This window comes from Vicia villosa, linkage group LG2 (genome assembly GCF_029867415.1).
Source record: "Vicia villosa cultivar HV-30 ecotype Madison, WI linkage group LG2, Vvil1.0, whole genome shotgun sequence".
Taxonomy (NCBI): Eukaryota; Viridiplantae; Streptophyta; class Magnoliopsida; order Fabales; family Fabaceae; genus Vicia; species Vicia villosa.
The window spans coordinates 37364507-37436595 of record NC_081181.1 but is presented as its reverse complement, the minus strand read 5'-3'; the positions used below and the strand labels follow the sequence as shown (position 1 = coordinate 37436595).

Sequence of the window (72089 nt, the reverse complement as noted above, 5' to 3'; positions counted from 1 at the left end):
AGTCTAAATTTATTATAATTAAAAAAGAAAATATATATATATATATATATATATATATATATATATATATATATATGTGACTAAAATTATATTGTTAAAATAAATATTTAATAAAATACTCTAATATATAAAATTATTTTGCTTTACAATCTTCTAAAAAATATAAGTTACATTTATCAAAATAAGAAAACATTTTAACTGTGTTCCGGAATAGTTACACTTTTAAAAACGACACAAATCTCTAAACTCAATCCATTAAGTCCACTTCAAGCATTGACATACACGTGAACTCTTTATTACAACATCACACAAAAACATGACACTCATTTCGTAATCAGCAATCACGTACACTTTAGGTCAAAAGAATTATGGACAATTATAAATACATTGTGACAGCTGTTTCAACATTACATTCATTATCTATTCTTATACAAAATATATACTATTGTTTAATAAACAATCTATTTATTCTAAATTTAGTTAAATTAAAAAATTATTTTTATTATATATATATATACACTTTTAAATGCATTGTGATAGTTGTTTCAACATTAGAGTCTCAACCATCTGTCATATGCTATAAGCTATCAATCATCACCCAACAGCTATAAGCTATAAGCTATCAGCTAGCTTATTATTCATCCACTATTTTTACTAAACAGACTCTATATATATATATATATTCATTACATCTATATTATATTTTGTTAATCTTAAGTTAACATTTCTCATTCGAATTTTTAAACTTCTTTTTTTGTGTTTATAATACATTATTCATCTTAAGATTTGATTTACCCGTGTGGAGGCACGAGTCTTCTACTAGTTTAATTTAGGGGTGGGCAAATGGAGACTGTAACAGCCCGATTTTTTATTAGTATTTATTTTACTATTATTTATTTAATTAATTGGTGTGTTAATTATTTATTTAATTATTTGGTGTGTTAATTTTTTATTTAATTAACTGGTGTGTTAATTATTTATTTAATTATTTGGTGTGTTAATTTTTTTTATTTAATTGTTATGTGATATAATGATTAATTTAATTAAGGGTTAATACCTATTTTGCCACCTGCCATATGGGGTGTAGTTGAAAAACCCCCTGCCAAAAAAAATGTTTCAAGAAGTGCCTCGTAAAATTTCAGAAGTTTGATTTTGAACCTTTTTCACGCCACCTCATTAAAAAATCTGATGTGGCAATTATTTTTTAATTTTTTTTATTATTTTTAATGACATGGTTGGCTTAGGTGGCACTTTTATTATTTTTTATTTATTTAAATTCCATGTGGCATTTTTATTATTATTTTATTGCTTAGTTCTTAAAATGTTAAATATGAAACTTCAAAAAATTGGCCATAACAAGTCTTGAACCCAGTACCTAAAGGATATATGAAAAGCACTATTACCACTAGGTCATGTGTTGCTCTTTGTTATGGAAATGTCTTAGCTTAATAATAATAGCTACTGTTATAGTTAGTACATTAATAATGTTTTCACTTTTGATTAATATATATTAATTTAATTTAGTTTATATTAGTTTATAAATAATTAACTATATTAGTTTATATTTAAGTTAGTTTTTATTAATTTAATTTAGTTTATGTTAATTTAATGTTTTCACTACTGTTAACGTTATAAATAATTCAGTTTATATTTAGTTTATATTAGTAAAATAATTAATCTTTTCAAAATTAATAAATAATTAACGTTATATAGTTAATATTAGTTTATATTAATTTAATTTAGTTTAATTTAGCTTAATTTAATTTAATTAATGCTATTTTACAGTTAATGTTATATTTAATTTAATTAATTTAATTTAAATTTTTTAAATTAATGTTTATATTTAATTTAGTTTAATTTATTCTACTGTAAACATTATTAAGTAATATTACTTTATATTAATTTATTTTAGTTTAATTTAGTTTATATTTTATAAGTTAATTAATTTTAACAGTAAAATAAATATTAATTATTATTTTATAATTTAAATAATATTAATTAATAATATTAACTAATATAAATGTTAACTATTATTTTATAATTTAGTTACTGTTAACGTTATTAGCATTAACTATTAATGTTATTAATTAATATTAGTTAAATTATAAAATAATAATTAATTTGTTTTACTATTAAAGTTAACTAAATTATAAAATATAAACTAATAATATTTATATTAATTTAGTTTATATTTTATAATTTAATTAACATTGACAGTAAAATAAATATTAATTATTATTTTTAATTTAAGTAATATTAATTAATAACATTTACTAATAAATATTAACTAATAACTAATCCTGTAATTATTAACCAATAATATTTATATTAATTAATTATGAAAACATTTACTATTAATCTATTAAAGTTAATAATTATAATGCGAATAAGGCAGCTACATGACGAATAGAAGCGTGTGGCCCAGTGGTCAAGGTGTTGGCCATTTATGCTTTATGTCTTGGGTTCAATACCCATTGGGACTAACTTTTGGATGTTTCATATTTAACATTTTAGGAGCCAAGCAATAAAATATTAATAAAAATGCCACATGGAATTTAAATAAATAAAAAATAATAAAAATGCCACCTAAGCCAACCATGTCATTAAAAAAAATAAAAAATTAAAACATAATTGCCACATCAGATTTTTTAATGAGGTGGCATGAAAAAGGTTCAAAATTAAATTTCTGAAATTTTACGAGGCACTTCTTGAAACTTTTTTTTTGGCAGGGGGGTTTTTCAGTCACACCCCATATGACAGGGGGCAAAATAGGTATTAACCCTTTAATTAATTGATTATGTGTGTATTGGTGTTAGTTATGTTTAATTGGTTAATTGAGATAATAATTGATTATATTAATTAACTTGGTGTGTATATTTGTGTCTATTTAATTATTAGTGTTATTTAATTTAGTAACTAAAATAGAAATAATAAATAGTATATATTATATTGGACTTATTTATTGATGTTAGGAGTAAATAGGGGGTGTTATATTTAGGCTCATTAGGTATACTTGGTAAGAGTTATAAGTGGGGAAGTGTCATAATTCTTTTCACTTTTCACGGATTGCAACAAAGGGAGAGGCAGAGAAGAAGAAAGAAAAGAGAAAGGGGAAGAAACAAAGAGGAGCACTTAAGGTTTGGAGGAGAAATTGAAGAGGTAAGGGGGAGAATCCTTATTATTATGGGTTAATATAATTGGGTCAATAGGTAGAAACATGTTTAGGTTGAAATCCCTAATTTTTATGGTTTTGAAATTGTTAGGTTTTGATGAATAATCTTTGATTTGTGGTGATTAATTGTGTTGAAATTGATACATTAGAGAAAAAGAAAATAAGCATTATATCATTTCCGTTCTTACTGTTTTTTTTTTGTGTAAGCATTTCCGTTCTTACTGTAGCATATTAGAGAGAAGAGGAAACTATATATTATGTTCCATTACACTGTAGCACAAACTAAAGCAATAAGTACTACATGTTTTCATTTTTCTATTACTGTAGGGTATTTAAAGAAAAGAGAATAGGTTACTCGTTCCATTTTTATGTGTTGTCTTTCACAAACAGTCCCATTTGACCGAATAGCGGAATTAAACAGTATAATTAGTTGTCCGAAAGTTGATGAAAATTTACGTGGTAGCTAAGTTTAATTAGTAGATTAACGGAGTGGTGTTATTTTGTTGAAATTGTGATTTTTATGAATCGACCGAAATTGTGTTTTATTTAAATATTCTTTATAAATAAGTTTTAACAATTTAATATAATTGTCAATAGAGTTGTTAGAGTTATCAATAGAGTTGTTAGAGTTGACAATAAGTTGTCAGAGTTGTTTAGAGTTATTAAGAGTCATATTTTTATTTGTTTTGCGTAATTTTGACATGTTTAGAGTTCTTAGTGTATGATGTCGGTGTTTGTTTTTTTCGTTGAAACTTTAACAATTCATATCTTTTGAACCGTAATTCCGTTTGAGTCTCCGTTCGAAGCGTTAGAAAGCTAGCGCGATATTCTTTTCAATAAAAAATGGTCTTGAGCAATAGAATGCTAGAAATTGGAAATGGAGTAGAAATAGAAGTGAATTAAATTAATATAGTGTGATTATTAATTGGTTAATTAAATTAATAGTTGAATTAATTTTAATAAGACTATTTATTTGGAATATACTTGGACTTGGATAAATTATTCGGTTATCGGTAAATTACGGTATTTTGGGAATTTGTCTGTAATTGTGTTTTGGCTTGAATATGTTTATGTTGAGAATAAATATAAGTATATGCCATGATGTTGTGCTAATATTGATTCTCTATGAGTAGTTGGATAGCATTAATTCTAATAATTAATTGTTTGATGTGGAAAGTGTGTGTTCATGTATAATTGAAAAAAATGAGAATTAACATGAGATAGTATGGTTACTAGTGTTAATTGGATTGTGTGAATCGTAATTGATTAATTGGCCTCTCATATGTGAATGATGTGTGTGTGTTGTGAATGTTGTGTACAATTGGTGGATAATTCATAGAGTTGAATTATTGTGATATGCGGAAAGTTAAGATGGTAGAGATGATCTTAATTGCATATATTTGTGATATTGTACATACATTCATATCATAGTGTGCCTTGAAACACAGGTGGATTTTCTTTGAAACACAAGCGGGCTTGGATTCTAGAGTGAATCGGAAGTCGTAAACTATATGTTTACAATTGGTGGACTTTGGTCTTGTCCGGATAGGAAGTGTGGCTTAGATTCTAGAGATATGAATCGGAGGCCGGTGAAACTTAGAATTTCACATTGGTACCACATGCATAGTGTCACATGTTTCATTGAGTCACTTAGAGTTACGTGATAGTTGACTATGTGCATTATGTTGTCATGATATGTGCATGATTGTGATAATTGATTATGTGCATTATGTTGTTGTAATAAGTGTACGAGTGAACAATTGATTATGTGCATTGATGTCATAATGCTATGTGTATGAGTTTGGTAATTGATTATGTACACTTGGTGTTGTAGCGATATTTGTATTAGTTGATAATTGAGAATGGGTGATGTTTGAATACGTAATTTGTTAAATGCGGAAATATGTGATAATTATGGCTATGTGTATAATTGAGAATATAGTATTGAGATATTATACTCTTATACTTGGTGTATGCTTAATATATGTGAATTATGATTAGCATTAATTTTATGATTAGGCAAGTGTAATGCATTCCTATAATTGTTGATTTAACCATTGTATCTCATTATACTTTCTTCATAATGGTTTGTATTCTCACCCTTCTGTTTTAATGTTGCCCTCGTTTGGCGACATGCAGGTTTGACGATTAGTAGCTGGCGTGTGATCTAGTCGGAGTTTCGTCCGAGTTGCTTGGTAATTAGGTAGCGAGTCAATGCTCTGGTCATGTACCACTGGGTAGCTTAGATGTCGAACTCATGTTCTATTTGCTTATGTATTTTGTTATAACTTGTGAACCTGTTTAATTGGTTACTTGTTGTTGAGAGGCTTTAGGCCAAATATTATGATCATGGTATGGGACATGTATCATTCATATGAAACACATGAGTATTAATTCCGCTGTTAATGCATATTCTGGATGAATTATGATTATATGTCAGGTGTTATTTGAAATGACCAGGTGTATTGTATTTTATGGATAAATGTTGTCGGTTTTAAAAGCTCTTTTTTAGTTTTTGAAAACGTCGATGTGACGCCCTTTTGAGTTATATGCATGCTTATTCTCTGATTATATGCTTATTATTTTATGGGGTAAAAAGGGGTGTTATATTAGTGGTATCAGAGCCTGGTTGACCAGTTGGTCAATAGTCGTTAATATTTTCTAGTCCTATTGTATTTGATTCGTGTATCTAACACGATCAATACTATTTGTCTGGTTGTTTGGCTGTTTAGGACGATGGTTGCAAGAAGGAATGGTGACTTGAATGTCGGAGCAGTAACAAGGTGGATTGGTGCGATTGGATAAACGCCGCAGGAAAGTGGTGGTAATGGAGGAGAAGATGAGTTCCGTGCTTTTGGAGACTTTCGAACGTGCAATCTGCCGATATTTGAAGGAGATTATGGACCGGACATGGCACAATCATGGATGAGAGATATTGAGAAGATCTTTCAAGTCATGAATTATGTTGATGTACAGAAGGTGCGGTTTGGTACTCACATGCTGACGGAAGGAGCTGAGGATTGGTGAAATAATACTGTGCGGAGATTTGATGAGGAAGGTATTAAAGTTACTTGGACTCTTTTCTGTGGTGCATTTTTGGAAAACTATTTTCCATAAGATGTGCGTGGAAAGAAAGAAGTGAGAGTTCTGAAGTGGGAAAAGAGAAAGAGAACAATTCCGTGGGAAACTGTATGATGACATGAGGAAACAATCTGGTTTTGAAAAGAAGCCAAGTGGGGGAGGAGCTTCTACTTTGATTAAGTGCTACAGGTGTGGCAAGACGGGTCACAAAACTATAAATTGTGGAGTTGGTTCAGATAGGACTTGTTACAATTGTGGTGAGCAAGGTCACATTAGTACCAAGTGTAATAAGCCAAAGAAGGAGAAAGTGGAAGGAAAAGTGATTGTGTTGTCTAGTGCTGAGACCACTACTAAAGAGAGGTTAATCTGAGGTACGTACTTTATTATTGATGATGGTGCACATATTCTTTCATTTTTTTGGATTATGCTATGCGGTTGGATCTTGTTTTATCTGTTATGCATAGAAGTATGGTTATTGATACAACTGCTGTGGTTTTGTTTCTACTTCTTTTGCATGTTTGAATTATCTGTTGAGCATCTTTGGTAGAGATTTTGGAATTGATGTAATTTGTTTTCCGTTAGACCAAGTTGATGAATTTTGGAATGAACTGTTTGGAGTTGAATCAGGTAATTGTAACTTTAAGAGAGATTTTGGATCTTGGTGTTTTAAGTGATTCCGAGTGCGAGTTCTGAAGGAACACTATTATAGTTTAGTAACGGTGGTTTATGTTTCATTATGATTGTCGACTATCTATTGACAAATTGAGGACTTGATCACCCTTAATCTATTGTTGACAGGAGACGGAATCGTATTGGATGAGATAGACTTGTCTTACTAACTTGGTAGTGTGTAAAGTGACTAGAGAGAAGTTGAAGAGTAGATTTGAGGAGTTTTTTTAGAAGAGGTTCAATTGTTTGAGTGTATAGTCATAGAGCCGCGCCTGTTGTTGAGTAAGAAGAAAATAAGGTTCTATGAGGTAATGTTTTGAGGATGTTTTGATTCTAAGAGTGACGATGAACATGCTGAACATTAAGGATTGTGTTATCGATGTTGAAAGAGAAGAGGTTATATGTAAATTTTTCTGAATGTGAGCTTTGGTTAAAGGAAGAGAGTTTCTTTAGGTTTGTGATTTCGAGATGAGGTGTGTAGTGACTACAAGAATTGAATAAGAGGAAAACAAGACGAGTGGAATTTCGAAGGATTATGATTTTGGGTTGAATTACCATTCTGGAAAAGCGAATGTTGTAACCGATGCATTGAGTAGGAAATCATTGCATATGTCTATGTCAATGATTCGAGAATTAAAGATGTTGGAACAATTTAGAGACTTGAGTTTGGTTTGTGAGACGAAGCCTTCGTGTGTTAAGTTTGGTATATTGAAGCTTACTTGTGGTATTCTTGACGAGGTTAGAGAGGGTCAAAAATTGGATTTAGAATTAGTTGACAAGATGACATTGATGAAGCAAGGGAAAAGGTAGTAACTTTCGTATTGATGAGAATAGTGTCATGATCGAGTTTGTATTCCTGATGTTTCAGATTTGAGAAAGAGAATTTTGGATAAAAGGGCATCGTAATGGTTTGAGTATTCATCATGGTGCTACTAAAATGTATCGAGATTTGAGGAAGATGTTTAGTGGCAAATTATGAAGAGATATATAGCGGAATTGTGTAATTGAATTGCATTTGTTAGGAACCGTTTAGTTGGTGCAACAGTTACCCTATTCGAGTGGAAGTGAGATAGTATCTCTATGAATTTTATTTCGGGTTGCTGAGAACATCGAGTATTTGTGAAGTGATTTGGGTCATTGTGGATAAGTTGACGAGATGCACTTATTTTATTCCAGTGATGATGAATTATTGGATGGAGAGAATTGCTAAGTTCTACATCGAGAGAACTGTGCATTACATGGTATTCCATTCGGATATTGGAATGACATCTTTTGCAGCTTTGTATGGTCGAAGGTGTGGAACGTTTTGTATTGGTATGAATCGGGAGAGAGTAAGTGTGATTTCGGTGTCGATATGGTGGTTGTGATGGGCGAATTTTCGAGGACGAAAATCTTTTAAGTGGGGGAGAGTTGTAACAGCCCGATTTTTTATTAGTATTTATTTTACTATTATTTATTTAATTAATTGGTGTGTTAATTATTTATTTAATTATTTGGTGTGTTAATTTTTTATTTAATTAACTGGTGTGTTAATTATTTATTTAATTATTTGGTGTGTTAATTTTTTTTATTTAATTGTTATGTGATATAATGATTAATTTAATTAATTGATTATGTGTGTATTGGTGTTAGTTGTGTTTAATTGGTTAATTGAGATAATAATTGATTATATTAATTAACTTGGTGTGTATATTTGTGTCTATTTAATTATTAGTGTTATTTAATTTAGTAACTAAAATAGAAATAATAAATAGTATATATTATATTGGGCTTATTTATTGATGTTAGGAGTAAATAGGGGGTGTTATATTTAGGCCCATTAGGTATACTTGGTAAGAGTTATAAGTGGGGAAGTGTCATAATTCTTTTCACTTTTCACGGATTGCAACAAAGGGAGAGGCAGAGAAGAAGAAAGAAAAGAGAAAGGGGAAGAAACAAAGAGGAGCACTTAAGGTTTGGAGGAGAAATTGAAGAGGTAAGGGGGAGAATCCTTATTATTATGGGTTAATATAATTGGGTCAATAGGTAGAAACATGTTTAGGTTGAAATCCCTAATTTTTATGGTTTTAAAATTGTTAGGTTTTGATGAATAATCTTTGATTTATGGTGATTAATTGTGTTGAAATTGATACATTAGAGAAAAAGAAAATAAGCATTATACCATTTCCGTTCTTACTGTAGCATATTAGAGAGAAGAGGAAACTATATATTATGTTCCATTACACTGTAGCACAAACTAAAGCAATAAGTACTACATGTTTTCATTTTTCCATTACTGTAGCTTATTTAAAGAAAAGAGAATAGGTTACTCGTTCCATTTTTATGTGTTGTCTTTCACAAACAGTCCTGTTATACCCCAAAATTTGCCCACATCTTTTTTCAAGAAAACTCCAATCTAAAAATTAAGAGTCTCATATAATCATGGATTTTTATTTCAATAAATATCCTGACATGTGAAATACTTATTTTTTAGAATTTTTCTTATACAGTATTTTGGCTTGTAGTTGAATTTATTCTTACGCAAACGCCAAATACTGTTTATTACTTCAAACATGCTATTTATTTATTTACAGATAAATAGTACTGACACAATTGGTACAGAGTTAAATCTTTTGCAGGCGCAGAATCAGGAAACTCAGACTGTACTGGTAACAAGTAGATTATTATTATCTATTGTTTCCCATTAATTTTTGTACTATATTCCCTTATTTTCAAAAATCTTTTCAAATCTCTTTTTCAAAAAATCAAATCCTAACTTTATCCTATACATCTCTCTTTTTCCCAACACTATCATACACTTTCTTTCAAATCTTACTTCCACTCAAAATATTCCTTTTGTACGGAATCACTTCATTCCCCAACGTCTCTATCCTTCTTTCCATTCTATAAATACCTCTCATTTTTCCATAAAATCTCACATCAAATTCTAATTCATCTCCCAAATTCTTACTTCATATCCATCCTTTCTTCTTCCCCGACAAAATGGCGAAGTGGTGGGAAACGTGTTTTCTTATGGTCATCACCATTGCTACGGTGATCATGTCCTTTTTCTGTCTACATAGCCCGGAACACTGTGGACCTGGGATGCTTGCACTCCCAATCATCTACATGTTATTATTTGTAGCATGGGTTATTAATCGTCATTCTTAAAATTTGTCGTGTTTCTTATTTCTTAAATGTACCGGTTATTCGTCGTACTGTTCAATATAGTATGTAATATTTGTACTGTCAGTATTAAATGTTGTACTATTTGTCATAATGTTGCTTAAATATTCAGATAATATTTTGTGTGTTTTCTGCCAGTCAAATATTCATTTTTCTGTGCATTAAATGATTTTCAGGATTATTATCGGTAATGTTGCTCGCGTACAGTAAATATTAGTTATTTATTATGTCTGTGTTTTTTTTAACAAGTCATGTAAATAAACTTTCATTTTTCACATAAAACAAAAACAACAAAAAGAAAATTAACTTTGACTGTTGATTTTTCACTCTAACTACTACATCAACACCTGAACAGTCAGTTGACAGTCAAACTGCTGGCAGTACAATTCTCAGTGTTTTGTACCATCAATCAAATCAATCTTTCACAATTCAAAATTCCAAGATTTTTGTCCTAGAAGTCTTCTGAATATCACATGATTAGCAGAGACTCAACACTGCACAAAAATCAGGTACGCTTAACTGTCTCCTACACAAACAGTCCCTGACTAGGGTTTTCTTGTTTTTACAGGAGAAACAAGTTTTTGAGACCTCAAATGGATTTCATGGACATCCATATATCTCAAAGTACCATCACACAAATTTTCAGACTTCAATTCACTCAGACGCACCGTCAGCAGCTCAAACAGTCAACAGACGACCCGTTTGACCAAAAAAAGTCAACAGACAGTCAAAAATGAAATTTTTTGTCAAAGTCCATATTTTGTCAAAGGATTCATCATTTTATCATTGGATGATCATAATTCATCAAGGAAAGATCAAAAATCAACAAAACCCTAAGATTCAAAATTAGGGTTTTTGCTTGAAAAGTCAACTCAACTTTGACTGGTCATAACTCTCTCATCCTTCATCCAAAAAATTCAAACCAAAGCTCATTTTGAAGGAAATTCAATTATCTTTCAAATGCAATTGATCCCATGGTCATCACATTCACCATTTGAAAAATATGAACAAAGACATTACAGGTCATTTTCAAAGTCGACAAAAAGACACTTTTTTCAAAAGGACACACAAGGAGCATCAAAAATAATTTTGACATGAGACCAAAGGCATTGGTTAGAGGACTCTTTGAGGTTTCCAAAAAGTGCAAGATCTCCTTCATATGACAAAAATTGAGGGATTTACACCTTGTTGAAGTTGGGTAAATTTTGGGAAAGTGCATAAAACCAACATTGCTCAAAAATGCATTTTTTTCCAAATGGGGTCAAGTTTTCATGGTTCAAACATGTTTGCCATAATATTATGGGCCTCCCACGACCAAGACTAAGCCCATACCATTTTTATCCATTTTTGGCTTAATTTTATCTTATTTTAAGATTAAATAAAAAGGAAAAATGGATGGATAATGGATAGCTTACAATCTAAGCATGAGTCATCCAAGAATCTTCAATTTTCTGCAGAGGATTGAGGTACAAGGCAAGAGCATTGAAGGGAAGCAGGACTTGGTCAACAATTCAAAGGTTTTAATATAAAAAAATCAAGAATTCAACAAAGGCAACTAAAGGCTTCTTGGCTTCAATTCTAAGCACAACATAGTCTATATAAAGGCTATAACACTTCACAATAAAAAAGACACGAAATCATAGCCAGAATTCTGCTTGTAACACACTTGTAATCACTTAAATTTTTCAAAGAAATCTCAAATTCGAATTTTGAATTCCAGTCACTTTCCATACAAACTAAACATTCTAATACCTTCCTCAAGCATCACTGAACATATTTCAATCATTTCTAAGTCTTGAAACCTCACAAATCGAGCTACACAAGCCACGGTTTGTTCAAACTAAAACCAACTTATATCTCATAACACACGCATATCTAGCAAGATGTAGACATATGTTTGTGTTTAGATTGAGGTCCTAGTCATTTCTGGAAACTTAATTGAAGTTTGGACACTCATACGAAGAACCACCATTTTAGGGTTCATAATTTCAAAATTAGGGCTTTCTGAAATAGGCAAAATCAAAGGTTCTAAGTGGTACCATTGAATTCGTATGGACTAGACGAATCAAATGGACATGTCGCGCCAAATTTATTTTCACGTTTGACCCTATTCGCTATTTTGCAGGTTTAGGAAGTATCTATTATAGCGCTTTTATTACAAAAACGCTGTTAAAGATGCTGGCTGGAGGTTGAAGACGATGAGGTGTCTTCACCTCATTGGATATAGCGCGCGCGTTTTTTAAAAAAATCTCTGATTCAGTACGTGAAGTCCTATCATTATGCCATGTGCCTCAAAATCTGAGCCATCAGATCTCATTAAATTTTCAATCCAACGCATCACAACACGTAACCACACCATGTTCCCTCATAAACCATCACACCTGATTATTATCCTTTTATTTTCTATTTTATTTTAATTTCTTTGTTAAATTAATTAAAAATAGTTTTAAAAATCCAAAAAATACAAAAAAAAATATTTTTAGGTTGCTAAAATAATATATTATTTTCTGATATACAAATATTTTATTTTTCTTCATAATTTAAATATTTTGCATAATTAATTGGTATATATTTATATATTTGCTTTTTAATTATTTCGACCAATCAAAAAATCATAAAAAAAATTTGTTCTTTATATTAAATATTGTTTATATATTATAAACTAATTTTTGTACATATTTTGAATAATTTTCTCTTCAAGTTTTAATTATTTGTATAATTATTTGTATAATTATATATTAATTAACTTAATAAATTTCTAATCAATTTCAAAAACTCAAAAAAAATTAGTTTTGTTTTTTAAATTAATTAACAAACATTTTGAACACATTTTGAACTTAAATTTTAGGTTTAAATTTTATTTTCATCCTTTTTCCTCATTTTATTTTAATTAATCATGCATTAGTCATAATTAAAATAAATCATAAAAAATCCAAAAACATGTCTTTATTTTCTTGCTATTTAAAATTCCTAGATAAATGTATAGGTTGCTAAATTCATGTAAATAGGCATAGTTTACATTTCCTGCAAATCGATGTAATAGCGTAGATTTACTTTTCCGCATTTTACATTTCCGCATTTTAAATTCCAGCACATATAACCTGCGTGTATGTCAGAGATAAAATTGAACCGTTAGATCACTAACTTCAAAAGATAAAATATCTGAATTCAAACACAATCACACTTGCACCTCTTAAGGAAACCCCTTTCTCATTCTTTTCAAAATCAAAGTCAAATTCTACTGTTTCGAGTACAAAATCGAACCTTTTGTTTATATCCGGTGAAAGGATAGATTTTTAAAGGAAATAGGATAAAGACCTTACAACTCAGGGTAGACCTCCTAATTTGCTTGCTCAAATCAAAACAAACAAAATTCTCATACACTATCGTTTTTCAAAATAAACTTTCCAAAAAAGACAATACTTTGTATACATCCAAACAAGGATCATTACGAAGTTAACGTTCTTTTTCCAAAAACATCTTTTGAAAGATAAAAACACTTTGTATACATCCGCACAAGGATCATTACAAATTCAATTTACAAAGGTATTTCAAATCACATGCAAGTATTTCAGAGCAATTGAAAACAAGTGAGCTAAGCAAATTAAGAGCCCATGGATAACCATGGATACAAAGGGTGCTAACACCTTCCCTTTGTATAACCTACCCCCTTACCCAGAATTTCTTAAAGGTCTTTTTTCTGTGTCTTTTATAAACCTTTCCTTAATTGGATAAAATAAAAGGTCGGTGGCGACTCTCTGAATTTTCAAAAAATACAAAAGCAGAAACAATAAAAAGAGTCAGTTCACGTATCTCTCCGCGAGAGGTATGGCCGGAAACGGAGGCCCACAAGTCCCATTTGACCGAATAGCGGAATTAAACAGTATAATTAGTTGTCCGGAAGTTGATGAAAATTTACGTGGTAGCTAAGTTTAATTAGTAGATTAACGGAGTGGTGTTATTTTGTTGAAATTGTGATTTTTACGAATCGACCGAAATTGTGTTTTATTTAAATATTCTTTATAAATAAGTTTTAACAATTTAATATAATTGTCAATAGAGTTGTTAGAGTTATCAATAGAGTTGTTAGAGTTGACAATAAGTTGTCAGAGTTGTTTAGAGTTATTAAGAGTCATATTTTTATTTGTTTTGCGTAATTTTGACATGTTTAGAGTTGTTAGTGTATGATGTCGGTGTTTGTTTTTTTCGTTGAAACTTTAACAATTCATATCTTTTGAACCGTAATTCCGTTTGAGTCTCCGTTCGAAGCGTTAGAAAGCTAGCGCGGTATTCTTTTCAATAAAAAATGGTCTTGAGCAATAGAATGCTAGAAATTGGAAATGGAGTAGAAATAGAAGTGAATTAAATTAATATAGTGTGATTATTAATTGGTTAATTAAATTAATAGTTGAATTAATTTTAATAAGACTATTTATTTGGAATATACTTGGACTTGGATAAATTATTCGGTTATCGGTAAATTACGGTATTTTGGGAATTTGTCCGTAATTGTGTTTTGGCTTGAATATATTTATGTTGAGAATAAATATAAGTATATGCCATGATGTTGTGCTAATATTGATTCTCTATGAGTAGTTGGATAGCATTAATTCTAATAATTAATTGTTTGATGTGGAAAGTGTGTGTTCATGTATAATTGACAAAAATGAGAATTAACATGAGATAGTATGGTTACTAGTGTTAATTGGATTGTGTGAATCGTAATTGATTAATTGGCCTCTCATATGTGAATGATGTGTGTGTGTGTGTTGTGAATGTTGTGTACAATTGGAGGATAATTCATAGAGTTGAATTATTGTGATATGCGGAAAGTTAAGATGGTAGAGATGATCTTAATTGCATATATTTGTGATATTGTACATACATTCATATCATAGTGTGCCTTGAAACACAGGTGGATTTGCTTTGAAACACAAGCGGGCTTGGATTCTAAAGTGAATCGGAAGCCGTAAACTATATGTTTACAATTGGTGGACTTTGGTCTTGTCCGGATCGGAAGTGTGGCTTAGATTCTAGAGATATGAATCGGAGGCCGGTGAAACTTAGAATTCCACATTGGTACCACATGCATAGTGTCACATGTTTCATTGAGTCACTTAGAGTTACGTGATAGTTGACTATGTGCATTATGTTGTCATGATATGTGCATGATTGTGATAATTGATTATGTGCATTATGTTGTTGTAATAAGTGTACGAGTGAACAATTGATTATGTGCATTGATGTCGTAATGCTATGTGTATGAGTTTGGTAATTGATTATGTACACTTGGTGTTGTAGCGATATTTGTAATAGTTGATAATTGAGAATGGGTGATGTTTGAATACGTAATTGGTTAAATGCGGGAATATGTGATAATTATAGCTATGTGTATAATTGAGAATATAGTATTGAGATATTATACTCTTATACTTGGTGTATGCTTAATATATGTGAATTATGATTAGCATTAATTTTATGATTAGGAAAGTGTAATGCATTCCTATAATTGTTGATTTAACCATTGTATCTCATTATACTTTCTTCATAATGGTTTGTATTCTCACCTTTCTGTTTTAATGTTGCCCTCGTTTGGCGACATGCAGGTTTGACGATTAGTAGCTGGCGTGTGATCTAGTCGGAGTTTCGTCCGAGTTGCTTGGTAATTAGGTAGCGAGTCAATGCTCTGGTCATGTAACACTGGGTAGCTTAGATGTCGAACTCATGTTCTATTTGCTTATGTATTTTGTTATAACTTGTGAACCTGTTTAATTGGTTACTTGTTGTTGATAGGCTTTAGGCCAAATATTATGATCATGGTATGGGACATGTATCATTTATATGAAACACATGAGTATTAATTCCGCTGTTAATGCATATTCTGGATGAATTATGATTATATGTCAGGTGTTATTTGAAATGACCAGGTGTATTGTATTTTATGGATAAATGTTGTCGGTTTTAAAAGCTTTTTTTTTAGTTTTTGAAAACGTCGATGTGACGCCCTTTTGAGTTATATGCATGCTTATTCTCTGATTATATGCTTATTATTTTATGGTGTAAAAAGGGGTGTTACAGAGACCACCCGAATTTACTCGACCGAACCGAAAGTGGTTTTAAGCCACAGGTCGATTTAATTCGAATTCCGGTTTTTCTCGGTCCGTTGATATGGGTTTTAATGGGTAAGAACAGTCGGTTTCGGTTTTAATTATTACATCCGTCGGAATCCGAACCCGACCGGATATATTATTAATTGTCTATTATTATTAGTAATTAGTTCAGTTTATATTAGGCCCATCCAGACATTTGACCCAAGTTATAGCCCAATTTCAAAATCTTTCCTATACAAAATACAACTTCATTCTCTCACATCTTCATTCATGTGTTTCCTCTGAGCTTCTAGGGTTTTCGCCGCCGCTCTTGAACATCAAGCCTCCGCTGAACTTCAAGCCATTGTTTGTTTTTCGTTCTCTTCTTATAGCTTTATGTAAGCTCTCTCCCCCCCCTCTCTCTCTCCATCTCTATAATTTCGTCTTTCTTTGTTATCAGACTCGATGAGTTACACATTCTATTTCTGATAATAATGTTGTTTTTATACGATGTTTCCTTCTTAACAAAACACAAACGTTTTTAATGGTGGACATACCCTCAAGAATGTTTACAATGGTGTTGTAACCAACAGGTACTAAACTTGGAAGTTTTCATTAATGTTACATTTTTATACATTTGATTCATAAAATAAATGAAGGAATAGGCATTTTATGCATTTACTTTCATAATTTTTCCACTGATAATTTGGTACTGAAAATTCAAAAGACCATGTTTTTCCTTTGTTAGGTTTAACAAAAGAATGGATATTGATACTTTAATGAATTAGAATATTAGACCGTACTGTTTTAACTTAGTTTTAAATATCTCTAGCTAATGTTTTGAATATTATTTGTCTTCTCAGATTTTTATTTTGGTTCAAGGATTCTTCCACTCGATATGAGATTTTTGAAGATGCTTTAGAAGGTATTCTTTCTATCTTTCTTAAGTGTAATTCTTTAATTTGTTTTGTAATATTTTGCTAATCATATTTTAATATGTATTATAGGATTTACTGAAATTTCAGCTAGAAGCGGAGCCCCATCATACTCAATCACAGCCTTCTGCTGTGCTTGAAGGTTAATAACTTGTTGGTTCCTAATCATAACAACTTGCTGAATACTGACTTGCTGAACTGAAAGTAATTAAGGTTAACAACTTGTATTTATTTGCTAAATACTATCTTGTTGTATTTATTTGCAGCAACTACTTGCTGAATTTTGGGAGTCCAATGTCTAGTTATTTTGAAGCAATGAATAACGCAACCAACCACTTTGAAATCAAGAAACTTTTGATCCAAGACACTTGCTTTTGAGAGAGTTGTCAAAGAACTAAATATCAAGAGTAAGTTTAATTTTTTCAAAAATTTTCTTTTATTTCTTCTGTTAAATTTTGCTTTTTTGCTGAGTTTTTATTTAAAACTGTTGAGTTAAAACTGAAATTTTCTTTGTTAAATCCACTTGAGTTAAAACTTTTAAATATCCAAACTGAAATTTTCCTTGCTATATCCAAGTTTCCCCATTAGGTATATCATGGCTACTTGAATTAGAAGTCAAAAAGTTTCGTTCTTTGGCAGTCAGTTGAAATGTATTTTGCACTCTTTTGTTTGATAACCACTCTTCCTTATACCAGTATTTTTTTTTCCATTTTGTGCAGTAATATGTTGTTTGGTTGATGGTCAAGTTCTTGCATTGAATCCCAATAGATCCATAATTTGGAAGGTATGAAGTATGAACCTTCTTATATTTACAATTTGTTCCCTTGTTGAAATGATTATAATTTGCAATATGTCAATAAAATTTGCAATATAATTAAAATTTTTTCCCTTGTGGCATTTGCTTTTACAATATTTTGTTTTAATTAAGATCTTATTAGAGGTGTTAACCCTATTATTTTTGTTTTAACAGCTACGCCTGAGTTTTAACAGCTACGCTTTGGTAACATTATTAATTTTCTTTTAACTTCACTAAAGGTTGATTTCAATGTCTTGTCAAAATGTGTAGCTGCAATGAAAAAATGGAGTAAGTTTTGGAGAAAGTCCATGTGTTTTTAATTTTCTGATAAGTTTTGTTATGTTTGTTTTTGTGTGCAGGTAGGGAGTTATTGTTGCAGTAACCTTATTTTTGTTGTCTAATAAACTACTAGTGTTAAGAATAATTGTAAATTTGTATTGGTTTTGGTTTTATATATTTTATTAAATTTGTAATTTATGTAGGTAAAGATTTAGTTTTCAATTTCATTGAAAATATTCTATGTTTATTTATCCATAGAAGGATGAACTTAAATGGCTAAAAATAGTCCCATTAAGTAAATAATTAACACTTTTTATACATATAATTAATAGTTTTTTTAAAAAAAAAAACAACTAATTTGCCATTTTTAAAATAAAAAAAAAATTATATTGGGTTGTAAGTGGGCTTGAAATTTGAGTGGTCCGTTTGTTAATAAGAATTTAAAAAGTAGAAAAAAAACTGATGAATTTATTATTTAGGCTGAATTTCGTACTGGCCTAATTAATCCGAAATAAACCGGTCTAGTTATTCTAACCCGTTTTAATCCACACCCAAAAAAATCGATAGCTAATTTGGTCGGAATTGAGCCTGAAAATATCATCCAAGAGTTGGACTGGATTCAGATTTTAGACCCAAAATCAATTTGGCCCGAACCGATGTCCACCCCTAATATTTTAATTGATTAAGAGAGCATACATAAATCAGAAATGATATTTGTAAACCTTCAAGTCTTAATATATATAAATCCAAGGTTGTCATGATGGCAACCCTAGCCACATGTCACCTTGGTAGCATCTCTAAACAGAATTAGCCACATGTCACCTTGGTGTAACTCTAAACAAAAATTCTAATTTTGATTTTTATTAATTTAATCCTATATTAAAGATAAATAAATATAATAAATATAATAATAATATAACACTCAGCCACAAATATTAATAATAATTATACAAATAATATATAATATATAGTAATTAATTAATAATAATAAAAGAAAATAATAATAATAATAATGTAATCTACTATCTACCCAATACTAAGAAATTGCCCAAACTGTCCATTTTACCCTTCCCTCATAATTTCTTTACCCATACAAAAGGTTATTCATGTAATTAACAAAATGAAAAACACAACATGCCAAATGTTGTGTTCTTATTGGTAAGTTTTCCTACTCCCCACGTTGGTTTCTCTTTCTTCTTTCTTTGCTAACAAAACCTTTCTCTTTTCTCTCTTCTATTTTCTCCCTTCTATCTCCTTATCCCTCATTCTCTCTTGCAGAAACCCTAGATCGCTGTCTTCCCTCTTCTTCCTCATCACTTTCATTTTCTCTTTCTTCCATCTCTTTCACTCTCTTTCTCATTCCTTTCACCACACTTCTCTCTCCAAGTTTTTTTTCTTCTGATTTTCTCTCTTTTTTTATCAAACTCTAGCACCGCCACCATACCACTCTCTTCTTAACAACAACAACTTTACCATAAAACCATCACCACTCTCCTCTCATCTCAAACCTAAACTTCAATCTGCAACTCTTCCACGCGCCTCTCTCACTTCACGGTTAGAATCCCTTTTCTCTCTAACCTAATCTTCATTTTTTAATAACCTAAATTAAATTACCAATAATTTTCTTCAATTTGGTTGATTAAGTTACCGGTGGAGTTGGGTAGCTTGGAATCAATTGAAGGATAGAAAAACACTTAGAAAGGGGGGTTTGAATAAGTGTAGCTTTAAAACTCTTAAGATAAAAAACTATTTGCACAATGATTTTTATCTTGGTTCGTTGTTAACTAAACTACTCCAGTCCACCCCCTTCGAGTGATTTACCTCACCTGAGGATTTAATCCACTAATCACACTTGATTACAATGGTTTTCCACTTAGAAACACTCTAAGTCTTCTAGAGTATCCTGATCACAACCTGATCACTCTAGGAACAAATTGCTTAGACAACTTCTAAGACTTGCTAGAGTATACTGATCAACAACCTGATCACTCTAGAACTTACAACTTAATGTAAACAAATTCTTTTAAGAGTTACAATGCTTCTTATAAAGCTATTATCACAACTGTGATTTTCTCTTAAGTTTAAGTTTAAATCTCACTAAGATATTACAACAGCAATGTAGTGAGCTTGATGATGAAGTTTAAGAGCTTTTGATTTGAACAACGTTTCTGCAAGTTGGTTCAGAGTTTGTAATACGTTAACCTTTGCTTCTCATCAGAACTTCATATTTATAGGCACTTGAGAAGATGACCGTTAGGAGAATTTAATGCTTTGCGTAATCCGTACAGCATTACATTTAATGTTTCACTCTTTTGTCAACTACCTCGAGCCTTGTTTCCGCTGTGTCTACTGACGTTGCCTTTAATAGCTTCTAACGTTCCTTTTGTCAGTCAGCGTAGCCTACCAGTCTAGTACTTGCTTCTGATCTGACGTTTGTGTAAACAACGTTTGAATATCATCAGAGTCAAACAGCTAGGTGCAGAGCATCTTCTTGTCTTCTGACCTTGAAGTGCTTCTGAGCGTGATACCATGAGAACTTCAGTGCTTCTGCTTCTGATCTCAAGTTCTTCTGATGCTTCCATAGACCCATGTTCTGATTCTGCTTGACCATCTTCTGATGTCTTGCCAGACCACGTTCTGATGTTGCATGCTGAACCTTCTGAGTCAGTGCTTCTTGCGCTGATTTTGTGCATACTCTTTGTATAATTCCTGAAACGGAAATTGCATAGTATTAGAGTACCACATTATCTCATACAAAATTCATATCCTTGTTATCATCAAAACTAAGGATATTGATCAGAACAAATCTTGTTCTAACAATCTCCCCCTTTTTGATGATGACAAAAACATTCATAAATGATATGAATTTGCGATCAGAAAATACAGACGGCTAAGGACAATTACACAGCTATAGCATAAGCATATAGACAATGTGTGAATATGTCTCCCCCTGAGATTAACAATCTCCCCCTGAAATAAATACTAGAAGAATTTTATAAATAAAAGACTTCCCTGAGTATTTCAGTTGAGACGTTCACATATGCTTAGATCTTCAGAACATTCGCAGCTTCTGATTCTTGCTTCCATAGGACAGCTTCAGAACTTGAATTTCCTAGATCTTCAGAATATTCATAGCTTCTGATTCTTGCTTCCATTGGACAGCTTCAGAGCTTGAATTTCTTCTTGAGTCATTGCATGCTAGATTGTATCAGAACATTGTTGAATGTACCAGAGCATCATCAGAGCATCTCTACATCCTGAAATGTTACAGAACAACTAAACGACAACAGTCAGCATGAATGAATCAGATCTTAGAATGTGTTTCAGAATTTTATACTATGTATCAGAACACACACATAAAATGTTTCAGAGCATATTTTGTAACTAAAAACATGCATCAGAACATATAAGGAATAAGAATGAAAAAAACTATTATATCATCAGAATATCAGAACATTCTTCCTTCTTGCTTCAGGTCTTGAAGCTTTATAGCATTCAGCTTGCTTCAATTTCCAAGAGCTTGATTCTTTATAGAATTTCTTTTCCTCATCTCTTTGCTTCTCATGTTGAGCTTTAAAGAGGATCTTCAATTCCTGCAAGACAACACTCAAAAGCATAGAACTTTGCAAGTTCTGTTAGAAATGTGGAGCCTTTCTCCCAGCAACTGATAAAATAAATCAGATCATTTATCACATTTTTCTCCCCCTTTTTGTCATAACATCAAAAACATAAAAGATTCAGATGAAAAACACGACAAACACATAGAAGAAAAGGATAATTTTCATTAAGCACGGAGAAAAGGTTCAGAAGTACAAGAGGAAGGGCAAGGGAAGATGCAAAGAAAAACAGATGCAGCACATCAAAAGAAAACAGTCTAAGACTCAATCTAAGATGACCCTAGCTTCGACATGATCTTGGCCAGCATATCATGAATCCCACTGTTGCTCTCATTCTGCCTTTCCATGAAAGCACGAAACTCAGCGTTGATTGATCTCTGCTCATCTTGGTTCTTCTGAATAACTTCCAAAGTCCTTGAAAGACGGGAAGGTTCATCAGAAGAAGCTTCACAACTTCTATCCACAGGAATGGCATTGTGATCCGCAGCTTCCATGGTCAGATCATTTGCAGGATTTTCCTCAACAGGAATTGTTTCAGCAACATGATCAGCATCTGCTTCTTGCATAGAAGCATCTCCATACTCTGCAGCAGGAACCTCAGAATCTCCATTCTCAAGTGCCTGAAGAATGGCAGCAAGATTCCTAGGAGCAGAAGGACCTTCAACTTCTGGTGGGTCAACAACTTCTGGAATGACCAAGCTTGGGTCTTCCTCAGAAGGATTTTCCCTCAGAAAGTCAAAGAGCGTCCTGAAGTCTCCAAGCAGAACATGATATTGAGGTCTCCATACCACAATTTCCCTGCAAGGGTTAGCTTCCATTGCAGCAGCAATTCTTGCTTCTTCCAGCTCATCCACAAATCTCTTCTCCTTAACAGCAACCCTGTTTCTGAGGGGATGATAGTAGATACCATTATCACCCTCCAGAAGGTAACCAGCATAACCAGGGGCAGCAGCCACTAGTCTCTTCTGTACTCCCATAGCTCCTACTTGAAAATCCTGGCGAAAGCTTCTCCAGAGGTTTCTCGTAGAAACATCATCAAGACCATTGAGGAAAGCATCTCTCAAGAGGTACAGCCTGCTAATCACTTCATGTCTGAACAGCTCCAGGTAGATATGGGGTTCAGGTTCAGCTGGGTTGAAGGTGAATTTGTAGTCAGGGTAGATAAGGCAGTAGGGGTTGGATTTTCTGGTAGGTAGGGGATGGGATAGAGAAGGTGGAGGTGCGGTGGTTGAGGAAGATGGGATATCTGTGGGAATGATTGAGGATGAAGGGATATCTGTGATTGGAGTAGGTGAAGAAGGAATAATTATAATGGGTGTTGATGAGGATAGCTTGTCAGAAGGAGTTGGAGGAAGAATATTTAGTGGTGTAGGGTTTAAGACAGGAGTAGAAAGAGAAGGTGAGAGAGGATTTGGTATAGTGAAGGTATTTTGTGGTTCAGAAGGAGGTGGTTGGGTAGAAGATTGAGGTACAGAAGGAGGTGTAAAAACATGCCTGGAGACAATTGCAGAAGGAGCATTTGCAGATCTGGGAGTACGAAAGGAATGGAGCAAGTCTTCAGAGGAGCGTATCTGTGCTTGTTGTATACCAGTTGAGAGGAAGACATTTCTTCTGCTGGGTTTGATGTGCTTGAAGAAGGATTCATGATGATGTTGCTTGGTTTCAGATCACAAACTAGGGTTTGAAAAAACGAATGCAGAGAAAGAGATGCACAGATGGAGAGAGAGTGAAAAAGATGAAATGAAGATGAAGCGGGTTATTTAAACGGTTTGAAAAAGAAAATAAAAAAAAGTAAAAAGAAAACTGTTTAAAAAATGACATCAATATGCATTTAATGAGAAATGACGTTAGGAGAGATAAAGTGACAAAATGAAATGATTTGCACAGTTACCTAGGGCGGCGTCTCCTCAACTGCACGCATGCTTGTCCAAAAATAGTGAACACGTGTTCATTTTCTGGAAAGACTGGTGACAGCTGTTTTGCTTTAAAAGAGCTTCTGAATCAACTTAGATAATGAAACGTTAGTAATAATAGAATCAGAACTTCTAATTGATTAGTATCAGAACTTCTTATAGCTGCCTAGTCCTAACACATTTCAGAAGGTATTCATACAAAGATCTTCTCATCTTCTCATTTTGGGCATAAGTCCATACTGATATTCTTCAGAATGTACTTAAACCTATCTTCAGCAAGGGGTTTTGTAAAGATATCAGCCCATTGATGGTCTGTATCCACAAAGTTCAAAGAAAGAACACCCTTCTTAACATAGTCCCTCATAAAATGATGTTTAATCTCAATATGTTTAGCTTTGGAATGTAAGATAGGATTCTTAGATAAACATATAGTAGAAGTATTATCACAGAAAATAGGAATGTTACTCTCATATATCTGATAATCTTCTAGCTGACTCTTCATCCATAGCATTTGTGTGCTACATCCAGCAGCAGCAACATATTCTGCTTCTGTAGTTGAGAGAGCTATGGTAGCTTGCTTCTTGCTGTACCAGGAGATTAGATGACTTCCAAGGAATTGACAATTTCCAGAAGTACTCTTTCTTTCAATTCTATCTCCAGCATAGTCAGCATCACAGAATCCTACTAAGTTGTATTCTTTAGATCTTCTGTAGACTAAACCAACGTTAGTAGTACCTTTCAGATACCTCAGAATTCTCTTAACAGCAGTTAAGTGAGATTCTCTAGGATCTGATTGGAATCTAGCACACAAACAAACACTGAATAGAATATCAGGTCTAGAAGCAGTTAAGTATAGAAGAGATCCAATCATACCTCTGTACAACTTCTGATCTACCTTCTTACTTACCTCATCCTTACCTAGTACACTTGTTGGATGCATAGGAGTTTTGGCTTCTTTGCTTTCAGAAAGATTAAACTTCTTCAGAAGTTCTTTCACATACTTCGTTTGATGAACATAGGTTCCATCAGAAGTTTGATTGATTTGAATCCCAAGGAAATACTTGAGTTCACCCATCATACTCATTTCGAATTCAGCCTGCATAGACTTAGCAAACTCCTTTCCAAGTGAAGCATTAGATGTTCCAAAGATAATATCATCAACATAAATTTGACAAATTAAAATATGCTTCTTAGATGTTTTACAGAAAAGAGTTGTGTCCACTTGACCTCTAGTGAAACCATTGTCCAGAAGGAAAGAACTTAATCTTTCATACCAAGCTCTAGGAGCTTGCTTCAATCCATACAATGATTTCTTAAGTTTGAAAACATATTCTGGAGACTTAGAGTCTTCAAAACTGGGAGGTTGATGGACATAGACATCTTCATCTATATAACCATTTAAGAAGGCACTCTTAACATCCATTTGATACAGAGTGATGTTATGTTGAGTGGCAAAAGAAATCAATAAGCGAATAGATTCTAACCTGGCCACTGGTGCAAAGGTTTCTGTATAGTCAATCCCTTCTTGCTGACTATATCCCTGAGCCACCAGTCTTGCTTTGTTTCTTACCACTTCTCCCTTTTCGCTAAGCTTGTTTCTGAACACCCACTTAGTACCAATGATGTTGAGTCCTTTTGGTCTAGGAACCAAATCCCATACATCATTCCTTGTAAACTGATTCCGTTCTTCTTGCATAGCAATTATCCAGTCTGGATCTTCTAGAGCTTGATCAACAGAAGTTGGCTCGATCAAAGAAACAAGACCTAACTGACATTCTGCATTGTTCTTAAGGAATGCTCTTATTTTGATGGGATCGTCTTTCTTTCCAAGGATCACATCTTCTGAGTGAGCTAAGGAGAGTCTAGAAGATCTTCTGACTGTTGGCTCTTCAGAAATCCTGAGATTCTCTAAAGATGCAGCAACTTGATCTTCTGATCCATTGCTTCTGAGACTTTCAGCTTCTGGAGCTTTGCTTCTTGGTTCTACAGCTTCTGATATGTCAATATCTATATCTGCAAAATTCTCAAACTGCTTTGGTTTTTCAAGACCAAGCTTATCATCAAACTTGATATTGATTGATTCTTCTACAACCAATGTTTCAGTATTGTATACTCTGTAGCCTTTAGAGCGTTCAGAATATCCAAGAAGAAAACATTTTTGTGCCTTAGAATCAAACTTACCAAGATGATCTTTAGTATTCAGAATAAAACACACACATCTAAAAGGATGAAAATATGAAATGTTGGGCTTTCTATTCTTCCACAATTCATAAGGAGTCTTATTTATAATAGGTCATATAGAGATTCTATTCTGAATATAACATGCAGTGTTTATTGCTTCTGCCCAGAAGTGCTTAGCCATATTGGTCTCATTGATCATGGTTCTGGCCATTTCTTGCAGAGTCCTATTCTTTCGCTCTACAACTCCATTTTGTTGTGGAGTTCTAGGGCAAGAGAAATCATGGGCAATACCATTTTCTTTGAAGAACTCCTCAAAGAATCTGTTCTCAAATTCGCCACCATGATCACTTCTGACCTTTATGATTTTGCACTCCTTCTCAGATTGGATCTGAGTGCAGAATTCAAAGAACACTGAATGAGACTCATCCTTGTGTTTTAAGAACTTTACCCATGTCCAGCGGCTATAATCATCTACGATGACTAATCCATATTTCTTCCCTCTGACAGATGCTGTTTTGACTGGTCCAAACAGATCAATGTGCAGAAGTTCTAATGGCCTTGAGGAAGAGACAACATTCTTAGATTTGAATGCAGGTTTGGAGAACTTTCCCTTCTGACATGCTTCACAAAGAGCATCTGATTTATATTTCAGATTTGGGAGTCCTCTGACCAGATTTAGTTTGTTAATCTGAGAAATCTTTCTCAAACTAGCATGTCCTAATCTTCTATGCCAGACCCATTGCTCTTCAGAAACAGACATAAGGCAAGTCACCTTCTGCTTCTCAAGATCTGAAAGATCAATCTTATAGATGTTGTTCTTTCTCTTGCCTGTAAATAGGATTGAGCCATCCTTCTGACTTACAGCCTTGCAAGACTTCTGATTGAAGATTATATCATAACCATTGTCACTTAATTGACTTATGGACAATAAGTTATGCGTTAATCCTTCTACAAGAAGTACATTAGTTATGGAAGGAGAGTTACCAAAACTTATGGTTCCAGAGCCAATAATCTTGCTCTTCTGATCTCCTCCAAACTTGACTTCTCCACCTGGTTTAAGCACCAGGTCTTGGAACGTAGACCTTCTTCCCTCATGTGTCGCGAGCACCCAGAGTCCATGTACCATGACATTTTGTGCTTTGTCCTCTTTGCAGCTAAGGATATCTGCAACAGAAATTATCTTCTCCTTAGGTACCCACAATTTCTTGGGTCCTTTCTTGTTAGTTTTCCTCAAATTCTGATTGAACTTGGGTTTAGCATAATAGTTAACAGGAGGAACAACATGATATTCTTTAGGTTTGACAGCATGATATTTCTTAGGTTGTGTCACATGCTTCTTGGTGTGTACAGTGTTAAAACTCTGTGCATGTGAAGTGAGCCTAATATCATGTGCATGGCCATATTTGAACTGATCATACAATGGCTTGTATGTGATTTTCAGATCATCAATAGGTTCAAATTTATGTGAGGTATCACCCTCATAGCCAAAGCCAAACCTTCTGTTTCCAGAAACACCATATATCATAGAAGCAAGATGACTTCTGCCAATACTTCTAGATAGGAACTTTCTGAAGCTCGAGTCATATTCTTTCAGAATATGATTTAGTCTAGGAATGGATTTTTCTGATTCAGAAGGAGATCCACTATTTTTGGATAATTTTAAAACTTTTTCCTTCAGTTCAGAATTTTCCGATTCCAACTTCTTAGTTTCAAATTCAAATTGCTTTTTCAGCTTTTTGTATTTGATACTAAGGTGAGCCTTGAGTTCCAGAAGTTCAGTCAAGCTGGAAACTAATTCATCTGTAGATAGTTCAGAAAATACCTCTTCAGAATCTGATTCTGATGTAGATTCTGATTCATCATCCACTGTGGCCATCAGTGCAAAGTTGGCTTGCTCTCCTTCAGAGTCTGATTCTGATTCAGATTCAGAATCATCCCATGTTGCCATAAGACCTTTCTTCTTATGAAACTTCTTCTTGGGATTCTCCTTCTGAAGTTTTGGACATTCACTCTTGAAGTGTCCAGGCTCATTGCACTCATAGCAGACAACTTTCTTCTTGTCAGATCTTCTGCCACCAGAAGATTCTCCTCGTTCAAATTTCTTTGAACTTCTGAAGCTTTTGAACTTCCTTTGTTTGCTCTTCCAGAGTTGGTTTACCCTTATGGAGATCATGGACAATTCATCTTCTTCTTCTGATTCTGATTCTTTAGAATCTACTTCTTCAGCCTGAAAAGCGTTAGTGCATTTTTTAATATTAGATTTTAATGCAATAGACTTACCTTTCTTCTGAGGCTCATTTGCATCCAGCTCTATCTCATGGCTTCTCAAGGCACTGATTAGCTCTTCCAAAGAAACCTCATTCAGATTCTTTGCAATCTTGAATGCAGTCATCATTGGGCCCCATCTTCTGGGTAAGCTTCTGATGATCTTCTTTACATGATCAGCCTTGGTGTAACCTTTGTCCAGAACTCTTAATCCAGCAGTTAGCGTTTGAAATCTTGAGAACATCTTCTCAATATCTTCACCGTCCTCCATTTTGAAGGCTTCATATTTCTGGATTAGAGCAAGAGCTTTGGTCTCCTTGACTTGAGCATTTCCTTCATGGGTCATTTTCAATGACTCATATATATCATGGGCAGTTTCCCTTTTAGACATCTTCTCATACTCAGCATGAGAGATAGCATTCAGCAAAACAGTCCCACATTTATGATGATTTTTGAAAAGCTTCTTTTGATCATCATTCATTTCTTGTCTTGTAAGCCTTATGCCAGTAGCATTCACTGGATGTTTGTAACCATCCACCAGAAGATCCCATAAGTCACAATCTAGACCAAGGAAGTAACTTTCTAGTTTATCTTTCCAGTATTCAAAGTTTTCACCATCAAATACTGGTGATCTAGTATAACCATTGTTACCATTTCCATTGTATTGCTCAGCAGAGCCAGATGTAGATGTAAGTGTGTTTGTTGGAATTTCACCAGCCATCTTTTACTGAAGCGTTTTTCTCTTCCTGAATCTTTTCTAAACACGGTTAAGTGCTTGCACCTTAGAACCGGCGCTCTGATGCCAATTAAAGGATAGAAAAACACTTAGAAAGGCGGGTTTGAATAAGTGTAGCTTTAAAACTTGTAAGATAAAAAACTATTTGCACAATGATTTTTATCCTGGTTCGTTGTTAACTAAACTACTCCAGTCCACCCCCTTGGAGTGATTTACCTCACCTGAGGATTTAATCCACTAATCACACTTGATTACAATGGTTTTCCACTTAGAAACACTCTAAGTCTTCTAGAGTATCCTGATTACAACCTGATCACTCTAGGAACAAACTGCTTAGACAACTTCTAAGACTTGCTAGAGTATACTGATCAACAACCTGATCACTCTAGAACTTACAATTTAATGTAAACAAATTCTTTTAAGAGTTACAATGCTTCTTATAAAGCTATTATCACAACTGTGATTTTCTCTTAAGTTTAAGCTTAAATCTCACTAAGATATTACAACAGTAATGTAGTGAGCTTGATGATGAAGTTTGAGAGCTTTTGATTTGAACAGCGTTTCTGCAAGTTGGTTCAGAGTTTGTAATACGTTAACCTTTGCTTCTCATCAGAACTTCATATTTATAGGCACTTGAGAAGATGACCGTTGGGAGCATTTAATGCTTTGCGTAATCCGTACAGCATTGCATTTAATGTTTCACTCTTTTGTCAACTACCTCGAGCCTTGTTTCCGCTATGTCTACTGCCGTTGCCTTTAATAGCTTCTAACGTTCCTTTTGTCAGTCAGCGTAGCCTGCCAGTCTAGTACTTGCTTCTGATCTGACGTTTGTGTAAACAACGTTTGAATATCATCAGAGTCAAACAGCTAGGTGCAGAGCATCTTCTTGTCTTCTGACCTTGAAGTGCTTCTGAGCGTGATACCATGAGAACTTCAGTGCTTCTGCTTCTGATCTCAGGTTCTTCTGATGCTTCCATAGACCCATGTTCTGATTCTGCTTGACCATCTTCTGATGTCTTGTCAGACCACGTTCTGATGTTGCATGCTGAACCTTCTGAGTCAGTGCTTCTTGCGCTAATTTTATGCATACTCTTTGTATAATTCCTGAAACGGAAATTGCATAGTATTAGAGTACCACATTATCTCATACAAAATTCATATCCTTGTTATCATCAAAACTAAGAATATTGATCAGAACAAATCTTGTTCTAACATCAATGTTGCCGTTGTACAGCGCTGTTGCTTCTGCTCGATTAGTTTCAAGCTTGGACATTGAATCTCTTGGTTGGGGTTTAGTTCCTAAAGGTAATTCGTTTTCTTTGAATCTCTTGGTTGGGGTTTAGTTCCTCAAGGTACGTTTTTTCTCTTTTATCAGCTTTTGATGTTGAAATAGCAAAAAAAAATTGTGGACGACAACTACAGGCAGCAATGATGTGTTTATCTTGTGATTTTTTGCCCTTCAGCCATCAGCCATCGACAACAGTGTTGTATGAATATGCCATTGATTTTATGTTGCTGAGAGGCTAGAGCATAAGGATAACTTTTCTATGCATATCATTTTCGTTTGACCCATTACTTTTGAAGCCTTTGATCTTATGCTAAAGCTGAAACTAACCTGTTGTTAATAGGGACATAAATCCAGCGTGAAGAATGATAATGCTTTCTCAATGGGCCTTTGATTCTGAAAATTCACATTGGAAGAGTCTTTTCAGTTCTAATTTGGGTATTTGTTCTGTTATTAGTTAGTTTTTTTCTTGCTTTGAATCTTTGTTTAATTTGTTGTGTTTAATTCAATTTCAAGTTTACTGTTTTGTTTGTTGTTAACTTTATGAATTTTTTTTTTGAATGAACATTCATAGTTGTCAAAATCAATTCTACTTCACTAGAATCAATTCTACTTCACTAGAATCAATTCTACGGAATGATGGCAGTTGGTTTTACAGCTTCACAATAGCTAGCTGTTGTTATTTCTTCAGCTGTTTACTCCCTGTAGAATCTTTTTCCGGTTTTCTTATCCCAAAAGCGGTGAGTAATGTTATACTTAATTTTTTTTGAACCAACAGTCACTTTTCTATCGGCTTCTAAAAACTAATAATATGACAATAATTATGATGTCTCAGTATTCCGGGGTGGTGGATTTGGTTCTATTATATCTGCCCTGTTCAATGGACATTATAACATCTCAGCTTGGTTAGGTGGAAACAACAATTGTGGGACCAGGATTCCAAGGCACTGTGAGAGAGTATATATCTGCAACTCTTGGATATGATTAGAAAATCAACAGAATATTGTCTGTGGGTCTTTCAATGATAGTCCTTATTGCATTTAATATCTTATTCTTTGGTAGTTTTGATACATCTGTTAAAGTTTTTAATTTCCAGAAAAGATAAAAGATATACATTACTAGGTTTCCACATCATAGTAGTAGTAGATGATTTATGCATTGGATAAGATTGTCATTGTACTAGGTCTGCATATGTCTAATGAATCACATATGTCTAATGAAATTTGGATCCTTCATGGTTTTGGATCCACTGTATTTTCTCAACCATGATAAACTAATATTTATTTCCACTATATTTTCTCAAATGTCTGATGCCTATCTATTGCATTAACAATTTATGCAATGACACTTACATTAGTTGATAAAACATTTATAATTATGGCCGTTTAAAATAGTGAAAAAATAATTTTGTGGGAGTGTTTTAGTTTTAGATTTTGGTTGAATGTTTGCCTCTAAAATGTAGATGTCGAATGACGTGTAATTGGTAATGAATGGGCACCGAGTTCGGCTTATGTATGCTAGCTTTTAGGACTGCATTTGAATTGGACTGGAGTATGAGTTTTGTAATACCATTATAAATACAAGGAGTGTGATCTAAGTATAGTCACACAGAATTTACACCTTTACACAGGAAAATTTAAATTAATTGAAGCAGTGGAAAAACAAATTGTACACTTATTCCAGCATCCTGTATATTAATTTTAGCCACAATTTTAAACAGATAATTCAGCTATGCATCTATTTTGGAAAAGTTTATTTTTCGTTTGAGTGGTACTTGCTAATTGTACTGGGCACTGGCTAGGTATTTTGTTTCTAACCTGAAAATTTGACTTTTGATTAGGTGGGCATGCTGATAATAGTATTTAGGGTGATATCCTCTGATGGAACCAAAACCTTGGAAATAGCCAATGCGCCCCGTGCTCTAGTAACTTGCCTCGGCCTTTCATCCGATAGTAACCACCTGGTGTCAGGATTCCAAGATACAACAATATTACTCTGGAGAATACATAAAGCACTTGCATCTCACTCAAGTGTATATGCATAAAGCCCTTAGAAGCTGGTGGTGAAGTTGAAGACTCTTTGAGATGGCAGAGGATACAATGTGCTTGAACTGGTATGCTTGAACTTTTAAAATTTAAATAATATATGCGGATGAAATCAAGAACCTGGATCATATCCTAAAAGCTTCATTAGTCTTTCAATTGATGACTACACTATAAAATTTGCTTGACTTTCATTAAGACCTATGCTATCGGATGGTGTTAGCAGCAATGATAGGTTGGAGAATAAAAATGGATCACATGTATCCGAGGATGGAAGCCTGCAGAATTATCAAAGGAATAAATGGATAAAGTCCCCAGTTTCTGAAGGAGCTGCTAGACACACAATCATTTTATGGTAATTTTCTTTCAAATATAATTGGACCAAAAAGCAAAAGTGATATGAACAACTGCTACAATAGTGCAAAGCAGTGTTTTAGCTGTACTACAGTTTAGACATAATAAAACAAGTTTACTATCAGTTTTACAATTTTACAAATTCACTATCAATTTAGCAGTGCCCTTTATCGATCAGCCGTTGTAGTAAACAAAACAATGAGAAATAATAAAGACAACAATCACTGCACAAATGCAAGATTCAAGACAGCAATCCAGGTCATGAAAAATAATACAGACCATCTCTTTTAATTGAACCATTGTTATTTACTAAATTGGTTAATTTTGTGGTTGTTTTAAGTTTTTGTCAGTAATTTGTATCGGATTTCTTTGGTGCATTTCCTTCTTGTGAATCTCTCTATAGGTTAAGGAGTTGGAAGAGCTATCAGCAGTATCATTCTTACCCTTCTACTTCGTTGTCGATATCTCCGCTGCCATCTCAAAGCCGTCCATGGGATTTAAGTTTCTGACAAGTTTCCTCTGTGACATAGTTATGTTTATGCCACAGCTACTTATATAATATGCTTTCAATGTCTATTGCTCGATTTATTCCTAAATCACTATATTTATTCATTTGATTTTCAAATATTTTATATATTTGACTTTAATTAAAATTATTGATAATATCTTTGCTATTAATTCAGTTTAATGCATTTTAATTAGAAAAAAATTGTAACATTTATAGTAGAATAATTGATAGATATAACTCTACTTAAATAGTGAATTGATATCATACAATTACATTTGGACATTAAAATTGTACTTAAATTCATTAATTTAGTATATCAGAATATATAAATTATTAAATTCAAAGTTTATATATATATATATATATATATATATATATATATATATATATATATATATATATATATATATTCTTTTCCATTTTTTTACTATTTATTTTAAAACAAACATGCCCATTATTTATAATACATGCTTTTATATTTTTCTGTAACTTAACTTTAATTAAAATAACTATTGTCATCAATAGTATAGAAAAATATAGTAGAATGATGAAATTTGAGTATTTTTAATTGTAATAAATATAGACATTTTTAAGATGATAAAAAATTGCATAATTTAGCATTATATATGAATTAAATATTTTATCTCTTTATTTTATTTCAAAATCTTTGTTAGTAATTCAATTTAATACAGTTTAATGAAAAAAAAAAACGGTTGACATCTACATAAATTTAAGTTTGAAAATTTTAACTTTACAATATATTTAATTAATTCTATTTATTTACTATTACTCAAAATAATAATTAATCTATTTCTTAAATTTAATAAAATTAATAATTTATTTTATTAAATTGAAGAATATTTAATAGCTTCGCAGACAATTAACTTTTTTATTTTATGGGTCACTACTAATGTAATATATATTTTATTTTAATTGACAATTATTTTTAATTGAGATACAAAATCTTTATTTTTAAATGTAAAAAATAAAGATTTCTTCGTATCCACTTTTTAATTTTGTATTTTAATTCAATACAATTGAGAGTGATATTTATAAATTTTAAAAAAATGAGTGATATTTTAAATTTTAAGGAAATAATTGAGTGATATCACTAAAACTATCAATTTATTATATTCTACGGAAACAACGGGAGTGATAGTTATAAATTTGACCAATTCTTATGGATTTTCTTATTGAAACTCACTATTTTTACGGATCACTATCACTAAAATACATTGTTTATTTTAACCAACAAAATATTTGTAAATATTTATACTTATTAGTTATATTTATAAATATTTATAGATATTAGACATTGAATTTATCAACTCATATTAGATATATGAAATTTATCAACTCATATATATTTTACCACTGTAAATCACTATCTTTACAGGTCACTATCACCACGATATCCTTTTATTTAAATCAACAAGATATTTATAAATATTTACTACATTTATATTTTTAAATATTTACAGTTATTAGTAATTTTATAATAACAATTGTATATCACCAACAACCCATCCTTATCAAATGACCTAAGATATAAATGATTATGACATTTCCATATTTTTTAGCTACTATATGTAGATTCATTTCAGCTATATTATATTTGGTTAATCTTAGATTAACATTCCTCATTCGAATTTTAAACTTCTTTTTTTACATTTGTAATGCGTTATTCATCTTAAAATTTGATTTACCCGTGCGAACGCACGGGTCTTCTACTAGTATCCAAATATATAAAAACAAATCTACTTAATATAAATGTAAGTCATGATGGCAACCCTAGCCACATGTCATTTTGAAAACAATCCTAGCCACATGTCATCTTGGTAAGTATTCTAATTACAAACTCTATATTAATATAAATAATAATAATAATAATAATAATAATAATAATAATATAATATTAAACCACCACTATTATTAATAATAATATAATATTAAGTTAATAATAATAATAATAATAATCTACTTCTACTTAATATAAAATAATAATAATAGTAATATTAATAATATAATATATTAATAATATAATATTCAATTACCACTATTAAAATATCCAAATAAAAGTCATTAATAAAAAAATCTTTCAAACTTATAAAATCTTGAAATCTAGCCTATATTTCAAGTTTAAAAAATATAAAAGTAAATTTTAAATATATTTTAGATAATCAATTTTTACGATAAAATAGATAATCTTAAATTAGTTCATGCTAAATTCTAATTTTATTTTTCTATTTTTCTTCTTTTCTTCTTCATTTATTTAAAAAAAATTATGTTTAAAAAATAACTTACTTCTCAAAATAAAGATGAAATAAAAGTATCGTTTTAAAAAAATGTGTTTTCTAAATGAGTTACACAAATTTTTATTATAATAAAAAATTAATAAAAAAATTTACAATATTTAAATATAAAAATTATCAGTTATAATAATTATTGAGTTTGATTGTACTAAAATTTTAATAATCATTATGAAAATAAAAAGAAAATTTTGTAAATCATTATTTCTTCTCATATTGATTATAATTACTTTAGATATATAATAAATTTATTTAAATTAAAATATTTTATATTATTTTTCAATCTAACTTTAACCACTCATTTTCAAAATAAAATTAAACCTTTAACTCATCAATTATATTAATAAAAACGTTTATATATTAAAATTATCCATTACAACATTTATGAAGTGTTATTATACAAAAATTTTAATAAATTATTATGATAATCAAAATTAATTAAAAATAAAAATCCTATCAATAATTATTTTTCCCTTACTTTGGAATATTAATTTTTATATAGAAATAAAATATATTCTACAAATATTCACTATTTGTAACATTAAAAAATTATTATAGTTACAAAATTATTTTTTAAATATAATCATTTAAGACAAATATCAATTTTATATGAATAATAATTTTTATTCTTTATTGCACTAGCTTTTAAATATTTTTTTTTCATATTTTTCATTCTTTTTTTTTCCATTTATTTTACAAATTTCTATGTTTAAAATATAAATTACTCACTTACAATAATATTAATTAATGATAAATTATAATATTTTTCATTCTTTATCACTCACTTACAATAATATTAATTAATGATAAATTATAATTAGTTAAACTGTATGTTACAGTTTTTAATCTCAATTAAAATAATATTAATGAATAATAAGTTTTAATTAGTAAAATTTGGAGTTACAGTTTTTAATAAGATTTATTTTGTTTTTAGTAACCATTATTGTATGTTATATATATGAATGCGTATTTGGTGAATGAATTTGACATATTTATATTTATACTATATATTTTGGCTAAGTCTTCATCATTCTCTTTCAAACAATTGATACTTTCGATTATTTTTCTTATTCTCACTAAGTTTTAACTCTGATTTGTTTTATATTGTAGGTGACTCAACTTATTTTATTACAACAATTATCTATATTTTAACTCTACTTTATTTTGTATTTTTTTATTGTAGATATTTATCCTTTTATTCAAACAAAGTTCACAAGATACCTAATTTTTTATTTTGTATCTATATTTTTATTTTTATTTTTGTTATTTTTGAACATATATATGATAATTGTTCTTTGATTTATGTGACAGATTTAAGACTCAACTTTACTTTGTTATATTAGTTATGTAAATACTTTAGTTATATTATTTTGCAATAACTTTCTTGAGAATAAATATATTATTATACTATTTATTTCTGCATTTTTCTCTTCTTTACATTGATTAATTTGAATTTGAATGTAACAATTTTTTAGTGAATCAAAAGAAAAAAGAAAATTTATATTGTTGCTACATTTGTATTTTTACTATTTGAAAATTATGTGAAAAATAAAAACCCACATAAATATATGTCTTTAACCAAAATATTTTAGAGAAATATATGTTTGATTTAATTTATTTACTTAATTTTTTAAGATCTTCAAAGGACTTCAAAAATAATATATGCATAAAAAATGTGTCTCATTTGTCAATATATTTTATTGTATAATAAATGAGAATGATAATAATGATATATTTTGATATAGTTATGATACATGTTGTACTAAGTGTATTACAGAGTGTTTCTAAAAAAAAAAGTGTATTATAGAAAAATATTAATATAGTAATTACATTATTATTATTATTAAATTATTATAATTGTTGTTATTAATATTAATATGATAATTAATATGATAATAATTATTAACTATCTCTATATATTCTTTTAAAATGCATAATTATTTATGGAAAATAAAATTGCAAAATAAATTGTAGTTGTAAGTTATAATCGATTTAGTTGTCACTTACTAAACTCTGAATATTATTTTAAAAATTATGTAATGATAAAGTATTTGATTTATCATTATATACCTATATAAATAATATGTATTATGAATAATTACTTTATTTTTTTTAACGAATGAGAAATATGAGGACTAATCTACATTTTTTTTTATCATAATATTTAAGAATCAAAATATCACTATTTAATAAAAAACTAAGAAAACTTCACTAAAAAATTAATAACTGAAATTAATAAGTTTTAAAACCATTAATGCCTATAAAATTTAAAAAAACTCTTTAAAGTTTTATTTTAATTTACAAAATTATTTTTCTTTAATTTTAATATTAAAGTGAAAATAATTAATTTATTAAGATGGTTAACCTATAATAAATAATAGTATTAATAACAATCCATTAACCAAGTAATTAGAACATATCTCTTCCATTATAATAAACAAACAAAAAAATCATAAAAATATGGATGGAGTTACTTGATTAATATAGGAACACCAAATAAAAATCAATACGATAAGATATAATATGATTTATTTTTTAAAAATATGTATAGAATATACGATTTAAAACTTTTTTTGGACATGACATTGAATAAAAAAATTTTAGGTTTTATAACTTATAGAATAATACTAAAAGAATAACTGAAATTTAGATTGATATACTCTTATATGTATTATGAATTTAATGATTAATCATAAATATTTATCTACAAATAATTTAATATAACACTTTTTATAATATTGCATTATTCACGTAAATATGTGAAATCTTTCAAATTTATAGAACATAATTGAAATATATATATATATATATATATATATATATATATATATATATATATATATATATATATATATATATATATATATATATATATATATATATATATATATATATATATATATATATATATATATATATATTACTAAGATCAAAATTCTAATCAAACCCGTGCAACGCACGGGCCATAGAACTAGTATATATAAATCCAAGGTTGTCATGATGGCAACCCTAGCCACATGTCACCTTGGTAGCATCTCTAAACAGAATTAGCCACATATCACCTTGGTGTAACTCTAAACAAAAATTCTAATTTTGATTTTTATTAATTTAATCCTATATTAAAGATAAATAAATATACTAAATATAATAATAATATAATATTCAGCCACAAATATTAATAATAATTATACAAATAATATATAATATATAGTAATTAATTACTAATAATAAAAGAAAATAATAATAATAATGTAATATCTAAATATATAAAAACAAATATAAATAAGTTTATACAAAGAATTTATAATGGATATGACATAAAAAATATATACTTATAAAATTATTATAAAAATATGTGTTAAAATTCTTTATATTTAAGAATAAATTTTATAAATTAAAAAAAAGTTAAGAATTAAAATTTATATTAAGAAATAATTTAAAAATTTTAAATTTAACTTATAAGTTAAATGTTAAACTTAATATAGTTCAACTATTCAGGTATTCATATTTTTATACTTTAAAATTTTATGTTAAAACTCTTTATATAAATTTTTATTTATTTATATAAATAATATAAATTATACAAACCTTAATTCTAACTTTTATTAATTTGATACTATATTAATATTAAATTTTAAATAATAATATTATATATAATAATAATAATAATTATTATTATTATTATTAAGAATAATAATGATAGAAATGTAACTGCTTATGTTAAGAATAAGTTTTCTAAAGTTAACAAAAATTAAAAATTAAATTTTATATTAAGAATACAAATAAATATTGAACGTTATACAATTATAATAATGACAAAGTTTTTTTTGAATCAATAAAATACTTTGATTAATTCAAAAACAGACTATACAAGGCGATCGCTTGGATCCAGCCCAACACAATCAAGAAACCCAAGCTAAAAAGAAACCCAAGCTAAACCTATTGCACCATCAGCTGTGCTACATAATCTCTCATCTTACTATTATGCCAGCCCCGGTACACAATCATTTCTATAACTCTTTCCTCTATGTTTCTATCTTTTGTGTTTGTATCAAAACTCTTCTCATTCCTATACCTCCATACCTCATATATACATTCAGTGATAGCTAATTTTAACATAGCAGCTCTCTTACTTTTCCCTCTACAATTCAGTACAATCCACTCCAACTCCCTATCCCAGTTCAGAGGCTCATGTTGGATATTGATCCAGTTCAGAACCTTTTTCCACGCATTCTTCATCACAGAACAGTCAAACAACAAATGTTGTTGAGTTTCCACTGCATCACAGAAGCTGCACTTATTGTGATCAATTAAGCCCCATTTCATCAACCTGCTCCTTGTTGGCAGCCTTGTATGGCATGCTATCCACAATTGGAAAATAGCCCTGGGCCTAGCTAGATTCCCAAACATCAGCTCCTTCCAAGACATCTGATTCTTATTAGGGTGCAAAGCTTTGTAGACTTCCTTCATTCTAAAACTATCACTACTCCATACCACCATGTTTTGGACTTTGTCTCTCTGCATCAGAATAGCTTTTAGTATCCAAGAATAACATTCCTTCACAGTCATGTCCATTAACACCTGGCCTTTAATATAGTAAGCATGCATCCATTTGACCCATAGGGACTCTTTCTTCTTACTGAGGTTCCATAGCAATCTAGTTAACACAGTATTGTTCCAAATTTGCAAGTTAACCAATTGTAATCCTCCATTTTTCTTTGGACAACAAACAGTCTTCCAGGCTATTGGGCTTTTCCTGCTGTTCTCCTTCTGGCCAGTCCACAGAAAACTCCCACAAATTGCATCTATCCGATTAATCACAGCTTTGGGAAAAGGGAGAGCCTGCAGCCAGTAGTTCATAACTGAGAAAATAGTGCTATTAAGCAATTGGAGCCTGCCTGCATAGCTTAATAATTGAGAGCTCCAGTGATTAATTCTCCTCATTATGCTATCAAACAAGCTATCATACTCCTTAATAGTAAGTCTACAGCCAGACATTGGTATCCCTAAGTATCTAAAGGGAAATTTTCCTTCTTCAAACCTGGTAATCTTCAGAATTTCCTCTTTAGTGTGCTCATCTACTCCACCAAAGAAGATCTTGCATTTGGCTGGATTGACTTTAAGGCCAGTTGCCCTAGAGAATTTCTCAAAAGCCTGCATCATCATATTTACTGAACCTGTATCTCCTCTTGTGAACAGTAGCAGGTCATCTGCAAAACACAAATTAGTTAGACTAATCTTTTTGCACTTAGCATGGTACCTAAAAGCTTTATCCTCTGCCATTTGCCTCAGCCCTCTATTTAGATACTCCATAACTATAACAAAGAGAAGGGGAGATATTGGGTCTCCTTGTCTGAGCCCTCTCTGAGCCACCAGAATGTCACTCTGCTCTCCATTGATGTTAAATCTATATGAAACTGTGGTAACAACCTTCATAATCCAGCTGACAAAATTCCTAGGGAAACCAACTTCTTTCAGGATACACTCCATAGCATGCCAGTCAACTGTATCATAAGCTTTCTGGATGTCTACTTGCATCATCACCCTAGGGGTTCCTCCCTTCCTCTTGTAGCCCTTCAGCAGCTCATATGTTAGTAGAATGTGGTTATGAATAATCTGCCCAGGGACAAAGGCAGCCTGGTTCTGAGCCACAATACTTGGTAACACTTTAGCCATCCTCCTAGCCAGCACTTTTGAAATAATCTTGTACATTGTACTACAACATGATATGGGTCTATAATAATGACAAAGTTAAAATAATAATTATTGCATAAAATTATTATGTATAAATCCTACAATAAAGTGTAATAAAAATTGAAAACTTTTCAATTCCAATCAAATTAAAATTGTTAATTGACTATAAATATGCCTTTTCTACAACCTCTCAGCTCATAACAGAATGCTTTGATGGAAGAGATTGTACTTTGTGGGTAGAAGAAAATATTTTTATTCTGTAATTGTATTGTATTGTGCATTTGTGTCTCATTCATAATCATAATCTATAATTATATTTTTATTGTGTATTTGTATTATGGATTTGTATCTCATTCGTAATTATAATTTATAACTCTTATCAATTATAATTTATATATTTTTATATAATGTCAAAATCTTGATTAAGTGGTATATTTTATTTAGATGGTATATATAATTTAGGTATGTTTTGATTGAAAATTATATTTTATTTTGATGTATAAATAATTTAGATATGTTTTGCTTGAGAATTATATTTTATTTTGATGGTATATATACTTTATATAATTTAGGTATGCTTTGTGTTTTTTATGAATATATAAGTAGTTTCTAAAATAACACAGGTAAAGTGGATGAACACCACCATATGGAGCAAGTGGAGAAGCAACTACGAAATGATGAAAGTTAAAACAAGCTCAATTGTATGATATTTAAACAATATACAAGCATTTGGGATTAATTTTAAAATAAATTGTGTTTGGTGGAATGTTTCATTAGACGTAATGAAATTGAGAAAATTTTATATGAAAAAGATGTGATAGTTATTGGCTATTTTATTCATTTTTTTATGTATATGTAAAAGTCTTTTTTTTTTATATCCCGTAGAGTTTTTGAAAAAAAATTAATTTTTCTTAAATATATTATTATATTTGCACTAAATCAGTTATTTTTAATTGAGTTTAACTTGGTGATATAAATATATGTATTTTTTTTCATATTACATAACTTATTTCTACTAATGACCATTCATTTTTTTAAAAAATAAACAATAATTATTAACTCATTAATTGTATTAATGAAAATTTTAATTAATAAATTTACCAGTTACAACTTTTATTGGTCAGTGTTTATATACCAAAAACTTTATTGAGCACAAAACTAAAATGCTAAATTAATTTCAAGAAAATACAGTTATAATTTATTAATAAAATCAATATTTTGGTTGAATAGTAGTTCAAAATATCAATTTTAATCATATGTGATATTCATCCATATGTGTACTAATAATAAATGAATATATTAAATGTTAACTAACTCTTCCTATATGTACTATGAATCAAATGTCTACTGATTAATTTATAATCCAAATGAATTATTATTATAAGTTCTAATAAATATAAATATATAAAATTTAAAAGGTTACACTAATATATATAAAATATGTTTAAAAAATTTATATGTACAATTTTACGGACAAATATAATAGATAATTCAAATAAAATATGTTTAAAAAATTTATATGAGCAATTTTACGGACAAATATAATAGATAATTCAAATGAATTAAATATTATGGAATTGGCAAATAATATTAATTGTTTTATAAAATTAACGGTCAGAAGATTGTGCACATATACTGAAAACCTTTTTTTTTAAATGAAAATTGGAATAAGCATTTTATTATTTAACTTTCTGTGATATATGATTTTTTTTTACTATTCAATTCTCTTTGGAGAATATTTATTAGACTGAAAAATCATTAGATTAAAGTTTTTTCATTTTAATTTATAATTAGTTCTTTGATTTAAAAATGTTTATCATTCTAAATTCTTTGGATTATTAATAATTTTTTCCTTTTTTTGGATTTTTTTTACAGTGATGAACTAATAATGAAATTTAATTTTTATTATTTTCTCTAGAATATGATTATGGGTGATGTCTAGAGTGAGGGATGAATTAAGTCCCTCACCAGTGGAACGTAATAAAAATACCTTTAGATTTAATCAATGGTTTAAAATTATTAGTAAATAAAATGAGTATATCTACCCTTCTCCATATACAATCATGTTCGATGATAGTTGAACCCAAATTTTGTTTAAATCTATCCTCTTCAACTTTCATTTTCATATATAAGTGGTATATTGTAAGATATAGTGCAACTATTTAATCTGACCATTCATATTAATGGTCCACCTTGAATCACTTATTTGATGGTTCACCATAGATGCCACCATGATTATTATTCATTATTTATAAATTTACTCTCTTTTTGTTTGCTATATTTCATTTTTACATTAATTATTATTAAAATTATTTATGGCTTATTAAATAATCTTATATGTTAATAAAAAATTAAATATCAACTATTATAAAAATGTGGTTTTATTTTTAATATACCGTGCGAAGCACGGGTCGGTGAACTAGTTACACTTACACCGTAAATGTATACGGTTTTGTATTATTTATTATATTTAATATTATCTTTTCTTTTTTCTAATACAAAAACACTCATAACTATTGGTGGTGTACATATACGGTGTTAATTTTCAATGTCACAACTAGTAACTAACCCGTGCGTGTGCACGGGGTTCTGGTATGTGACGCGCATTTGTTTCAGATATACATTTTTTATTAGAAAAATATCTGATATCCGTTAAAAAATAATAATTGAATGTATAGAAATATGTCTAGTACCCGTGAAAAAATAATAATTGAATGTATAGAAAAGTGTCTGGTATCCGTGAAAAAATAATAATTAAATGTATAGAAAAATGTCTGGTACTCGTGAACAAATAATAATTGAATGTATAAAAAAATGTCTGGTACCCGTAAAAAAAAATAATAATTGAATGCATAGAAAAATGTCTGGTACCTTAAAAAATAATAATTAAATGTATAAAAAAATGTCTAGTACCCGTAAAAACATTTAGATCAAGATATTTTCTCTTTTCATATAATGTCATGCCTTAGAATTTATAAACTAAAATCAAGATATTTTCTATTTATTATCAAAATGGTTTTATATGAATAATATATAGTTCAACATGAATAAAATATGAATGTTCTCCTGTTAAAATCATTTATTTTATTTTTTAATACATTAAAAAATTATTTTTAGATTTTTTTAGTATTAGTGATATAAAAACTAACTAAAAAAAGAAATCATAAATACTGAGATTCACTATTAATAAAATCATAAATTTTAATTAAACATTATATTTTTGTTCCTATCATGACTTTTATATTTTCAAATACTTTTAAAAATGTTCAATAAATTTCAAATTTTTTGCATAGAGGAATATTTCCATCCAAATCTGGAATATTATGAAATGGTGTCTATAGCTCAATTGTACACCAAAATTCAAAGAAACTAAAAATTCATGAGATCTGCAATGTATCCATCTCAGTATCAGGCTGGACCGGGTTTATCAGATACATATAATCTTAAATAAAAAAAATTGTTTTTATATGAAATTGAAATATAAAAATTATATTGTTTAAATAAAACTATTAAATTGATAAAAAAAAATTCAAAAGTAGTATTTATTTATAGAAAATGGTTTATTTATAGATCAAAAGTTATATTGTTCACACAAATTTTTATCTGGTTACCCGTACGTTCATACGGTACTGGTGTGTTACCTGTGAGTTCACACAGATTTTGACCTAATTACCCGTGCGTTTATACGGTACTGATGTGTGACTCGTGTGTTCGCGACCCACGGGTACTGGTGTGGACCGGAGATACGTCACCAGTTTGTCATGAAAATTCAAACAAATTAAAAAAATCAAAATATTATTGGAAAAAAAGAAAAAATGAGACAAATAAATATTCAAATAAATATGTGCATTCACACGATACTGGTGTGTTACATGTGCATTCACACAGACTTTGACCTAGTTATCTGTGCGCTTACATGATAATGGTGTGTTACCCGTGCGTTCGCACGGGTACTGGTGTGGTTCGTGCATTAATCTTCAAAAATATAATAAAAATAAAATAAAAAGAAGAAAGACAAAATTATATAAGCAAAACAGTTTATTATTATCAAAAAAATAATAAATGAGTACTTATAAAAAAAAATTAAGTTGTGATACGATCGAAATTTGCTTTTTATTATTGATCAACATCAAAATTATTAATAAATATAAAAATTTAAAATTGACAAAAAAACATTAAATCATTAAAATATTTAAATTACCAATTAGTTTATTATTTATTACCAATCTGAAATATTTTTTTTATTTATTAATCATGTATAATTGTATATGATTTTTCTATTTGTTAAGAAAATATAAATACAATGAACCATCGTATACTTTTTCAAAAATTTTAGAGAAATAAGACCAACCAACTACCCATATTTACTCTACTTTAGTGACAAACTTTATACCAAACCCCTAATGTTATAGCAGTAGAAATAAACAAAGATTATATTTAATATTTTATAATTTTTATTATCCTTTTAAAAAGTAATAGCAACTAAACAAATTTAAAATTTAATAAAAATCTAATATATTATACTTATGTAATAAAGTATAATAGAGAATTATACTTCCGTCTCACCCACACAGAAGTATAACATTTATTGTACATTTCTTAACCGTTCCACAATCCTTTTATTCTTATTCTTAAAAATATTACAACATTTACTTTAAATTTGTGTCTAAAAATATAATAGAGAAACATTCCTACATGCATGAATTTTATTTTAAAAATAGAATAAGAATAAATTAATCTCATTTGAATTAATCAGGATAAAAGAACAACAACATAATCCAAATATTCCAATTGTAAGCCAAAGCCATTTAAATTTATACATTATTTTAAGTATGTTTACTTTTATTTTCTTTAATTTCACCTTAGTTTAATAATAACCGTAATACAAAATAATATTAATATTATACCATAAATCTAAAATTTAATATCAATTATTATATTTTATTGATTTTTTTAGTACATGAAATAGAATAAATTTTAAAGATAGTTGTTTTTAGAAAGTAGAATAATTGTAATTTTTTTAAAATAGATTGAAAAAAAATAACATTGATCCATTACAAAACATTTTTCTAATAGTTGTTTTTAGAAATATTGTTTCTATGAAGAAGACAAAACATCTCACAATTGGTGCTTAGTTTAGTGTGAGAAAGGAGGTTGAAGAGACAAATGATGGTTTTTAAAAGAAGTGGTGTGTATGGAAAGAAGGAAATACACATTTGCAAGCAAAGTAGACATTATAGCCTGTCGCAACAGAGCTGATGGGATATCAAAATATATTGTGAAAATCGAAAAAGTGGCAAAGAGAAAAGAAAGTTGAACGAAAGTAGAATAAGAAGAAATAAAATAGAATAAGAAATCTGTTCAAAAAGGTGTAATTTAAAAAATTGGTAATTCAAGAACAATAAATTTTCTTATATGATATATTAAAGTTAAACAATAGAATAAATATTAAAAAAATAAGTTTTAAAAGATAAAATCTGAGTTAGATTTATATAAGTTTTATTTTTTCTATATATATTTTTTTATTTTTTTAGGTGTATAAGTAAATGTTTCTATATTAATAAAAAAATTAAATTATATCTAAAGTTAAAAATAATTTAAATTTATTAAAATATTTTATTATTTAAATATGCTTATATAAGATTTCGTATAATATTTCGTTTTAACCGGCCAAAAAATGCAAGGAGACAATATATTCAAACTTATTTATTGTTACTTTATTGCAAAGAACAAAGATAATAAAGCTAATAATAATAATTAAATGCTATTGCAGTACTTTTTTTACAGGAACACGAACAGTAGAAGTGGTAATATAAATTTAATATTTTGAAATATATTAAAGGAATATATCAATGAGGAAATTATATGCCAAAACACAAGTTGGATAGTGTTAGAACATCAAGCTCAAAACATTTCCATTCTGCATCTCATTCCACCCATCAACCCATTTCATTGGCCAGTAGAAAAAATCTGCTCTATTCTCTCATGTGAAGTAGGAAGAGTTTTCAATATGAAAATAAAATATTTGTCCTGCAAAAACAACATTACATAAATAAATGAAAAAAAAAACAGAAACATTATTCGAGTCTGCAACTCACATTTTTTCTATCAAACCCTACTAACACAAGCGTAAAGCAGAATCAGAAAAATGAACACATAGCAACAACTCACCTTCCTTTAATTTCAAATATGAATTTTTTTGTTCCATCTCATTGTAGTTTAGATCTGCAAAAATTAAGACAAAAAATATTAATGAAATACAAAAAGAATTGTTCAAAAAAGTAATAAATATAATGGTTGAATCTATAAAGCAAGAACACAAAACAGAAAACATAACTTAAAAATCATAAAAGTGAATGAAAAAATAGAGATTGAAAAGAGAATGAAAGATTTGAAGAAAGCATTTTTTGAAAACATAATTCAAATACATAGTAATAACTCACCTTCCTTCTATCAAATCCTGTTAACACAAACACAAATTAGAAAGATGAACACAGAACCTGAAAAACAAAAAAATAGGAAAGTTAAAAACCAAATCGATCTTGTTAGATATCATAGATCTAAAAAAACATCACTGATAGTTGTCACAGATCTAAAAAAAAATCAATGATTTAACCGATCTAAAACGTCTTCCGCAGAAATTGAAGACAGAGGAAGGTGGAAGATGAAGATGGGTTAGAGAAATAAGAAAGATGGGAGACTTAGATAGGAAAGAGAGTTGTTTGAAATTTGAGGTAGTGAAATGAAAAGACTTGTTGAGTAGAGGAAACAATATATTTGTGTTTTCAAGAAAGAGAGAAACTGGAAAAGTTTTGGGTTTGTTCAAAAAAGCAGAGAAAGTGAAACACACGTAGCAAAGAAAAAGGAATTAGTAAAGGATAGCAAATAAGACAGCCACGTGGCTCATTAAGAAAGCAAAGGGGCAAATTGGTATTTTCCAGAGCATTGAACTTTCTTATATTGTAGATAGCAAAACTCTACAGAAATAAAAAAACAACGAGAACGCATAAAACGCTCAATAGAGTTTTTTTTATACTCATCGCTATACCCATTGCTCACATACGGTCTTATTCAAAAACCCTAATCTCAAAACTCTCTCTGCGAAACACGAAAACTATTCTCAAATGCCACACCAACATCAGAAAATCTTCCCCACAAAACCCTCATCCTCCGCCCAATCATGCACCAATCCTCCCCCACAACCAATACTCCCTTCCATTCCCAAACAAACCGCCGCCACCTCCGCCGCCACCACCTCCACCGCCGCCACCACCTCCACCGCAGACTCCTCAAAACCCCGTACCAGACTTTTCAGCGTCAACGATGAAATTCTCATTCTTAAAGCTATATCTAATTACAAATTCAAAACGGGTCAGATCCGATGAAACACTTCACCGCATTTTATAACTCTTTTAACCATTCGCTTACCTATAAAATTGCTGCTTTTGTGTATGTTGAAAAGAAAGTGAATAGTTATAAAATGCGGTGAAGTGTTTTATCGGATCTGACCCGTTTTGAATTTGTAATTAGATATAGCTAAAAGAGTTATAAAATGTGGTGAAGTGTTTTATCGGATCGTTACCCGTTTTGGATTTGTAATCGGATAGAGCTTTAAGAATTGTTGATAAGGCTGAGAGTTCAAGAGAGTAGAGTGTTTATCCAGCGGACAGAGTTGGTTGTAGAGCAGCTTGAATTGATTTACAAGGAATTGCATCTTTCATCTTAGACAGAAAGAATGCAGGTTGGAATTGGAATTGGATCATTTTTTGGTTTGGTGGATACTTATTTTGTTGCTACTGTATACTCATTTTTAATCTAACCATGAATGAATTTTGGTTAGATCGTGTTATTCAATTCATGAACTGCACCGTTTTGATGGTTGTAGTAGTGCTGTATGTATGGAAAATCTTGTCAAAGAGACCTTAAACATTGACTCATAATATCAATATGTAATTGATTGTTGTTGTTGGAACTTTTATTATCTGTGTTCTTTCATTATGTTATTGTTACATGTCTAAAGCTATGTAGCACCGACACCTCAAAAAAAGTGTGTCAGTGTTCGTTTCAGTGTCAGACACCAACACGACACCTACACTTGTGATTACATGCAATTTATTCATTTTTTTAAAGTATTATCCGTATCGACATATAAGTGTCTGTGTAATGTCGGGGGGGTCTGTGTCTTTGTCTATGCTTCATAGATATAAAGATTATGTGAACAAGTTCTGTTTGATATGGTTATTTGGGTAGTAGTAACATTGATTTAGATTTAAGAATGTGGAAGTTTTTGTTATTACCAAAAGTTAACTTCTCATTGATCATGCCACTTGTTTAAACAAATGTGTTAGGCAATGCTTGCTTTAACAATAAAACCAATTGACATTGCAAAGGTTTACTCAGTTTTAAAAGAAAGATTGCAATGTTGTTTAAAGACATGCTGATTTATTCAAGGTTCTTTTTGTGAAGTGTTTATACTTGTTCAAAATCTGTTTTTGGGAACTGCATTACTTGATTGCGAACAGTTACTTAATCCTTAATCCTTATATATGCTTATTTATTGTGTTGCCTAATAATATGCAAGTAGTGGTGGTATAATGTATGTCAATGCTGTATATGCAATTCTGGTTTGCTACAAATGAATATGCTTTTTTCTTCTTCCTTGTAAAATAAATGTTAGAATCGATCTTTTGTTCTTTAACTGTGATATGGATGCTTCTTATTTATAGAAAACTATATTACAGCTTTAAAAAGTAGTGAAGAATGTGTGATTGGTGAGGAACATTCTACAAAAGGTCTAGATTGATTCACTATTTTGGTTGTTTAATGAAACCATACATAATCTAAGTGTTAATTTTGTTATGTATTATAGGTACACCAAAGAGTTTTTTGTGGGTTTATTATTATTATTCTGTTAATTGTATTGTTGTTGGTTTTGGAGGTGGTATTCTTAATCAGTTCTATAAATTGTTTATACTGTTTGAGATTACTTTTGCCTTGGATTGTAATATAGCTTGGCTTCTGCTTTAACAGTGTGATAAGTAAGGGGGCATTGGGTGTTGTGGTTGTCCATCTTTTTGAGTCATTATGCACAAAACATATCACTACGATAGACTGCTCAAAAAAATTGTGGTGCTGCATGCTGTCATTCAAGTCCTTGATGTAGTCCTCGAGTAAGTTCTGTATAGCTTATTTGACAGGTTCTGGTTTGTACGGGTCAAATTCTGGTTTTAGAGTTTCATTGCAGTTATGGTTTGATCTCGCTGTGGTGGAGTTGATTGGTGGGTGTGGCGAGGTTGATATAATCAAGCAAATTTGCATGCGGAAAGCTCTAACATCTTTATTTTATGGCGTGATGTTGTGATCGGGTGCTGCAGCTTTGATATGGCTTGTGCTGGTAGCAGATTGGAGGCTCTAATCTTCGTCTGCAAGGGTGATTCTGCTTAATTTTTATCGGTGCAGCAGGGTGGTGAAAGTCGCTGAGCCTGCATGTTTTTTCGGGAGTGTGGTTGCTGTATTGTGGCCGATTTACAGATTGCCTATTGTCGGAATTGGTTGTGATCTTGTTTATCAATAGCAACAGTTAATAGAGACTTCTAACCAGAGAATTTATTCTCCTAACTGATTATTAACAACTTTCTCAATGTCTTCTCACTCCCCTACCCTCTCTTTTATAGCTGAAATCCCGGATCTAAGTAACTCTTAATCCCTTTGTCTCTACAATTTTCTAGAAGCTGTTCTTGTGCAAATTGGGCCTAACAATTGGCTCATACACATCTTAACAAAAGCTATTCAAAGTATTGCAAAGAGATATGAGCAAGTTCACTCAAATTCCCAATCCCATACATTATTTCCCCACTCAAATTGTTCCTAGATAAATTTAAAGACACCAATCCCAATAGAGACCCAATTTCTTTAGGTATTTCTCCTGTGAAACTATTTCCTGATAGATCAATGCTCTTTAAAAGCAACTCTGGATTCTTGAACACATCCTCCACGCCTTTCCACATGAGTGGAATGTAGTAATCATACCTACTTCCAGTTATGTTGTTATGATAGTTGTGACTTACATTATCACTCACACTCATGCTCATACTTATTGCAGCCATCACAGTAAAGTTGTGTAAACATTTTGGAATTTGGTCTGATATATGATTTTCTGAAAGATCCAATAGTTTGATCCGAGAAAGATAACAAATCTCCGATGGTAAACTTCCAACAATGTGGTTCACACGTAAACTCAAGACAACCAATTGGTGTAGGTTTTCCCCAATCCATGAAGGAATTGAACCAGACAATTTGTTTTCACCAACATCTAGCATTGTTAAATTGGTCAAATTCTTCATGGACGAAGGTAGCTCCCCAATTAAACTATTATTGTGAAGAACCAAAGCCTTCAAATTCACAAGGGTGCCTAAAGATAGTGGAATCTTTCCAGCCAATTCATTATTGTTGCTCAGATCAAGATACTGTAAGGACTTGAGATTATCCCAACAATCAGGTATCTTACCTTTCGGTTTATTGTTTGATACATCTAAAATTCCCAAGGAATTGATTGAATTTTGGTCACATAAAAGTGAGTCCAATTTCAAGGACCTATTATGGGAGAGATGCAATGCTGCTGCTCTCCGCATAAATGGTGGAACTGAACTTTCAAATTGGTTTCTAGTCAAAGTCAATATGGGAAAATAAGTAAATGCTAGAGGCAAATCTGGAATGGTGCCTCTCAAGTTGTTGTAGGAGAGATTCAATGCATACATATTTTGTGACATGTGCCAGAACCACACTGGTACGGAATCAACGATCCCTGCATTAGAAATATTCAGACTCAACAAGTAATTTTGTGTCTGAAGCCAACTTGGAAAACTTGGACCCAACCTACAAGATGCTAGTTCTAATCTAAATAATTGGAACGGTGGGACCCAACTTGTGCGGAGTTTTATAGAAAGAGAATTGTATGACAGGTCTAACCTTTTCAAATTGGACAAGCTAGCAAAATGTGGTTCATTGATTTCACCCTGCAAGGAGTTCTTGTTTAAGATTAGATACTCCAACATAGATAGCAAGCCAATACTTTTAGGTATTTTCCCATGTAATTCATTTTGGGAAAGTGATAGAAAATGCAATGTGCTTATGTTCCCAAAGGATGTTGGAATTTCACCTTGTAGTTTGTTATTAGAGAGATTCAAATATTTAAGTGACTTCATTTTGTGGCCAAAATTATCAGGAATGGGACCTTGCAACATGTTATTTGACAGGTGAAGCCTATGAAGATTGATGGTGAAATTGAGAAGCCAATGGAATATCATTGATGACTTCAACATATTGAATGAGATATCAAGGAAGACGAGAGAAGACAGCATTTTTGTATTTGATGAAGATGGTAAAGGAATGTTTCTATCTGAAAGACTTCAATTTCGTAGATAAAGCTTTTGAATTTTGGAGCTGAAGTTGAAAATAAAATTATCCTGAGATGCAATTGGTGTTAACTTATTGTGAGAGAGGTCAAGGATGAGGAGAGAATCAAAGTTCAAACTCAAAGTTGGCAAAACATAATTGTAATTTGAAAGGTAAAGCTCCTTTAAGTTTGAGCTGAAGTTGAATAGCCACTTAAAGGTTGAGGATGTTAGTGATACAGATACAAATCCTAATGGTGCAATTAGTAAGGAGCAACCCACTGTTTTACAGCCCAACACTGCTGAAGTTAGGCCCACTCGTACTAAGAGGATTCCTTCTAAGTACGATGACCATTTGCTTTATTAATAAATATTATATTTTCCTAGCTGCATTTTATTCCCTTATTCCTAGTATGTTTCTAGAAGGTTGTGACTCAGCCAAGTTTGTTAGGATTTGCTTAGCTGTGAGATCTCTCACTAGATTCTCTATTTTGTATTTCCTTTATATGCTGTAATTGCTCCCGAAGTGGATTATCAATGAAATTCTGTTAAAGAAAACTCTCTTCTCTCTCTCTTTATATTTGCTTGAGGAGGTTTGCTCAGTCCTTAAAACTGAGCACTATCATTTGGTGCTTTCATTGTGTTGAATTCATCCTTCTTCCATGGCTCCACCACCAGATCCCATCGCTGATCTCACTCGTCAAGTCGCCACCCTCACCACTCAGCTTGATGCTATGCGTAAACGCTTCGATGATTCCGGAGGTTCACGTTCTAGCGCTGATTCGCAACACCGTCCCCGTCTCAAACTCGATGTCCCTCGCTTTGATGGTACTGATACACATGGCTGGATTTTTAAGATTTCTCAGTTTTTCACCTACCATCAAACTCCAGATGAGGAACGCATCACCATTGCGTCCTTTTACCTTGATGGTCCGGCGTTGGCGTGGTACCAGTGGATGTACCGGAATCGCCAGATCGCGTCGTGGGATCAATTTCTGGAGAAATTGGAGATTCGTTTCGCTCCAACGGCATTTGATGATCCTCGTGGCAATCTGTTCAAACTCACCCAATCGTCGTCAGTGACGGCGTATCTCACCGAGTTCGAAGCTCTTGCTAACCGTCTTGAGGGTTTATCAGAGGCTGATTTACTCAGTTGTTTCATTTCTGGGTTGAAGATTGAGGTTCGCCGTAAAGTGTTGGCTCAACAACCAAAGACTATTGCTCAGGCTGCCGGTCTCGCACGATTACAGGAGGATAAATTACAGGACATTGCTCGTTCTTCCCGTTCACGGCCATCACCACTCCCGTGGAATTCTAAGTTTGGTTCTCGTCCTCCACCAAAGCCTAATTCCGACCCTCCCTCCACGGCGAAGTCTTCTCCAGGCTTACTTCCTACCCCACCCGCTAAGCCTCGATTTAGGCATCTTTCTGGGGCGGAAATGGATGATCGACGTAGCAGAGGGTTATGCTTCAACTGTGACCAACCTTGGTCTAAGCAGCATAAATGTGGTGCCCGTATTTTCTTGATGGTGGCTAATGATGATGATTTTTCTTCTGTGACAGGTGATTTTGAGGCAGCGGTGGCTGAATTGGTGGAGGGCGGCGTCACGTCGGAGGACACTTCGATTCACGCCGCTCAATTGAGCTTGCACGCTCTTTCTGGCGACCAAGCTGCTGATACATTTCGAATTTCGGGTCGGATCTCTTTGGAACCAGTGGATGTTCTGGTTGATGGGGGTAGTACCCATAATTTCATTAAAGAGACTATTGCTGCAGCTTTGGGCCTGAAGTTGAGCCCAATTGATCCATTCAGAGTTTTGGTGGGTAGTGGCCAAGAGTTGTTATGTTCTCACATTTGCCAGGGGGTGTCAATAGTAATGCAAGGCCACTCATTCTCCATGGACCTATTTGTGTTGGGTTTGCGGGGTGCTGATGTAGTGTTGGGAGCCCAATGGTTGAAAAGGTTAGGCCCAGTTTTAATGAATTATAATTCCCTTACTATGACCTTTTTTCACAACAATACTTGTGTTGAGTTGAAAGGAGATTCACCCACTCCTACTGTGGGCTTACATCAGTTCCAAAGGCTTACGAGACTTGACCCAGAAGCCCAATTATTCTCCCTCCATATCACCAGCCCATATGATACATCTACTCAACCCACACCCGCTCACTCACCTTCTTTACCCGCTACTGACCACCTTGACCCAGACTTCATTTCCCTCCTCTCTAAACACTCCCACCTATTCACTGAACCCTCCACCCTCCCCCCTTTTCGTCCCACCGATCACACTATTCCCCTCTTACCTCAATCCACACCAGTAAATGTCCGACCGTACCGTTACCCCCATTCCCAAAAACTAGAAATTGAATCCCAAGTGGCTAAGTTTTTGAAGACAGGGTGGATACAACCTAGCACAAGCCCCTTCTCATCTCCAGTGCTTCTGCTTAAAAAGAAAGATGGTTCTTGGCGTATGTGCGTCGATTATCGTGCCCTGAATGCAATTACAGTCCCGGATCGCTTTCCCTTGCCAACCATCGACGAGTTATTGGATGAATTGGGTAGGGCCAGGGTATTCTCCAAGTTAGACCTTACTTTGGGTTTCCATCAGATACGCTTGGCTCCCGGTGATGTTCTTAAGACCGCCTTCCGCACTCACGACGGCCATTATGAGTATCGCGTTATGCCGTTTGGCTTGTGTAACGCTCCGGCAACTTTCCAGGCTACCATGAACGACATATTTCGTGAGTTACTGCGTAAATTTGTCATCGTCTTCTTTGATGACATCCTGGTCTTCAGCTCTTCACTTGATACACACTTGGATCATCTGACACAGGTATTTACTATCTTGGCTAATCACAAATTTCATTTGAAACCCACAAAATGTTCATTTTGTCAAAGTCAAATTGCTTACTTGGGCCATATTGTTTCTGAGGGCACGGTGGCACCTGACCCAATTAAGGTACAGGGAGTGGTAGATTGACCAACTCCTAAATCAGTGAAGAGTTTGCGTGGATTTCTTGGCTTGTCTGGTTTCTATCGGAAGTTTGTGCAGGGATATGCTACTTTGGCTCACCCTCTAACTTCATTACTTAAGAAGAATTCCTTTGAGTGGTCTGATCTTGCTCAGCAGGCTTTTGATAAGTTGAAGTTCGCTTTGGCCACAGCACCGGTTCTTGTGTTGCCGGATTTCTCATTGCCTTTTACAGTGCAAACTGATGCTTCTGGGTATGCTATGGGGGCTGTTTTGTTACAAAATGAACACCCTATCGCCTATTTTAGCAAGTTGTTTTGTCCCCGTCTCTCTAGAGCTTCAACTTATATCCGAGAGCTTCATGCCATTACTTGTGCTGTGAAAAGATGGCGTCAATACTTGCTTGGTCATTACTTTATAATCCAAACTGATCACCGTAGCTTGAAGGAGTTGCTTACTCAAGTGATACAAACCCCAGAACAACAATTTTATCTATCTAAATTGTTAGGGTACCATTATGACATTCAGTACAAGCCCGGGAAGACGAATACTGTTGCGGATGCCCTGTCTCGCTGTCAAGAGCCACATGTTGCTGAGTTGAATGTGCTCTCCACCCCTTAGTTCTTGTTCATTGATGAATTGCGAAAAGAATTGAGTTCGGATGTTGACTATCAGACTAAGTGTCAGCAAGTTGTTGTTGATCCCTCATTTGCTCCAGATTACACTGTTTCTAATGGGTTATTGTTGCACAAAGGGCGCATTTGGATCCCTTCTACATCTCGTTTCAAGGCCCTGTTGCTTAAGGAATTTCATGAAACTCCAATTGGCGGCCATGCAGGAGTTGTCAAGACTCTTAAGCGTCTTTCCGCTAATTTTTGCTGGCCTGCAATGCGCCAAGACATCAAACAGTTTGTGCGTGAATGTGTCACTTGCCAACAGACTAAATATGTGACAAGTAAACCAGGGGGGTTACTCCAGCCACTGCCCATTCCGGTACGTATTTGGGAAGACATTTCCCTTGACTTTGTCACCGGATTACCTGCTTCTAATGGGTTTACAGTTCTGCTAGTTGTGGTGGACCGTTTCTCCAAGTATGTGCACTTAGGAGCGTTGCCTTCTAAATTCACTGCATATAAGGTGGCTGATTTATTTGTCAACATTGTTTGCAAATTACATGGGCTGCCTAGGAGCATTGTTTCGGATAGAGATCTGGTGTTTATTAGCAAATTGTGGACTGAGTTGTTTAAGTTCAGTGGCACTCTTCTTCGCATGAGTTCGTCTTACCATCCTCAAACGGATGTCCAAACGGAGGTTACTAATCGCACAATTGAGCAATATTTGAGGGCATTTGTTCACCACAAACCTTCTCTTTGGCATAGATTCCTTCCTTGGGCAGAACTGCACTATAACACCTCTTTCCATTCCGCCGCTGGCATGACACCATATGAGGTGGTTTATGGTAAGCCACCCCCTTCTATTCTCTCTTACGTGGCTGGCACGTCTGATTTGGCTGCTTCTGATGAGTTGTTGAGCTCACGTGAAGCTATCCTAGACCTTCTTAAGAAGAATTTGACTAAGGCTCAGTTTACCATGAAGTCCATTGCAGATAGTAAACGTAGAGATGTTGCTTATGAGGTTGGTTCCTGGGTATATGTCAAACTGCAGCCATATCGACAGATCTCTCTTTCGGGTATTAAGTACAATAAGTTGCATAAGAGGTATTATGGCCCCTTTCGTGTGCTCGCTCGCATTGGGCCCGTAGCTTATAAATTAGAGCTCCCTTCATATTCAAAGATTCACGATGTTTTCCATTGTTCGCTTTTGAAACCTCATGTTGGTCCACTACCTGCTGAGAGTGGACAGCTTCCTGCTGATTCATTGGGGAATAATCCTATACTCACTCCTCTGGTTATCTTAGATAAGAGAATCGTTATAGTTGATGGCAGCCCTCAACAACAAGTTCTGGTGCAATGGACTGGTTTAGCACCTGAGGAGGCATCATGGGAAGCTTGGCAGACTATGCAAGTAGTTTACAACCTTGAGGACAAGGTTGAATTTGAAGGGATGGGTATTGATACAGATACAAATCCTAATGGTGCAATTAGTAAGGAGCAACCCACTGTTTTACAGCCCAACACTGCTGAAGTTAGGCCCACTCGTACTAAGAGGATTCCTTCTAAGTACGATGACCATTTGCTTTATTAATAAATATTATATTTTCCTAGCTGCATTTTATTCCCTTATTCCTAGTATGTTTCTAGAAGGTTGTGACTCAACCAAGTTTGTTAGGATTTGCTTAGCTGTGAGATCTCTCACTAGATTCTCTATTTTGCATTTCCTTTATATGCTGTAATTGCTCCCGAAGTGGATTATCAATGAAATTCTGTTAAAGAAAACTCTCTTCTCTCTCTTTATATTTGCTTGAGGAGGTTTGCTCAGTCCTTAAAACTGAGCACTATCAGTTAGCATATTAGGAGAGAGATCAAGAATGGCAAGAGAAGAGGAAATGTTGCAAAAAGAGTCAAACAAAGGTGAAATATTTACATCTGAAAGATCACATTCACTTAACCTCAGTTCTCTTAAATTCGGAAGCATCTTACTCGCAATTTGCAACCATTGATGAGAATAATCTATGTTAAATGAACTCAAGTCAAGATTTTTCAAATAAGAAAGACTAGATAGCCATTTTGCATCAGCATAATTTTCCATATTAATTTCGAGATTAGAATTTCCACCCAGCCTTAGTGATTGCAGCATCAAAAGATCACCAATCTTAAAAGGGATAGTTCCATCAAGATAATTGTCTCCAAGCTCAAGAAACTGCAGCTGTGCAAGATTTCCAAGTTGATAAGGGATTACTCCTGCAAGATAGTTTCCTCCAAGATTAAGATACCGCAATTTTGCTAGATTTCCGAGTTCACAAGGAATTTCCCCAATAAGATTGTTGCCTTCAATGTTAAGATATTTGAGTTGAGAGAGATTTCCAAGTTCATGAGGGATTTGTCCTTTAAGCTTGTCATTGTATCTAAGATCTAGGTACTGTAAATTCTTAAGCTTCCCAATTTGGTTAGGTATCCTTCCACTAAACTCAAAACTTGAAATATTGAGATATCTTAATTTGGTGAAGGAGTCAATCAGTTCTGGTATGTAACTACCAAGAAAAATATTCATACTGAGATCCAAATATTTGATATTTTGCAACTCAATCAATAAACTAAGATTGATTGCACCCATCAAATAATGACTACCAGAACCATGAAGATCAAGCATGTGTACATCACCTGTTTTATAATTGCATCTTATTCCTTTCCACTTGCAACAATCTCTATTTTTCTCATCACCCCTCCATGTGGAAAGCGTGTCATGATCATCTTGAAGGCCTTGTTTGAACCTGAGAAGTGTTTCTCTTTCCTTCTCTTTGCATTTTACTTCTTTAGTCCTACGCCCAAGGATGACTTGAATTTTTCAAAGTCATTCAAATAAAAACAAAAATACTGACTTAAAAGTCTAGCATGTAGTTTGTAATTGTTATGGTATAGGGGTCCACAAATTGGATCAATGGAGATAGAAGTCCACACTTGGTGAATGAGATAGGTTCAATTAGCTGACCCAATACTGCAAAACTTGGCTATATTTTTGTTAAGTAATGGTTACTCTGATGTAATTAGTTAAGGAAATAATCCTCATTACATGAATTTCGGAATATATGAATCACTCGACAAACCAAGTGACAAGTCATTTACTTTCTCACCTCCAAGACTAGCGATTTTTCATATGAACATGACACCTCATGTGTATGACGATGTCATGAGAATGAGAAGAATATAATTGGAAGCATAGCAGGAGGTTTGTAAATGTGTTCTTAGAATTTGCAAGCCAGTTGCCATAAAGAGGCTCTATTCTCACTATCCACAAAAGTGGAAAGAGTTCAAGACTGAACTTGAGATAGTTGGCAGCATTAAGCACCGGAATCTGGTTAGTCTCCAAGTTGACTCTTTGTCACTGTGTGGCCGCCTTTTCTTTTATGACTACATGGAAAATCACACTCTTTGGGATTTTCTTCACAGACAAAGTCAGAAGAAAAAAAAACTTGATAGGCGCATCTTACAGATTTTGTCATTTCCAAAAGTCTCACTCAGCCCTTCAATCTCTCATACTTCTACTTACATAATGGGCACAATTTGCTACTGAGAAATCTAATGTCTACAACTATGGTATTTATTTGAACTGTTTGGTTTTATGATACGATTTTAATGTTTTTTTTAATTGAATATTTGATTAATTAAAAAAAATCTATAATATAAGAAAACAAATGTACTTAGTTAAGTCTATTTTACCTTTTGACGTTATGATCTTTTGTGCTGCAAGTTTGAACAACATCAATACATTAAAGTCTATTTTTTCCAAGTATTTCGAGGCTTCGGGACAGCTTGTCAATCCGGCCAAATCTTTCGTCTTCATGGGTAAATTATCCGACAGGTCCAAGGCTAATATCCTTGCTGCCACTGGTTTTCAGTCTGGTTCTCTACCTTTCTCTTATCTTGGCATTCCCCTTTTCAAAGGAAGAGTCAAGACAGGCTACATTGCTCCAATTGTGGATAGAATTCTGGCCAAGCTTGCTTGTTGGAAAGGCTCCTGTCTCACTATGGCAGGCAGACTTACCTTGGTGAAGTCGGTGATTCACAGTATGTCTACATACTCGATTAATATTTACAACTGGCCTACGGCGTCGATCAGAATTCTTGAAAAAGCTTGCAGGAATTTTATATGGTCCGGGAATGTTTCGTGTAGGAAAATGTGTGTGGTTTCTTGGAGCAAGACTTGCCAGCCTTTCGCGAATGGGGGTCTTGGCATTAGATCTCTGTTTTGGCTGAACGAAGCAGCTAATTTGAAGCTGTGTTTTGATTTACTTCATAGCGACGCCGACTGGGCCATCCTTCTCCGGAATAGAACGGTCAAATCTCACGGATTTATAGGCTATCATATTTTCTCCTCCATCTGGACCAGCATCAAAGCCGAAGCTAGCAATGTCATTCATAACTCCTGTTGGATTGTGGGCTCTGGTGAGAATATCCGTTTCTGGTCAGATTCTTGGACCGGTTCGCCGTTGATAAATGTCCCGGGCCTTGATGCCTTATTGCATAAAGGGATTAATCCTAACATTAAAATCTCTGATTTGGTCTCGCATGGTCAGTGGTGCATTCCCTCCGAATGGCTCGACTGGTTCCCGTTTCTGTTGCATCGCATTAATCCCGTCTTTGTCCCGGAGCCAAATTCGCCTGATATTAGGGGTTGGAAGCATAACGTTTACGGCGGGCTATCTTTGAAGGACGCTTACAAATTCAAAGCTAATCTCAACTTGGAGGTTCCTTGGTGCAAGGCCATTTGGCATGCCGGTATTCCTCCTAGCCGTTCCATTTTAGTCTGGAAGATGATTCACAGGAAGCTCCCCACGGATGATTTTATTATGCGTAAAGGTATCGCCTTGGCATCCCGCTGTCCTCTTTGTCGTGAACAAAGTGAATCTTTCCAGCATATTGTCTTTGATTGCAAATTTTCTAAAGGACTTTGGATGTGGCTCATGGGAAAGTTTCAAATCTCCTCTTTCTTTTCTTCTGTTGAGGAGTGGTTGGACTACTGTGGTCGACCCAAACCTCCGCAAGTTGTTTTGCTCCATTGCGCTGCTGTTGTGAATCTGCTTCACCTCTTGTGGCAGTCCCGCAACTCCGCTAAGCACCAGTGCCGCAGGCCCTCCATCTCAGCTGTTATGGATCAGCTTATGTTCCATGTTCAGCTTGCCGGTTCTGCGTCGGTTAAAGGATCTTATATCAGCATCCAGGAATTCTCGTTCATTAAATCCTTCAAAGTGAATATAATACCTCCAAAGGCCCCTTCGATTAGAGAAATTTTATGGTGTCCTCCTGCTATCGGTTGGATTAAAGGCAACTGCGACGGTGCTTTCATTCACAATAATGCTAACGCCGGTGGGGGTGGTATCTTTAGAAACTACAAGGGAGATTTCATCCTTGCCTTTGCGGAGCACCTCAATTGTGAATCCTCTGTTCATGCTGAATTTGGAGCGGCTATTCGTGCCATGGAAATTGCGATTGAGCGTGGTTGGCCTAAGCTTTGGCTAGAAACAGATTCTTCTCATGTGGCCAAAGCTTTCACCAACCATCTTTTGGTTCCGTTTACCTATAGGTCCCGTTGGCGCAACTGCGTCCTTCATTTTAACTTTACTCATCTTAACATATCACACATTTTTAGGGAAGGCAATTCTTGTGCCGATTTTTTGGCGAATTTCGCGCTCGATACCGATTCCATCTCTTATTTCGAATCCATACCTTTGGGTATTAGGAAGGATTTTGTAAAGAATAGGTTAGGTATACCTTTCTTTAGGTTTTCGTAACTTCGGGGCTAACGTGTTCCCCTTTTTGTAACGTTTCTTTTGATATATATATTTAACCTTATTCAAAAAAAAATCTAACACCTATTGAAATGAGGGTTAAATTGAGTCTAAAAATTGTTTTTTGTAGCTAAGTTCTGCATTTTTTTGTAACTCCTTTATTACCCACCTTTTTGATTTTGTAAACAAATTGAATAGTCACAAACTAGATTACACTAATAATGCAGTCTACAACATTTAATTGTTTATTATTTTCTTTCTTTCCAATATACCAAATGTATGCATTAGGGGTGGGCATACAAAGACCAACCGAAGAAACCCGATCGAACCCGTCAGTGTTTTGGTCAACGGGTCGGTTAACTTCGGGCCACGGGTATCAGCATGACATGTGATTGGTTATTAATGGGGAAAGCGGCCGGGTTCGGTGATGAATATTGGATCAGTCGGAATTCGAATCCGACCGAATATAATACCTTCAGATTGGATTATTGGATGGTTCTGATTAAAATCACCTTGGCACAAGTTAAGTGTTAGCTATCTTGATCTAAATAGGATTAGGGTTTTCACTTTTTACGATCAAAAATATATATATTGAAATTTATGGAGAAGAAATTTAAAAAAAAAAGAATAATGTGACAAGTGAGTATATGTTTATGTTTGTTTCAGTAGGTGTTTTGAGGTTTTGAGGATTTAGATTAGAGCTTTGGAAAATCCACAAATCTCAATTTACTGAATCTCATATTTGTTTATGCACACACTGAATTTTATAGTTCTCAAACACTATATTTACATTGGATAAATTTCCTTTATTCCGTAACAGCTATCTAGAATTGATTAATCAAAATAAAAGAAATAATTTATTCACATGTTCAGTAAAACAAATTAATTATTTTAAGTGGGCATAGAATTAGTATTAAACATTTGTAGTTTGGCAAGGAAAAAACTGACACCATATAATAAATATAGTATAAAATATCTTATATTTAATGCTCATATAATATAATAAGTTTTTATTTTCAAGAAATTTTATTTATTTACTTTTAGACTATCTTTTACAAAAAAACTTATTTTGTTTTGAAGTTTTTTATTTCAAAAAAAATTATTTTTCAGATATTTTTATTTTTACTTTTCTATTTTATTTATTTTAAATTTTAAAAAAATTTGGAAAAAACATGATTTTTTTATTTTTAGAATTTTATGAAAAATTAATTTATATAATTAAACTAGTTTATAAAAGAAAACTGGTTTTGAACCGGTTTTAAACTAAATCTGAATTGTTTAAATTAAACGGTGCAGTTCATTAACCATTTAAGTGGTTCAGTTTTTTTATGGTGCAATTCAGTTCAGTTCCAACATATAATTCAATTAACCATATTTTTGAACACCCCTAATCTAGGGTTACTGTTATCAACGGCGGTTTAGCATCCACCAGTCCACCATCGTCATCGATTCATCTCATCGTTCCACTTCCAAGCTTCAAGGTTCATGATTCTTTCAAATATCATCATTGTCATCTCTCGCCGTCTATCTCTCGGTAATTGTTACTGCAAAAAATTGTTAGGACATGTTGATGGTGTAATTAGTAGAAGAGTCTTACAGATTAAAGGATTGGGCCTTACAAAAATTGATCTATGAGAGAATGTGGGTCGAGGATGGAAAAAGATCAAGAAGTAACAAGCTGATAAAAAGGAAAAGTCGACGCAATCTGCAAAGTTGGTCGAACTCCTCGGTCGACCATATGAAAAGTTGAGACTTAGAAAGGTTTTGATTTCGTTATGCGCTAGAGGGTAGTGTCGAAGAAAAGACTTACGCGGGATAATTTGAAATTTAAATGCTAGCGGTTAGTAAAAGGGTAGTTCCCAAGACAAGCGCCAAAAACATAGGGTACTTCGATAGGCTGTGCAATTGCAGTTAAATTTTAGACTCTATAAACAGACCGATCAAGTATGTGACTCACGGGTGATCAATGAGGATCGTGGTATTCATAATGTTATATACTTATGTTATGGTGTGTCATGCATTCATATCATATTATGTGGAGATGATCCTAGGTGGGAATCTATGATGGGTGCCTAACCTCGTCCGGACTCTCGGGGTTGTGTCGAGTTAAGATAAGTTGTATTTTGGGGGAACGATTAAGACTTTTCTGGATTTCGACGGGAATCAGGTTCATATAATTGAACCGTATTGGTTGTGTTGGTACCGCATGCATTGAGTCTGTGAGTCGGCCTCATTGCATTACATAATTGTTAACATGATGGTTGAGTTATGTGATTGGTGTATGTATATTACACGATAGTTGTTGATATGTGTGGAGGATTAGGTGAAGTCGTATGACCAAAATGTAATACCATTGTTTTCGATGGTGTGGATGTGTGAGATGTGGAATGTATGACTATGCATGATGATTTTTCTATATAGTTATTATTATACATTATTTTATATTATTGAGATATCTCACCCCTTCTGTTTGAATATTGCCTCCACGTTGGTATTGTGCATGTAATCAAGAATAGTCTGCTATCGAAGTAGCTTGGAAGATGTTGCTCTTCCTTTTTGCATATGTCGAGTTGATGTCATGCTCTGATACGTAACAGTTGGGGAGATGAACGCTTAGTTTATTTTGATGTTGTCTTTGTTGATTTGTTTGGAGTCTTATGTGAAGGTCGAGAAAACATTTAGAAGGGGGGTTGAATAAGTGATTCTTTTTAGTTTGAAAGAAAAATAGACAGAACACAATTATTTTTATCCTGGTTCACCTTCTCAATAAGGCTACCTCTAGTCCATCCTCAACAAGGTGATTTGCTTCTCTCAATGAGGACTAAATCCACTATAATCAGTTCCTGATTACACTTGCAGGACCAACCATCGTGACTCACAATACAGTGCACGAGCCAAACTGCTGGTGACTAACAATCCCGCACAAATCAACTGTTTGTGACTAACCAACCTCTAAGACTCAATCTAGTCCTAGACTTCTTGATACTTCTGACCCAACCGGTCTCTCAAGGACTCAGTTACTACGTAACTTCTGATGACAGTGTATAGGGTTGCTTCTAAAAAGCTGTAATCACCACTGTGATATTTCACTAAGATTAAGTACAAAGTTATGAACTCAGAATATGAATATGAGAGTTTTTGCTTCAGAGAGTTTTCTTCACACTTGATGATTTTTCAGAGTAATGATGTTCTCGTGTGTGATTGTTGTCGTTTTGATTCAAGAGATCATGAATATATATAACTTTAATATTTTTGCCCGTTAACTTCAACTCTTGTACGCAACATTAAATGGTTTGCATGTTATCTTAGCTTTTGTTTTCTCCAAGGATTTGCATGTGGATAGCTTCTTCAATCAACCATGGAAATTGCGCTTTTGGAGTGTTGCAGCCGTTTTACTAATGATTATGTCTTTAACGGCATTATTTTGAATTAGTCTTCGTGATCTTTTGTCCAGCCTTGCATTTCAGCTTCTGTTATAGATGTGTTTGCAGCGGTTTGGTGCAGTATCAGAAGTTGCCTTAAGACTTGAGTATCTCTTGCGTTTATCCAGCTCTGCGTATTTGTCAAGTTCTGATTGTGCTGGTACTGGTACATCTTCTGAAATCAGAAATATATAATTAGATTACCATGTTTGCTTTATACAAAATTTATTTGCTTGTTATCATCAAAACACTAAAATATGATTAGAAATAGAAAGCATAATACATCATTGCCATGATGCCCCTTACGGTGGGCATGCAAGCACATCAAAGACGTGCGCAAAAATTTTACAAGCTGATCTCTTTTGGCCCAACTTGTGGAAGGATGTTTACATCATCGTTAAAAATTGCGACCACTGCCAACACACTAGAAACATATCTAGGCAAGATGAGATGCCTCAAAAGGGTATTTTAGAAGTAGAAATCTTTGATGTGTGGGGAATCGATTTTATGGGACCTTTTCCGTCTTATTTTGGAAATAACTACATACTTGTTGCTGTCGATTACGTGTCTAAATGGATAGAAGCTATAGCCTCACCAACAAACGATGCACAAGTAGTAATTAAGTTGTTCAAAAATATAATCTTCCCGAGATTTGGTGTAACAAGATTGGTTATCAGCGATGGAGGATCCCACTTCATATCCAAAATCTTCGAAAAACTTTTAGTAAAGTATGGAGTCCGACACCGTGTAGCAACACCTTACCACCCACAAACAAGTGGACAAGTTGAAGTTTCAAACAGACAAATTAAGCAAATACTTGAAAGGACTGTTGCCACATCTGGGAAGGATTGGTCGTCTAAGCTACACGAAGCATTGTGGGCATATAGAACCGCCTACAAGACACCTATAGGAACCACACCTTTCAAATTAGTATACGGTAAATCATGTCATTTACCGGTAGAACTCGAGCATAAAGCTGACTGGGCCATAAAGACCTTAAATTTAAGTTACACTGCCGCAGGCGAAAGGAGACTATTAGATGTCAACGAGTTGGAAGAGATTAGATTAAATGCCTACGAGAATGCTAAGATTTACAAAGAAAGAACAAAGAAGTGGCATGATAAGGGCATCTCTAGGAAGGAATTCAACGAAGGAGATGTGGTGCTATTGTTCAATTCTAGACTTAAGCTCTTCCCGGGAAAACTTCATTCATGATGGTCTGGTCCATTCGAAGTTACTAAGGTGTTTCCAAGTGGCGCTGTCGAAATTAAGGGAAAATCAAGCGATAACTTCATTGTAAACGGGCAGCGATTGAAACATTATCACATTGTTGAAAACAAAGACTATTCTGATAGTCTTAAAATTTTAGAGCTAATCGTCGAGTCGAAAAACTAACCATCGATTCGTCGAGCTTGTGACGTTAAACAAAGCGCTTTCGTGGGAGACAACCCACCTTTTAACTTTAACTTTCTTTTACGTTATTTTAAAATTAATCCTTTATTAAAAATTATTTTCTTTCTATTCTACGTTCATTTTTCAAAAATACTAACTCCATTTGTTTTAATAAATGATACTAACTTAAACTTCATTCTGATTTTAAAAACTTCCAGGGTACTAACCTCCTTTCTGACTTTAGAGATGGACTTTACTGATGATATGGTAGTTACTTTTGGGAGTGAGGATCAGCAGAGACGTTATGAGATTCTGGCACAGCGTGAGATGGGATTCACCACTTTTTCGCATGATGCGACTCTGACTGTTCTAGGTATCAGGGAAAGTGTGCACTTTATGCTTCATCAGATTGGTTAGGAAGATAACCTCACTAGCCGTACACCCACTTTCCGTAACCTGACTTTAGAGTTTCTGAGATCCCTTCGCTATGAGCCCAGACTTGGATTAGGATTCAACAGAGGAAGAGCTTCATTCAGGCTGTTTGGATTCACTTACCATTTCACCTCCCGTCAGCTAGCTGAGTTACTAGGATTTCCTAAAAGCATGGATGCTTTAATGGAAATTGATGATGAGTACTTCCCTGATAACATAGTTGACTACTTTTGGAGTACTATCTCTGGTAAAGATCAGAATGATCTACGAGTCTCTTTAGAAATCCACAATCCCGCCATTAGGTATTTCCACATGATACTAGCTTTTACTCTTTTTGGAAAGCCTTTAGGCGATACCTCGGTGACTAAGGATGAGTTGTGCATCATGATGTGTGTTTTCCAATCCAGACCAGTTGTAGGAGTATTTTTCATGCTTTCTAGGATGGTCGTTATAGCCCAAGATACCTTTGGTCCTATCCTTATAGGTGGTCTAGTCACTAAGATCGCCCGTGCCCTGTCCTTAAGAGCAACGCTAGCGAGATTGATTCCTTATGGAGGATTCAATTCCATGGACGTCGAGTTTTGCTTTAACAAAAGCCTGATCAGTAATTTTGATTCTCCGCCTTACCAGCTTTTAGTGAACTATGATCCTGTTCATCATTTTGCCTTACCTTGCATTAGGTTCACAAGTGTACACAAGAAAGAAAACTAGTTATATGACTTGGAAGGACAAGGTGAAAACGATCCCGAGGAGGAAGAAAGTGATCTGATGACACCTCCTGGCTATCATGATATTGATGCTACACCGGATGAAGATATGCATATGGTTATTCCACGGATTTATGGATTTAGTCACGGCAAATCTAGATAGTTTATATCAGCATTTTCAGTCCGTTCCTGCTCCGAAAAGTGGCTAACTGAAGACCTCTAGTTTAGATTTCTAACTCTTACATTTTGACAATGAGGACATCGTCTAGTTTAAGTGTAGGGGAGGAAATACTTAGTTAGGATTTCCTGTTTTTAGTATTTTTATTTTTCAGCATTTCAGTTTTAGTATTTCAATTAGTTAGTATTTGAAATTTTCAGACAAATTTTAATTCAAAGTTTTTTTCCTTCTGGTTTTAATGAAATTCAGCAGTTTTCCTTGTTCTGGTTTTTACTCTCCTCTGCTATATTTCATCTACTATATCCCTACTGTGTGTGTGCATTGTAATTGTTGCTAATATTTGCTGCTAAGTACTGCTATTGTTAGAGATAAATCTTGCTGCACTGATGTATCTACTTAAACATAATTTACACTGCTACATATACTCTGTTACTGCTATAAATATTATACTGGTATAGGCTAGATTTATTTTATTATGGCTACTGAGTTTCATATGCACACCCAACTTTATACTTTGACTACCAGTCAAAGCTATTTATCTCAATTGATGATGGTTCAATAGAATAGCATGCACCATGGTCAAAAGCCTGAAAAGAATCTCTGCATTCAACCAACACACTAAGCACCACATAGAGGAGCAATTCTTTTTTCTACTTCACGCATGCATGCACCTGCCGACCGTCAGAGAGGGGTCCACGCCGTTCGTCGCAAGCCCCAAAGTGACGTTCGTCACTTCCTTAAATGCAGTAACGCATTATCTTTGTTCTCACTTCAATTTTTCCAGTGTTGTTCAAACTTCCTCCACTGAGTGGTCATTTACTCCATTTTTCCTTTCATCTTCTTTCAACTCTCTCATTTATTTCCATTTACCACCCATTCAATTCATTTCCAACCTTCACATTCCTATAAATTTCACTGCAACAGAACCATAAACACCAACCCTTCTGCTACTTCTTTTACAATTTTTTTCATACTCTCTGCAGAGTAATTGCTAGGGCCAACCTTAACCAACAAAACGAAGGAGAAGCCGAATTCCCAGGTGTTATTTTCCGGAATGGATAAGCGGGTGAAATTCAATGCACGCGTTACCGAAGTTTCTCTCGGAGAGGGGTGGTGTCAACAGGATTCACCCATATCGAAAGTTTGCAAAGTTTGGGGCTGTTCGGCAACGATGTGCAAATATTGCTCAATAAAACGGGTTTATCATTCGTAAGCACACTGAACTTGCCCACATACGAGGCGTTAACCTTTGAATTTCTAAGCTCATATATTTACAACACACCCACCGACGCTTCTCACAATCTCATCGGAACCGCTACCTTCCGATTGTTTAACCAAGAGTACACCATGAATCAAGATAACCTGAGTGCGATCTTTCAATTCACACATGTTGAGGGAGTCAATTATAGAATACCACTTGAGCTTGACTAGAAAAGAACATCGAACGTTGTATGGCAACGAGTGTCGGGTAACGAAAATGTCACTCCCGACATGCGTTTTTCTTCTCAAATTCATAATCCGGTCATGCGTTGCTTCCACTGCATCTTAGCCAACACGATCTTCGGAAGGACCAACAGCAACAAAGTCAATTCCAAGGAGTTATACTTCTTTTATTGTGCTTTTGCCAACCATCGGATCAATGCCAGTACTTTCCTCATGTCTCACATTCAATCTCCCGTGTCAACAGAGGGAAACACACCATTTTGTGTAGGATGGCTTGTTACCGATATAGCTCGAGCCCTGGATCTAAACGAAAGACTACAGGATCTGCCGTCTTTACCAGCAGTTTTTATGGACATCAACAACTGTAGAGATGGTCGCCTCATCAAGGCAAGACAGGACGGAAGATTCAACCTCATGGTACGAAACAAGGAAGTTCGCAGTGTTATATTGCCGAACAATGAGATCACCAGGATAGACCGCAGAAACAACTGGCTCTATGATCTTGACGCACCTGCTCTTGGTGAGAACATACAAGATAATCAGAACAATGCAGATAATGTTGATGAAATCGAACAGGAAATGGATCAACAAGGGCTTCAGCATGAAGAAGGCCCCCAACCCAATCCTGAAAATGTTGTTGGATCATCTGGACATCAACCCCAGAGAAGGAATCACCTAGTCACACTAGATGACGTATATAGAGAGAGAGAGATGATACGCAACCATGAGGAGGAAACTCAGTGTCATCAGAGGATTGAAGCGGGGCAGAGCGAAATGATGATGCTGATGCGTCAGATGCAAAGGGATCAACACGATTATGCATATTGGAATGATCAAAGCATTGCAAACCTCACGGAGGAAATGCATTGTTTGATATACCGTATTGAAGGCTTACATGAGTATGTGTATCATGTTGGGATAGTTCCGCCTAGAGACGGAGATGAAGGACGAAGGGGAGGTAGAGCACGTATCCGAGGCCGAGCGCGAGGAAGAGGAAAAGAGGATTGAGTATTTACGATTTCTACCACACAAAGTCGCATTGAGGACAACGCAAAGTTTAAGTGTGGGGGAGGAAGCTTGCTGCTTTTCTTTGTATTTTCAATAGATTTAAATTTCTAGTATTTATTTCTAGTATTTCTAGTTATTACCCTAAAAAAAATATTTTACCTTTCCGTCATTTCTATCCATGTACTTTAAGTTCAATATATGCGAGTATTTTTCCGTTTGTCGAATTCTTCATCTACTTGAACCATAAATTCTTTTTATATGCATAGCCTGACACGCTCGAAAAGTACAAGGATACACAATTTAATGATATGTTAGAAACTGAAGCACTATTAAACAAAATTGCTTTAGTTTTGACACTCTTGAACCCTGAATTATGCAAGATCAATTTGAGTATCTATTATCCCAAATCTATAACCTCTATCTTTAAAGTAGCTTCGAGCAGTTTATTCAGCAGTCGGCACCGTCTTAAACACAAACTACGTGGAAAGTTGATGAATATAAGTGAATGATCCTGAAAAATTTTCAATAAAAAAATTAAAAGATTACACCAACTTAGCTAGGTGACCCTCACCCGGTCATTTAACCCAAAGGATGTGTATCTCGCGGATTACAATAAAGAAGCCTATTGCCGGTTGGTTCAAAAGTATCTGGTATTGAACTTGGTAGGGTGAATTACGGTTCGATCCCCCGCAGCTTATAATTGGTAAAAGAAGTGGGTGCCAAAAAAATGTGCCAGAGCCCCGTGTTAATAGGGATCAGAATCACTAACCGGTTACTCTACTATGCGCGTGTGAAGATAAAGGGCTTAATGTGATTGCGCTCGAATGAAAACAGGTAAAATTTAGCGAAAGGATCTAGATGAGCTATAATAGAATGATTCAGATTGGTTTGCATAAGTTGGAGTTGTCTAGTGTCACCACTGTGTCTCTGGTGTTCATATTAAACTTCTATATCTCTAGCAAAGTTTCACTGCGGCCGCGTACGGATCGAGATGATTGTCATGCATATGTAAAACCTTTTTCTATGATTTTTTACTTGAGGGCAAGCAAAGTTTAAGTGTAGGGGAGTTTGATAACAGGAAAACGTATCGTATATATAGCTTAATTTACATGCATTATTTTCCTATTTTATTTCGATTATATTATTTTATTTCGTATTATGCCGGTATTTCTGTTTTGTTTCAGGTATTTAATAAATCAAGGCTTGCAAAAGAAAATAATAAAAACATGAGCCAAAATAAAGAGAAAAATATTAAAAAGGGGTGCTTAATTGATGGGGGGCGCAAACAAGAAGAAACAGGCCCACTGACCAAGCAGCCCAGGAAGGAGGATGCACGTCACCAAGTGGCCCACGACGAGTGGCAACCACCAGGCCACGCCGGTCGTCACCTTCCCCCTCCTGCCGAATGGCATGCCCCATTAATTATAGTGTGTGACGTGAGTCACACACTCACGCCCAGAAGAGAACGTCGTCTATCCTATATTTTCTCCGCCTATTTTTCCTTCGTAAAGCAAACACTAAGACGAAACAATTCAAGATTCAAGAACCAAATCCAACCTAAATGCCACTTTATAAATACTGAGCAAGATTTGAAGAACAGGGGAAGAAGCTTTTAACCTACTGCCGTCAAATTTACTTTCTCTGCA

General features: G+C 33.1%; 1 long non-coding RNA gene and 1 pseudogene across 1 annotated transcript; both read right to left on the bottom strand.

Moving 5' to 3' along the window:
• Nucleotides 1-46538: 46538 nt before the first annotated feature.
• LOC131650079 (uncharacterized) lies at nt 46539-47948 on the bottom strand. The gene is made up of 3 exons (XR_009298263.1): nt 47534-47948; nt 47262-47315; nt 46539-47120 (listed from the first exon to the last, which is right to left on the bottom strand). It is a non-coding gene; the product is annotated as an uncharacterized LOC131650079 (long non-coding RNA).
• Nucleotides 47949-50707: 2759 nt separating this feature from the next.
• On the bottom strand, nt 50708-59916 carry LOC131648858 (receptor-like protein EIX2; annotated as a pseudogene).
• Between the last annotated feature and the right edge of the window lie 12173 nt (nt 59917-72089).